At 60.4% G+C, this 66,709-nt stretch overlaps 5 protein-coding genes across 6 annotated transcripts in view; 2 read left to right on the top strand and 3 right to left on the bottom strand.

Moving 5' to 3' along the window:
* Positions 1-10,786: 10,786 nt before the first annotated feature.
* On the top strand, positions 10,787-25,571 carry NELFCD (negative elongation factor complex member C/D). The gene is made up of 15 exons (XM_051835062.3): positions 10,787-10,888; positions 18,223-18,341; positions 18,547-18,656; positions 19,340-19,449; positions 20,173-20,280; positions 20,640-20,792; positions 21,150-21,280; positions 22,562-22,727; positions 22,883-23,017; positions 23,311-23,450; positions 24,015-24,129; positions 24,415-24,510; positions 24,580-24,720; positions 24,984-25,113; positions 25,192-25,571. Exons 1-15 carry the CDS (start codon positions 10,802-10,804, stop codon positions 25,224-25,226), a joined length of 1,776 nt encoding a protein of 591 aa, XP_051691022.1. The 5' UTR covers positions 10,787-10,801; the 3' UTR covers positions 25,227-25,571.
* A 50-nt stretch (positions 25,572-25,621) lies between these two features.
* Positions 25,622-33,373, bottom strand: CTSZ (cathepsin Z). The gene is made up of 6 exons (XM_070051373.2): positions 33,132-33,373; positions 32,685-32,848; positions 28,741-28,920; positions 26,987-27,137; positions 26,563-26,725; positions 25,622-26,074 (listed from the first exon to the last, which is right to left on the bottom strand). The coding sequence occupies exons 1-6, from the start codon at positions 33,278-33,280 to the stop codon at positions 25,964-25,966; spliced, it is 918 nt and encodes a 305-aa protein (XP_069907474.1). The 5' UTR covers positions 33,281-33,373; the 3' UTR covers positions 25,622-25,963.
* A 12,324-nt stretch (positions 33,374-45,697) lies between these two features.
* Positions 45,698-50,978, top strand: TUBB1 (tubulin beta 1 class VI). Of its 2 annotated transcripts, XM_070051372.2 has the most exons (5): positions 45,817-45,958; positions 46,831-47,039; positions 48,957-49,065; positions 49,413-49,523; positions 49,617-50,978. In XM_070051372.2, the coding sequence occupies exons 4-5, from the start codon at positions 49,463-49,465 to the stop codon at positions 50,693-50,695; spliced, it is 1,140 nt and encodes a 379-aa protein (XP_069907473.1). In that variant the 5' UTR covers positions 45,817-45,958; positions 46,831-47,039; positions 48,957-49,065; positions 49,413-49,462; the 3' UTR covers positions 50,696-50,978. The 2 variants fall into 2 exon arrangements, with proteins under 2 accessions (XP_002721854.1, XP_069907473.1); XM_002721808.6 differs by lacking the exon at positions 46,831-47,039 and having other exon boundaries at positions 45,698-45,958.
* A 3,270-nt stretch (positions 50,979-54,248) lies between these two features.
* On the bottom strand, positions 54,249-57,143 carry ATP5F1E (ATP synthase F1 subunit epsilon). The gene is made up of 3 exons (XM_017337822.4): positions 57,022-57,143; positions 55,458-55,583; positions 54,249-54,400 (listed from the first exon to the last, which is right to left on the bottom strand). The coding sequence occupies exons 1-2, from the start codon at positions 57,051-57,053 to the stop codon at positions 55,460-55,462; spliced, it is 156 nt and encodes a 51-aa protein (XP_017193311.1). The 5' UTR covers positions 57,054-57,143; the 3' UTR covers positions 54,249-54,400; positions 55,458-55,459.
* A 1,475-nt stretch (positions 57,144-58,618) lies between these two features.
* PRELID3B (PRELI domain containing 3B) overlaps positions 58,619-66,709 on the bottom strand; it is a 9,420-nt gene continuing 1,329 nt past the window's right edge. The window contains exons 2-6 of the mRNA XM_089307851.1: positions 63,988-64,156; positions 62,913-63,002; positions 61,645-61,715; positions 61,424-61,526; positions 58,619-59,180 (exon numbers count right to left, since the gene is read on the bottom strand). Coding sequence (XP_089163977.1) covers positions 59,061-59,180; positions 61,424-61,526; positions 61,645-61,715; positions 62,913-63,002; positions 63,988-64,156 — 553 coding nt within the window. The 3' untranslated portion in view covers positions 58,619-59,060. The remainder of the gene's footprint in view (positions 59,181-61,423; positions 61,527-61,644; positions 61,716-62,912; positions 63,003-63,987; positions 64,157-66,709) is intronic.

Raw genomic sequence — 66,709 nt, 5'->3', positions numbered from 1 at the left:
CCACAACAGCCACGACTGGGCCAGGTGAAGCCAGAATCCAGAAACCTAATCTTGTTTCCCACATTGGCTGGCAGGAACCCAACTCCTTGAGCCATCACCACTGCCTCCCAGAGTCTGCACTGGCTGGAAGCTGGAGCCAAGGAATGAACCCAGGCTCTCAATGTGGGCATCATGTTTTATTTTTTTTAAAGATGTTTATGCATTTGTTTGAGATTAGAGTTACAGACAGAGAGGGAAAAACAGAGAGAAAACTTCGATCTACTGGTACACTCCCTAAGTGGGCCCAATGGCCAGCACTGGCCTGGGCAAAGCCAGGAGCTTCTTCCAGGACTCCTCATGCATCCCGGGGTCCAGCACTTGGGTCGGCTTCCACTGCTTTTCCAGGCCATAGAGAGTGCTGGATCAGAAGAGGAGCCGCTGAGACAGGAACTGGTGCCCAGAGGAGATGCAGAGGCTTAGCCCACTACCCCACAGTCCAGTCCCCAATAAGGACATCTTCCTCTGCATTAAGTGCTAGGACAAATGCCCACCCTGTCCCCTGTTCTTAGGTTCCAAAAGTTGTTCACTCCCACAGAGGAACCAGGGCTCCTAGGAAAAATGACCCTCTGGCCCCTGACAAATATAAAACTGCATAAAATAAAGAAAGAATGAAAAAAAACTCCATCCGAGCCTCCTTCACGGGGACAGGGAGTCCTTGAGCCAGCAGCGGCCGCTCTCCCAGGTGCGTCAGCAGGAAGCCGGGTCAGGCATCCCCAGCAGCACAGGCCTGTCCAAGCAGTGGGGAATGTCATCGGAGATCCCATCAGGGCCCAGGAGCAGCAGACCTAGGTCAGATGCAGAGCCTGCCCCTCCCCTGATGACAAACAAGCTCCACTCGTGGGGGACGACGGGAGGGGAGCGGGGAGTTGGCCTGTGTTTTCCTGTCCTGCTGACTGCATCCCCAGCGGGCGCAGGCTGGGGCAGGACATGAAGCCTCAGGCCAGAAACACCAAGGACAGACCCTCATGCCCGCAGATGCCGGAACCTGGGTGGGGACAGAGACATGGGACAGGCCCAGCCTCACGGCAGCCCTCAGCAGATCTCAGAGGCCAAAGGGCAGAGAGAAACCTGAAGACAACAAAGGTCCTGGGTGCTGACGTGCGGCAGACAGAGGCTGTGCAGGGAAGGTGACCCCCATCAGACCAGGCAGGGGCTGGCGTGTGCCGTAGCAGGTAAAGCCGGCACTGGGACGTGGGCACCTTTATGGGTGCCAGTCTGTCCCTGCTGCTCCACTTCTGATCCAGCTCCCTGCTGATGGCCTGGGAAAGCAGTGGAAGATGGCGCATGAGCTTGGGCCCCTGCCACCCATATGGAAAACCCGGAAGAAGCTCCTGGGTTTGGCCTGGTCCAGACCTGACCATTAAAGTTATATGGTGAGTGGACCAGTGGATGAAAGACCCCTCTGTCTCTGTAACTCTTTCATATAAATCTGGAAAAAGAAAAATAAATAGATCCTCAGAAAAGCACAGGAGTGTCCGGAGTACACACTGTAGGTAGGTCATCAGTACGGTCATGGGGAACACATATCATGAAAACCTTATGCATGGATTTCAAAGGGCTTTTTCGCACCCAAATAAACTTATCTTTTAATCCCGTTTTCCTCAAACATTTTTAAGTACCCTTGTATTATCTACAATGTTCAATTTTTAACCAAAAATTTTTAGAATGTGCCTAATGCCTCCCACAAAAAACCAACCAACCAAACAAACAAAAAAATGGAAATCAAGACTGTCAGTAAAAATGGAATGTGATTGAATGCAGATGTTCTAGTTAGTCAAAGATGACGTCCAAGATATTAAGAAGACATTCAAAGAATTAAAGCAAACCGGGGGGCCACCTGAAGGCTCAGTGGGTTAAGTTGCCGCTTGCTAGTGGGATATGCCATACTGGAGTGGGGTTCAGGTCCCACTTCCTGCCTGCCTTCCGTTCCTGCCAGTGCCTCCAGGAAGGCACCAGATGATGGCTCAAGTGCCTGGGTCCTTGTCACGCCTGTGGGAGAACTCCAGGATGGGGTTCCTGGCTCCTAGCTTTGGCCTGGCCCAGACCCGACTGTCGCAGCCTTTTGGGGAAGTGTACCAGCAGATGGAAGATTCTCTGTCTCTCCTCTTCTCTCTTTTGCTCTGCCTCTCAAATAAATCTTTTCAAAAACAATAAGATATGGTGTAAATGAATAAGTATGGAATTATGATAGGAATATGGAAACTAACTTCTGGATATCCTAAAGCTCTAAAGTAGAGTAACTGAAATGAAAATGCCCCTAGCTGGGCTCAGTCCCATATCTGAGATGACTAACATGAATTCTAGGTTCAAAAAAGAGAAGCACTGGTGAAAGCTGTGGGGCAGGCACGGCTGATTAGGTATTTGATGACGGGGGCTGGCCACTGCTTGCGACACCTCATTCCGCGTCGAGTGCGGGCTCCAGTCCTTTTGATCAAGCTTGCTGATGTGCCAGGGAAGATTATCTGAACTGATAGTTACCGAAGCTTTGTTATTGTTACAATCTTGTGTGTGTTTGAAACTTTCCCTAATAATCTGAACAATCCACTCAGATGTGGAAATGTCCAGGACGGACTCCAGGTAAGTTTGTTACAGCGGCTTAATCACGTCATCATGCACCTGTCCACCCGCCACAGTGTCCCAGGCACCCTCTGCTTCCCTGTGATGTGCCACAGTGCTACCAACATCCACTTTCAGGATGGCAAAATGCCTGTTACAGATTCCCGAGACCACCATATGCCCCTCTGCCCTGGGGACGAGGCTACTGCTGTTGGCTCCAGTAGAAGGACAATTCCTCTCCCGTTCGGCCCAGCTGGGCTATAGACCTCCCCCCAGAACCAATCACTCCTCTGAGGGGCTGCTTCAGACAGTTTGTAGAGGGGCTGGTACAGTAGCACAGCGTATTAAGTCTCCACCTGCAGTGCCGGCATCCCATATGGGCACCAATTTGTGTCTCGGCTGCTCCACTTCCAATCCAGCTCCCTGGTTTGGCCTGAAAAAGCAGTAGAAGATGTCTCAAGTCCTCAGGCCCCTGCACCTACATGGGAGACCAGGAAGAATCTCCTGGCTCCTGGCTTCAGATTGGCTCAACACTGGCTGTGGTGGCCATTTGAAGAGTGAACCAGCAGATGGAAAACCTCTCTCTCTCTCTGTCCCTCCCTCTCTAACTCTGCCTCTTAAAGAAATACATTTTTAAATCTTTTAAAAAATAGTTTGTAGAGAAAGACTGAAATACAAATTTATTGCAGTGCAAAAAGATTTGAAACTCATGCAAATTTTTTTAAAGATTTATTTTATTTATTTGAAAGAGTTACTGAGAGAGGTAGAGACAGAGAGAGGTCTTCCATCTGCTGGTTCACTCCCCAGATGGCCACAATGGCCACAGCTGAGCTGATCTGAAGCCAGGAGCCAGGAGCTTCTTCTGGGTCTCCCATGTGACTGCAGGGGCACAAGGACCTGGGCCATCTTCCCCTGCTTTCCCAGGCCACAGCAGAGCTGGATGGGAAGTGGAGCAGCCGGGACTCGAACCAGCACCACATGGGATGCCAGCACTGTAGGCCAGGGCTTTAACCTGTTGCACCACAGCACCGGCCCCCACAAATTTTTTATATTATGCATTTTCCATAAGCTTTTAAGGCCAAGATTTTTTAAAAATTTTACACCAAAATCCACATCCTTTTGATTCCATTTTCCTTAAACTTTCTGAAGCACTCTTGTGTCTATGAAAAACACTGATAATGTCAGTTCCACTTAAAAACCCAGGGCTAGAAACATGGGAGACGGTTCCCTAAAGAAACCAGGGGGCTCTACGGCCATCCCACCGCGAACACGCCCAATCTCTCTGACCTCGGGAGCTAAGCAGGGTCAGGCCTGGTTAGTGCTTGGATGGGAGAAGCCACAGGGCTCAAGAGAAGGGGTGCGGACTGTGACGGAAACCACCGGTGACCTCACGGCTCCCATCCCCGTCCAGACGAGTCTGGAGCGGACACCTGACCGGCGATGCCACAGCGACAGCCACAGCCCTTGCCTGGGGACTCCTTAGTTTGGAGTTGCGCAGGAATCAGTCTTACCTTCATATCACAGCCGTGCGAGCCAGCGGCTGCAGGTGGAAACCGTGAGGCCAACCCCTTGGGGCCGGGGTGACACCGCCAGAACGGGGCAGAGTGCTAGCTTCCTGTCTGACCCTCCGGATCGAGTCCTGGCCGTGGTCAGGTCAAGCTCCGGCCTGCACAGACACCAGCGAAACTTTGGTTCCAACCACTGCACCCTCTCAGGCCAGGTTCTTCCCAGACAGACCACGGATGACTTTCCACGTGCAGATGATCAAGTAATTGTGCCAGAAGAAACGGCTAAGCAAAGGCAGGTGTGGGTCCTCGCACAGAGAACAACAGAGACTTCGGAGGGGGTCTCGCCCTGAGCCAGGCCCCCCCACCCTCCTGCCCTCATGGGCCATCGGCTAAGAGCTGCCCAGAGGGGCCCGAGGGAGTCGGACTGAAGGCTCTCACAGGTACAAGCCAGTTGAGGCCAAGGGCTCAGAGTCTGGGAGAGGGATGCCTGGGCCGGTCAGCAGTTGCAAGGGAGCCTGGTTGGAAGACCATGGCACCCGCTGCGGGGAGACAGGCCAAGAGAGGGGCCGTGTAGACAGTTGGGAGTCGCTGGAGCTCTGTGGACAAGTCTGGGACCAAAGACCCGGAGAGGGGGGGGTCCCAGTTAACGGCCCCTCCCCCACTTTGTGCTTTCCTCCCGGAGCCCCCCACCTGCTTCTGCAGGGGGAGGGGCAGGAAACCCCCTTGAAACACCCCAGAGCCCTCTGCTCCTCCCCACGGGTCGGCGACAGGACAAAGTGCTTAACCAGAGCCCAGCCTGCCGGTGTTCACTGGGAAGCCAGCTGGCCCGGGGGAAGAGAAAGTCAAATCCAGCAGCTCCAGCCACGGCAGCTGACCTGTCCCACCTACGGGGAGAGGGGGACAGAGGCAAGCCCGTGAAGGTCACAGGCTCTCGGGAAACCTGAGGCCCATCGCAGGACACCCCCCCGCCTCGCTAAGGCCTCATCACGGCCGTTCTGTTGTCCAGGACATCATGTCCAGCAATCAGGAAAAAATTACAAGGCATTCCAAAAAGCAAACCGAACAACCAAAAAAAAAAAACACAGCTTTTATTTAAAAAAATATTCCAAAGGCAGAGTGACAGAGAAAGGGAGAGAAATCTTCCATCCACTGGTTCACTCCCCAAATTCCTGCAGCACTGGAGGCCTGGCTATGCCAGAGCCAAAGACCAGGAACCCCACCTGGGTCTCCCACGTGGGTAGCAGGAACCCGACTACTTGAGCCAAGATCCCCCGCCTCCTAGGCGCGTGAGCAGGAAGTGCGTCAGAAGCGGGGACGCTGGGGCTTGAACTCGCGCTCCGACGTAGGTTATAGGTACTCAAGCAGCAGTTTAATCACTGCACCACAATGCCCACCTCGTCTTTTGTTTTTAAAGATGCGTTTGTTTACCTTAAAGGTAGAGTGACACACACGGGAAGAGAAAGCTTCCATCGCTTGGTTTGCTCCCCAAAGGCCCACAACAGCCACAGGTGGGCCAGGCTGAAGCCAGGAGCCAGGAACTCAACCGCTTCCACGTGGGTAGCGAGAATGCAAGTACTCGGGACGTAACCTGCTGCCTCCCAGGCACGTCATCAGGGAGCTGGGTCTGAAACACGGGGTGGCCTGACCTTGAACCAGGCATTCTCGTATAGGATGTGGGCCCCCAAGATGCAGTGCAACCCGCTGGGCTACAACGCCTGCCCCCGAAGCAGGCCTGGAGCAAGGCTCAGACTCAGACAGGGCAGAGAGGGTGGACTATCGGACTGGGGATGGAAAGCAACCATGATTAGCGCGCGCGCGACCCACGCTGCTGGGTCGATTAGGCAGCACGCAGGGACGGACGGCAAATGCAGGCAGAGGAAAATCCTCAGAAAGAACTACAAAGAAGTTGGCTTGAGCTCCAGGCCACCCTGATGGGCTCCGCAGGCTGGACACACGTCTCAGCTGCGCTCAGTCCTGTTGGCGGGAACTGATCAGAAACTCCGCGGCTTTACATTTCCCGGATCCTAATGGTAGACACTCTAAGTGACTTAGGGTCTCCTCTTTCAATGAAAATGTCAGCTCGTCCCTCCTGTTTGGATTCGTAAGGATGCCTGATGGCAGAACTAGCGTAAGAAAGAAGGGGAGGTACCAGGAGGCTGTGGGGACAAGGACAGTGGGCGGGGACGGGGGAGCCGGGCTCAGAAGAGCTGTCCAGACTCGGTTTCCCCTGAGTGCTCCTTGGCTGTGAGCCCCCTGCCCGGCACGTGGATCCCCTGTGTTTCTCCAGCACTGGAAGAGAGTGCGGCCATCAGCAGCCCCCGCGTTTATCTGTCCCCGCTCAGATCACCCCGTCCACCTGCGTGAGCTGGAATCACGGCTCACCCAGGCTGGATGAGATGCCCACCCCCGGATGAAGACCACGTGGCCCAGGGAAGTGGGGCTGCCCATGGCACGAGGTGACCGCTGGGAACCCACCGCGGGCACAAGGGTTCTCATGGATGGAAGAGGCCTGCTCAGACGCAGCTTCTCCTGTGTCCTTGGCAGCTCGGTGGAGAATGAAAAGCTGAAAGTTTCATTTTAAACAGGACCCGAGTCACTCAGCAGTGTTCACCAACAGGGCTCGGGAAGTGGAGAAAGCAGTGGGGATTATGAATTTCCATCAATCAAGTTGTATGTGGAGGTGAGAAATGTTGGATTTACAAAATTGCAGAGTAAAATAACTGAAAATGCTACAAGTGGGCTTTTTCTAGCAATTTCTTAGAATCGTGGGGAGCATGTGACCACTTGTTCAGAGCAGGTTTAGCAAAAAGAAGAATTAATTGGAAGAACCCAGAGCTGGGATCTTGTTGCTACAACGGTCGAGGGTCCAGCCAGTCTTCGCTGGGGCCGGCATTGTGGCGCAGCGGGTTAAGCCTCTGCCTGTGACGTCGGCATCCCAAATGTGGGCCTGGCTGGAGTCCTGGCTGCTCCACTTCCAATCCAGTTCGCTGTTAATGAGCCTGGGAAGCAGTGGGAGATGGCCCCTGCCACCCGCGTGGGAGGCCCAGATGGAGGTCCTCCGGCCCCCATGCCCACGTGGAAGACATGGCAGCCGTGACCCCACAGCTGTGACTCGGGGAGCCACCTGACCCCTCACCTTGGCCACTTCCTTTATCTGACCCCCAGCTCCAGCCCCACCTGGCTGCGGTACCCGACATGTCTCAATCCCCCACTTGGGGCAGGCGTCCACCCCAGAGGGCCCTGGTGAGGAAGGGGCGGTTCCAGGAAGAGAGCAGGGGCGGGCAATTATCGGAGAGGGCAGGGGCCCTCTCTCAGCCCACGTGCGGAACCAGCAGTGAGTGTCCTGTCGCAGAGCCCTCCCACAGCACAGCATCTGGGGGTGGCTCGTCCAGCTGCCTCACGTCCTTCCGTGGACCCTGACTCAGAAGACGGTCCATTGAACGGTCAACCTTGAACTCCAAACAACTGAAGTGAGAGAGAACAGAAATGAACCAGCTCATCCAACAAGGAAGGGCAGACGTCACCGGGGCTCCGGGATGACCTGTGAGCCCCCCCCCCCCACCTTCCCACCTCTCCCTCCGCTCCACCCCTAGCCTCCTCCCCCTCTCCTCCTGCAGTCGCCATCTGTATTCACGCCACCAAACACAGGCCCCCGGGATCCATGTCCTACCCTCCCCACCACTTAGAAGCAAGAGGGCTTTCTCCAATTTGAGTTTGAACGGGGAGGGGGGGAGGATTATCACAGAAAATCTAGAACAAACACTAACAGAAAAAACCCAGGTACCCGTCACCCGTATCCAACACGTGAGCAGTCATGTGTGCTCTGTGCCTGCACCCCCTCCACGGAGAATTAAGAGCCCCAGATACCTCATCCCTTCATCTGCCCCCCCCCACATTTTACAGGGATTCTAAAGACATAATCAGGCATCGTTATCATGCCAAATATCTCAATATCATCAACATGTTCAGCCAATGTTCACGCTTCTGCAGTTGTCTAAAAGATGGAAAAGTTGGGTTTGCATCCGGGTACAAACAAGCTTCCTCGTGGCATTTGATAGGTGTCTCAGATCTACAAATTCCTCCTCAAAATGTTTGCCCCTTGTAGTTCATTGTTAAAATTATTTTGAGAAACAGGGCCGTGGGGTTGGCACTGTGGCGAAGCAGGCTGAGCTGCTGCCTGCGATGTCAGCGTCCATGCGGGCACCAGTTTGGGTCCCGGCTGCTCCACTTCTGATCCAGCTCCCTGCTAATGCGCCTGGGAGAGCGGCAGAGGATGGCCCAGGCCCTTGGGCCTCTGCACCCACATGGGAGACCCAGATGAATCTCCTGACTCGTGGTTTCAGCATGGCCCATCTGGGGAGTGAAGCCGCAGATGTGAGATCTCTCTCTCTGCCTTTCAAATAAATGAAATTAATCTTTTTTTTTTTTTTTTTTTTGGACAGGCAGAGTGGACAGTGAGAGAGAGAGACAGAGAGAAAGGTCTTCCTTTGCCGTTGGTTCACTGCCTCCAATGGCCGCTCCGGCAGGTGCGCTGCAGCCAGAGCACCGTGCTGATCCGAAGCCAGGAGCCAGGTGCTTCCTCCTGGTCTCCCATGGGGTGCAGGGCCCAATCTTTAAAACACACAAGCAGACGGGGCCACCTGCTCTGGGCTCCCCACATCTCTGCTGTCTCTGTGTCACCTCTGCCCCGGCTGCCCCCAAGTCGGGAGGTGTAGTTCACAGCCATAGGTGCCTCCTGTGGCCTCAGACCAGGGGAGCAGGGCTCAGCCTCAGAACTGAGGAAGAGGAGCAACTGGGACAGAATCCGGCGCCCGACCGGGACTAGAACTCAGGGTGCCGGCGCCGCAGGCGGAGGATTAGCCTGGTGAGCCTCGGCGCTGGCCAGAATACACATTCTTAATTATGCCTAACTTGTGTACCCAACCTTTGCCATTCCGAGGTCTCCAAGTCTTCGGCTCTGTTTGGTCTAAGACGACTGTGGAAGCTCCGGCTCTCAGGGTTGCTACGTGCATGGCCATCTGTTCTCTTCTGCTTTCAATGTACTTGTGCCTCTGCGTCGCTGATGTGTCTGTTACAGACAGCATATTGCTGCTTTTTCACCCAGCCTGGCGCTCTCTGCCCTTTGAGAGTCTGTTCACATTCAATGGAATTCCTGGCTGGGTTCATGCTGTCATCTTGCTACTTGTTTTTTATTTTGTTCTCCCTTATTTCTGTACTTAATGTTAAATGTGTCTTTGTGGGGCCGGGGCTATGGGGGGGAACCACGGCCTGCAGTGCCCGCATCCCATATGGGCACCAGTTCATGTCCTGGCTGCTCCACTTCTGATCCAGCTCTCTGCTGTGGCCTGGGAAAGCAGTAGAAGATGGCCCAAGTCCTTGGGCCCTGCACCCACATGGGAGTCCCAGGAGAAGCTCCTGGCTCCTGCCTTTGCACCCAACTGGGGGTGGTGGTGTCAGCAGATGGAACCTCCCCCTGCCATGTAACTCTTTCAAATAAATAAATAAATCTTAAAAAAAAAAAACAACAAAAACAAAAACAGGACATCAGGATATCAAGATCTAAGAGGCAAGAACTACAGAGCCAGGGCTGGCGCCCCAGTGCAGCAGGTAAAGCCGCCGCCTGCAGTGCTGGCATCCCATATGGGCACCAGATGCACCGAATATGGACCTGCCGCTTCCCACCTCCAACAGCCTGCAAGACCTCGCCATGGAGCACTCTGCTGGCACCCCTGGTCCAGCACATCCCAGTGGGAACTTGTTCTCATCCCTTCCAGAAGCTGCCCCACCCCCCGTCTCCACGGCAGCCGCCCCGAGGCACGAGGGTGAGTAGCAACAGCATCTTCCCTGCCCTGCGCCTTGCTCCCCACCCCGGCTGCTGTACCCCAAATCCACAGCAGCCCCCAGCCCCTTCTCAGCCCACCTGCAGTCCCACCTCCTCAGCCTTCTGCGACGTCTCCTAACTATGGAAAATGGGTTGGCTGGCGCCGCGGCTCACTAGGCTAATCCTCCGCCTGTGGCACTGGCACACCCGGTTCTAGTCCCGGTCGGGGCGCCGGATTCTGTCCTGGTTGCCCCTCTTCCAGGCCAGCTCTCTGCTGTGGCCCGGGAGTGCAGTGGAGGATGGCCCAAGTGCTTGGGCCCTGCACCCCAGGGGAGACCAGGAGAAGCACCTGGCTCCTGCCTTCGGATCAGCACGGTGAGCCGGCTCCCGGTGCTGACCCCGGCTTCCCGCCAGGGAAGACCCCCGGAGGCAGCGGTCACCGCTCCAGCACTGGGAGGCCTGGATGGAGCTCCAGCTCCCGCCGCCTGGGCCCAGCCCCGGCTGTCATCAGCACCTGGGGAGTGGACAAGCGGTCGTCACATCAATTGCATTTGAGGACTCTTAGCCAACGATTAGAGTAATTCACTTTGGGGCCCAGCTGCCCGACGAGGAAACGGGTGCTCCCGGGACCGCGAGCTGAGGCGGAGCCCAGGGGCCAGCTGGAAACTTCCAGCCGCAGTCAAGGCCTCCAGGCCCGGTCCAGGCAGGGTTCCTGGACCGACCCCCGGCGGCCGCTCGGCCCCGGGCGCGCACGCCGGCCAGGCCCCGCCCCCGCCGAGGCCCCGCCCCCGCCCGGGCCCAGGCGCGCGGCCGCGGGGGCGGGGCCGGGGCCGCGCGTGCGCGCAGGCGCCGGCGCCGCGCTGGCTCGCGGGAGAGCATGGCGGGGGCCGGGCCGGGCGCCATCATGGACGAGGACTACTTCGGGAGTGCTGCCGAGTGGGGCGACGAGGCGGACGGCGGCCAGGTGAGGCGGGGCCCCGGGCGCCCCCGACGAGGGTCGTGCGTCTGCGCCGCCGCCGCGCCCGCGCGTGCGGGGAGTGCGCGCGCCCGGCCGCGCGGCCGCGGTGTCCGAGCCGCGCGCGTCGCCACCGGCCCCGCCCGCCCCGCCGCCGGCCGCGGGCCTCCGCCCCTCGCTCGCTGGACGCCGGGTGGGGGACCCGGGGCCGGCCCGGCGCCGCGGCTTCCTGCCGTGGGGGGCGCGCGGGGCCGGGCGGGCTCCGGGGCTGGCGGCCCCGAAACGCCGACGTGCGGGGGTCGGGCCCGGAGGCTCGCGTTTTTATCAGAAATAAAGCTGCGGACCGCCGGCCAGCGTCACGAGTCCAAGGCGGGACTGGGGCTTTCCGTCCTGTGTGTCGGTGATCCGCGACCCAGCCCCGCGTCGGCTCTTCGGGCTGACCGAGAGGACTCTGGCCTTGCCCGCCCGGGGCCGGGGTGCGAGGGCGGCCGCCCCCTCCCCGGCGGGGGCCTCAGACCCCTCCCAGGCCTGCTGGACGCGCGTTCGTGGAAGATGGAGTTCCAAGATCAGTTTATTGTGCTGCAGAAATAAATGTGGGGTCACCCAACAGCTTTCCATAATGCTTGTCAAGAGCCTTTTTTTTTTTTTTTAGGAATCTGCTTATTTGAGAGTCGGAGTTGAGAGAGAGAGAGATCCATCCGCTGGTTCACTCCCCACATGGCTGTAATGGCTGCAATGGCCAGAGCTGGGCCAGGCGGAAGCCAGGAGCCAGGAGCTCCACCAGGTCTCCCAGGCGGGTGCAGGGCCCAAGCACCTGGCCCGTCTTCCGCTGCTTTCCCAGGTGCATTAGCAGGGAGCTGGATCGGAAGTGGAGCAGCCGGGACTCCAACCCGGCACTGCAGACCCTGGCTTAACCTGCTGTGCCACAGCCTTTGTTTCTGAAAAAGATTATTGGGCTGGCGCCGTCCCGGCTGCTCCACTTCTGATCAGCTCTCTGCTGTGGCCTGGGAAAGCAGTGGAGGATGCCCGCGTCCTGGGCCCCTGCCCTAAATGGGAGACCCCGAAGAAGCTCCTGGACTTTGGCTTCGAATCGTCACAGCTTCGGCCATTGTGGCCATCTGGGGAGTGAACCAGCGGATGGAAGACCTCTCTCTCTCTCTCTCTCTCTCTCTCTGTAACTCAGACTTTCAAATAAATAAATAAATCTTAAAAAAAAGATTATTTATTTGAAAGACCAGTGACACACACAGAGGGAGAGGGGTCTTCCATCCGCTGGTTCACTCCCCAGACAACTACAACGAAGCCAGGAGGCAGGCTGTCTGTGCAGGTCCCCCACATGGTAGCAAGGGCCCAGTGTTTGGGCCGTCACCTGCTGCCTCCCAGGCGCTAGCTTGGGGCTGACGTTCTGTAGAAGCAGAGCAGCTGGCCTTCGCCTGCCCTCAGCGTGGGAGGCCGGCCTAGCCTGCCGTGCCACACCCTGGCCCCTCTAACTTTCTGAAGACCTCGAGTACATGAATTTCCAGAACGGCTCGCACCAAAAGAAACCTAACCCTGGCGTTCCGTTTGCTGCAGACTTTGTGGAGCCGCTGTGTGCGTGGGATCTGCAGAACTGGTGCTTGGAGGGGATGAAGTGGGTTTACTTCTGGGACAGCAGGGTGGTGGCAAGCAGCGGCCCAGCGCTGAGTGGGAAGAGGCAGGGAGAACTCGGCCCGAAGTCCCTTGGTGCTTGGCTGGCCGTGGCGGAGCGGTGGTGGTGAGGGCTGCGGGGCGGGTCCTGGAGGGCTTTACAGAGCCCTGTCCAGTGGGGCTCATCCCGGCGTTCCGGACCGGGAGTGACGAGAGCGGGTCGGACGTTGTGTTCCTCCACAGCGTCTGGGGCTTGGAGTGGAGCAGGTTGGGTCAGAGGGAGCTCATGGAGAGCAGGGGCTGGGGGCTTTGATGCATCGTCCTCCCGCACGCCCCAGATCTCACCTTACAAATGCAGAGGTGAGAGGTCATGGCCTCGGGACCTGTGCAGGGTCACACAGCTGGGGAAGGAAGGAGTGGGATCCAAACCCTGTCCCTTGTCTCCATCGTCACTCCGTCACACTGCTGACGGCTCAGAGGGCCAGGTAGCGGGGCGTGGGTGTGAGTTAGCCCAGGTCCAGGTAGGGGGGCGTGGGTGTGAGTTGGCTCAGCTCCAGGTAGGGGGGTGTGGGTGTGAGTTGACTCAGCTCCAGGTAGGGGGGCATGGGTGTGAGTTAGCTCAGCTCCAGGTAGGGGGACGTGGGTGTGAGTTGGCCCAGGTCCAGGTAGGGGGGCGTGGGTGTGAGTTGGCCCAGGTCCAGGTAGGGGGGCGTGGGTGTGAGTTAGCCCAGGTCCAGGTAGGGGGGCGTGGGTGTGAGTTAGCCCAGGTCCAGGTAGGGGGGCGTGGGTGTGAGTTAGCTCAGCTCCAGGTAGGGGGGCGTGGGTGTGAGTTAGCTCAGCTCCAGGTAGGGGGACGTGGGTGTGAGTTGGCCCAGGTCCAGGTAGGGGGGCGTGGGTGTGAGTTGGCCCAGGTCCAGGTAGGGGGGCGTGGGTGTGAGTTAGCCCAGGTCCAGGTAGGGGGGCGTGGGTGTGAGTTAGCTCAGGTCCAGGTAGGGGGGCGTGGGTGTGAGTTAGCCCAGGTCCAGGTAGGGGGGCGTGGGTATGAGTTCGCTCAGGTCCAGGTAGGGGGGCGTGGGTGTGAGTTAGCCCAGGTCCAGGTAGGGGGGCGTGGGTGTGAGTTGGCCCAGGTCCAGGTAGGGGGGCGTGGGTGTGAGTTGGCCCAGGTCCAGGTAGGGGGGCGTGGGTGTGAGGTGGCCCAGGTCCAGGTAGGGGGGGCGTGGGTGTGAGGTGGCCCAGGTCCAGGTAGGGGGGGCGTGGGTGTGAGTTGGCCCAGGTCCAGGTAGGGGGGCGTGGGTGTGAGTTAGCCCAGGTCCAGGTAGGGGGGCGTGGGTGTGAGTTAGCTCAGGCCCAGGTAGGGGGGCGTGGGTGTGAGTTAGCTCAGCTCCAGGTAGGGGGACGTGGGTGTGAGTTGACTCAGCTCCAGGTAGGGGGGCGTGGGTGTGAGTTGGCCCAGGTCCAGGTAGGGGGGCGTGGGTGTGAGTTGGCTCAGCTCCAGGTAGGGGGGCGTGGGTGTGAGTTAGCCCAGGTCCAGGTAGGGGGGCGTGGGTGTAAGTTCGCTCAGGTCCAGGTAGGGGGGCGTGGGTGTGAGTTAGCTAAGGTCCAGGTAGGGGGGTGTGGGTGTGAGTTAGCCCAGGTCCAGGTAGGGGGGCATGGGTGTGAGTTAGCTCAGGCCCAGGTAGGGGGGCGTGGGTGTGAGTTAGCTCAGCTCCAGGTAGGGGGACGTGGGTGTGAGTTGGCTCAGCTCCAGGTAGGGGGGCGTGGGTGTGAGTTAGCCCAGGTCCAGGTAGGGGGGCGTGGGTGTGAGTTAGCCCAGGTCCAGGTAGGGGGGCGTGGGTATGAGTTCGCTCAGGTCCAGGTAGGGGGGTGTGGGTGTGAGTTAGCCCAGGTCCAGGTAGGGGGGCGTGGGTGTGAGTTGGCCCAGGTCCAGGTAGGGGGGCGTGGGTGTGAGTTGGCCCAGGTCCAGGTAGGGGGGCGTGGGTGTGAGGTGGCCCAGGTCCAGGTAGGGGGGGCGTGGGTGTGAGTTGGCCCAGGTCCAGGTAGGGGGGGCGTGGGTATGAGTTAGCCCAGGTCCAGGTAGGGGGGCGTGGGTGTGAGTTGGCCCAGGTCCAGGTAGGGGGGCGTGGGTGTGAGTTAGCCCAGGTCCAAGTAGGGGGGGCGTGGATCTGAGTTAGCCCAGGTCCAGGTAGGGGGGCGTGGGTGTGAGTTATTTGGCGGAACGCGCTGTCGCACCTCTGCAGACGTGGTAGCGGCCTCCCAGCGGCCTGGTGTGTGCTGGTGTCAGGCACAGCTCGGGGCCGCTGGGCCCAGTGCCTTCGCTCTGTGGAACGAGCACCGGAGTGTCTTGCCCGGCTTACGAAGTTGGGAGAGGCAGAGCCAGGCTGAGACCCCACTGGCGGGAGGACTTTAGGATCCTCACTTAGCCCCTTGACCCTGGTGGGCTCTCCAGATGTTTACCCGTGGCACTGCTAGGAGGAGGGAGGGAGAGAGGTGGCAGAAGTGTGGCACGAGCTGCACGTGGCGATGGTGAGCCCAGGTCTGTCCACTTGGTGCCCGATGGATGACATGTTGGGAGGCCCCTGTAACGCGAGGCCTGGGCGGCAGACGCTTCGAGCTGCTGAGTGCACGGTTGGGGTGAGCGGGATGGGCAAGCTTATGCCGGAGCTCGGATGGTGTTTTCCGAGGGAGATGGGAAACGGTAGGCAGGAGCGAGCCGTTGGATTTGTTGTCATGAAGTGGCTGTGGATCAGGGTGGGAATGACTGGGAGGAAGCAGTGAGACAGGTGGGGGGGCGTTGCTACTGCGGGCATGCAGGTCGGTGTGGAAGGCAGAGGCGGACTGCACGGGTCCACGAGAGCTGGGCTTGACGGGGCTTCGGGATGGGACGTGGGGGTGGGGTGAGAGGAGCCCTGGAGGGTGCCTCCCTGGGTGCCGGTGACAGACGGATGATGGGATCCTTCGGTAACGTGGGCGGTGGGAGAAGGCAAGGCCAGTGTTGGACGTAAGGAGTTGGGGGTTCGTGTGGACATCGCAGTGGGAATGAGGCCAGACTGAGCGCTCCAGTCGAGAGCTGAGAGAGGCGGGCTGAGTGGTGGAGGGAGCCAGCAAGTGGGCGGCCCCAGGGCGGACGGGGTGGGGGAAGCGAGAGCCTTGGCTTGGAGCCCAAGTGCACGCACACGCACACGCATGTTGGGGTCTTGGCTCCCCAGTTTTCATGGTGAGCACTACCGTGGAGTGTTAGTGCAGAGCAGGGAGCAAGTATTTCCCGGCTTCTCACCTCTGCTCTCACAGGGGAAGGCCGTCGTGGACAGTTCGTAATCGAACTTTGAGGCCGTGGGCCAGTAAAACTTCATTTACAAAACTACGAGGCCGGCAGCTCTGGCCCTGGGCCGGTTCTTAGCCGCAGTGTGGCAGGAAGGTGCTCGCTCCCGCTGGTCTCTGAGTCCTTGGGTGGAAACAGCCAGGTCTTGTTGAGCGTTTCCTTAGGTTCTCTAGGAAGTGGGGGCAGCGTTGGGCACAAAGTCAGTGTACCCAGGCCTTTGCTTGCGGTTAGGGTGCCAGCGTGGGGACTTACAGACCTGGGCTCCTTCAGCCCCCGTCATCGCGTGGCGGTCAGCAGGTGAGGACGCCTGCCTGGCCCGTGGGCTCAGTGACCTGCCTGAGCTTGCTTCCACCCAGAGGGGACACTGGAACCCCGTCGGGCCTGCTGACCTGAGACCCTTCCCAACAAGGACAAGGACAAGCTAGGATCTTCCCTTCCCAGCAGCACACTGGTGCCTTCAACAATGGCTTCCACTGATGTTGGGAAGCACTTGTATGAAGCAATAGTGCTGTGGATCGGCGAGTTAAGCTGCCACCTGCAGCACCAGCATCCCATATGGGCATGGGTTGGAGTCCTGGCTGCTCCTCTTCTGATCCAGCTCTCTGCTGTGGCCTGGGAAAGCAGTAGAAGATGGCCCAAGTGCTTGGACCCCTGCACCCACGTGGGAGACCTCCTGGCTCCTGGCTTCAGATTGGCCCAGCTCTGGCTGTTGCAGCCATTTAGAGAGTGAACCAGCAGATAGAAGATCTCTCTCTTTCTCTCTCTCTCTAACCTTGCCTTTCAAATAAATAAATAAACCTTTAAAAAGAGTAGTAGTGGGGGCCGGCGCTGTGGCGCAGCAGGTAAAGCCACCGCCTGCAGCACCAGCGTCCCATATGGGTGCCAGTTCAAGTCCTTGCTGCTCTACTTCTGATCCAGCTCTTTGCTATGGCCTGGGAAAACAGTAGAAAATGGCCTGAGTACTTGGGCCCCTGCACCTGCATGGAAGACCCTGAGGAAGCTCCTGGCTTCTGGCTTCAGATCTGCTCAGCTTCAGCCGTTGTGGCCACTTGGAAAGTGAGCCAGTGGAAGGAAGACGTCTCTGTCTGTCTCTGTCTCTCTCTGACTCTCGCTTCTGTCTCTCTGTAACTCTGCCTTTCAAATAAATAAATAAATCTTTTTTTTCTTTTCTTACCCATGTCCTAAAGCATAAGTCGCCTTGTTCCTTATTTCAGCTTCTTGGCTAAGCAGGAGAGCCTGGTCACACTACATGTAATCTCAGGGCCTCGAGGACACCAGGACAGGTGCGTTGTCATCAGCGTGGTGACAAGCAGTGGCACCTGACACCAGAGATCTGCAGCTCTCTCATGGTTTTGTTGTGGGAGAGGTGGGGCCTAAATTCCCATTCCAGGTCCTTGCCTGTTACCCAGGGAAGCCACATATCTAGGTACCACCACATATTTGGTACACAAAGCGATAACGTTTATTTAAACGGTGAGAAAGCACGCACATGGGCAGGCCTAATTCAGGATTAGAGTGGGCCAGGAGGGGAGAAGTAGAGGGACAGTGCCTCAGCATCCTGTCTGCTTGTCTGGAGAGAGAGAGAGAGAGAGAGAGAGAGAGAACACTCAATAAATAAATATTTTTTTAAAAAATAGTGAAAAGATCGTAACGGCTAGCATCTGTTTAGCTTTTACTGAATTTCGGGGGTTACGCTTGGCTCTTCAAAACTCAGCTTGTGGAGTTCCCAGGATCCTCACAGCTGAAAGGGGCTTGCCATTGTCATCTTTATTAAGCAGGAGGAAGTAGACACTCGGGAGTTGGTGACGGGTGACTGTGGCCGGTGGTTTGCCAGGGTGGGGCGGCCTCACAGACCCACTCGGTGTGACTGCAGATGCCCCCCCCACACACACTTTTTTTTTTTTTAAAGATTTATTATTTATTTGAAAAGCAGGAGTGTGAGGGAGAGAGAAATAGAGACCTTCTGTCTGCTGTTTGAGTTCCCCCATACCCACAACAGCTAGGGCTGGGCCAGGAGCCAGGAACTCCATCCTTCGGTTGGCAACAGCTCACATACTTGAGCCATCATCCTCTGTTTTCCCAGGCGAATTAGCAGGAAGCTGGATCAGAAGCAGAGCAGCTGGGGCTCGAGCCGGTGCTCCGAGAGGGAAGCTGGTGTTGCGGGCGGTGGCTTGACCCGCGCCGCACACAGCGCCGGCTCCCCGGTGCCGCCTTCTCAGCTGCGCGCTGCCTGTCCAGCCCAGTCCTTGAGGTTGTCTGAGACTCACAGGAAGTAAAGCGTGGCATACGTTTGGGAAAGGCAGCGTCCGCAGAGTGAGCCGTGGGCCGCCAGGGGTGACCGGCAGCGCCCACAGCGCCCACAGACTGCAGGGCTGACGGCTGTGTCCTGGCGTCCCAGCCGCAGGAGGACGACTCCGGGGAGGGCGAGGACGACGCCGAGGTGCAGCAGGAGTGCCTGCACAAGTTCTCCACCCGGGACTACATCATGGAGCCCTCCATCTTCAACACCCTGAAGAGGCAGGTGCCCCGCGGGGCGGTGGGCGCGGGGTCCTCCCGTGCCAGTTGTGTAAGCTGCCCAGAAGGTGCCATGGCGAGTAAGGGGCTGTGAAGCCTGGGGGGCGCCCTGCCTGCACCACTCGTGCCCTGCCCCCCTTTGGCGCGGCGCTGTGTGCCCGGCCGCCTGCTCCACGCTCAGCGCCATGACCGCCGCGTTGCCTCCCAGGTATTTCCAGGCTGGGGGGTCTCCGGAGAACGTCATCCAGCTCCTGTCTGAGAACTACACGGCCGTGGCCCAGACGGTGAACCTGCTGGCCGAGTGGCTCATCCAGACAGGTGCTTCGCTGGGCCCGTGGGCACCCGTGGGCCGGTGTGGGGAGGGCCTGCTCTGGTCCTGGTCGGTAAGGCTTGCTTGAGTAAGAGCTGAACTTTTGGCCCATTTTTGTCTGCTGGACTCACCTTTGAGTCCATAACTGAGCTTTATAGAGCCTGCAAACGTGTTCTCACGGGGCGCTTGTCCCAAGCGTGTTGTAGAACTGGGGTCGCGCAGCGCGTCAGGGTGCTGCTCCCAGGCGGTCCGCTGCGGCGAGCAGTGACTAGTCCCTGGCCGTGGTCGTGGCTTTAGCTGCTGCGATCAGAGTGGACCCGCACTGTCACTCCACTGAGCGGGGCGCCGGTGCCATCGCTGAAGCACGCCCCGTCCAGGGGCTCGGCGACTCACCGCTGTGCCAGGGGTCAGATCCGAGTGTGCGCCTCGTGCCTGGCGTCTGGTCTCTCCTGCCGGGCGGGGCTGTTTATCCAACCTCCTCCCTGTCCGGTTTGGCCATTTGTCCTTGTCCTTGGGCACTCCTGGGGATGTTCCAGCCCCTTCGGTGCAGACGCGCCCTCGACTGTCCGTCCCGTGCCGCCGTCGGCTCTCACCGTCGAGTGTAGTTCATCACCGCCGGAGCAGTCCGAAGCCTGCCGAGACCGAGTGGTCAGAGCAGCTGCAACACGCGAGCTGCTGCCGCCTCTTGCAGGTGTCGAGCCGCTGCAGGTTCAGGAAACTGTGGAAAATCACTTGAAGAGTTTGCTCATCAAACATTTCGACCCCCGCAAAGCAGACTCCATTTTCACTGAAGAAGGGGAGGTGAGTGAGTGGTGCTTTTATTTTGTCTAACGCCAGTTCCTCGGGCCTTTGGCTAATCCACGCGCACAGTGCCGTGTGGCCCGTTGTGTGAGCTCCGTGAGCTGAGCACCAGAGCCGGCGTGGGAGGCAGACTGGCACATGGTCAGAACGGGCGCCGGCAGGGCAGGGAGTGGGGAGCGGCCGGGCACAGCAGTGGGAGACGCGCTGGAGTGCACCCCCAAGGGGCAGGCACTGAGGATGGAGAGACCGCGGTGAGGGGAGGCAGACGTGGTGTGAGCCGCGAAGGCCGGAGAGCAGGAGGAAGTTGTGGGCGGGGCCTGGGGCTGCGGTCAGCCCACGCCTCATCAGACAGCCTCCTCCAGAGCTGCTGTGCGCTGCCCGCGGCCAGAAGCAGCCACGGGGCCTGGCGCTGGCCCAGCAGAGTGGCAGGATCTGAGTGCAGCCCCCAGCGCGTGAGCCACACAGCAGGTAGCTGGGACATTTTTCACAACATGTGATGGGCAGAGTCACCTGTGCTGTGTCCGTGCCAAGGGCATGCAGCCGGTGTGGCACCTGCGTGGCGCACGTGTCCAGGGGCCTCCTGCACGCAGCACCCGAGTGGCCGTGACTGGCCCTGGGCCATGTCTCGCTGGGGGCTGCTCCACTGGAGTGTCCGTGACTGCTCGGATTAGGTGGTCGCCGCTCCGGCTAGCGCTGGGCCTCTCGTCCTCTGTCCACCGGCAGACCCCGGCCTGGCTGGAGCAGATGATCGCGCACACCACGTGGAGAGATCTCTTTTACAAACTGGCTGAAGCCCATCCGGACTGCCTGATGCTTAACTTCACCGTCAAGGTAGGGAGAGTTCTGGAGTTAGGGAAGGGTCAGCCGCCCCTGCAGAGGCCGGGCCTAGGCTGCGCCTCCGACCCCGTGGAGGGAGGAGTGGGCAGGGGTGTGTGATGTGTGCTCTGAGCAGCCCTGAACGAGCCTCGCGGGTCCCTGTGCTTGATAACTCGAGGCAGGGGGCCGAGCCTGGGCCATGAGCCGGGTCACGGTGAAAGGGGAAGGGGTGTGGGGCCTGAGGCCAGGGCCTGCCCGTTCTGCTCACCACAGACAGAGACGAGCCTCCCCTGGGTGCCACGTGTGGGCGCCACGTGTGGGCACCACGTGTGGGCACCACGGCCGCACCTTGACCTCTTGTGTGTGCGTGGTAGCTCATTTCCGACGCAGGCTACCAAGGGGAGATCACCAGCGTGTCCACAGCGTGCCAGCAGCTGGAAGTGTTCTCCAGGGTGCTCCGCACCTCTCTAGCTACGATCTTAGACGGAGGAGAAGAAAACCTTGAGAAGAACCTCCCTGAGTTTGCTGTGAGTCCTTTACTGCAGGAGCCCCAGATCAGGGCCCTCGTGTTTCAGGCATGAACGCTGCCTCCCTTCGGGCAGGGTGGGGGACGTCCGCCCGCAGGCTGTACAGGCCCCGGGAAATCGTTTGTTCTGGCCCTGCCAAGGCAGTGGCAGGTGGCACCCGAAATTCAGTACATCTAGAGCAGGCAGATTTTTAAATTAAAAACTTCGTATGGCCACGGATGAGGTTGTAAATACAGATGGTACAGGCCCCACAGCACCCCCCCCGCCCCGGCCCCCGAGAGCCTGCAGGCAGCAGGTGCCCCGGCGTGCGCTTGCCAGGGCTGCGCGGTGATGCCCACGCGCTCTCCAACCTTGCAGAAGATGGTGTGCCACGGGGAGCACACCTACCTGTTCGCCCAGGCCATGATGTCCGTGCTGGCGCAGGAGGAGCAGGGCGGCGCTGCCGTGCGCCGGATCGCGCAGGAGGTGCAACGCTTCGCCCAGGAGAAGTGAGGCTGCGTCTCTGCCTGTTCTGCCCCTCCCCACTGTGCCCCTCAGCCCCCTCCCCCCCCAAAACTCCCCCCCCAGCGCGAGACGCGCAGCCCGAGCGTCCGCTGCTCCTGTCCTGACGCCTGGCCGAGCTGCTCTGTAGCCAGTGGAGCTGGAGGCGTCGGGAGCTCGGGCTGCCGGCCGTGGTGTGGGTGAACATGTGTGACGTCTCGACTATTTTTCGGTTCCCTGGGTTTCGGGACCTGCGTGTTCAGATGTTGGGATTCATAATTGCAAATCATGTTGCAGTCTTAAAATAATTATTCAGAAATGTAATTGTTAGGTTGTAGCCCTGAACCAATTAGCTCTTACTAGCTTTATGTTCTACTGCTAATGGACTTTTTTTTTTTTTTTAAAGATTTTAAAAATTTATTTGAAAGGCAGAGAGAGAGAGAGAAGTCTTCCATCCACTGGTTCACTCCCCAAATGGCCACAGTGGCCAGAGCTGGGCTGATCTGAAACCAGGAGCCAGGAGCTTCTTCCAGGTCTCCCACGCGGGTGCAGGGGCCCAAGGACCTGGGCCATCTTCTGCTGCTTTCCCAGGCCACAGCAGAGAGCTGGACTGGAAGTGGAGTGGTCAGGACTCGAACCAGTGCCCATATGGGATGCTGGCACTGCAGGTGCTGGCTTTACCCACTATGCCACAGCACCAGCCCCTACGAGTAGACTCTTACTAGGGTATTTAAAGTGTGTGTGACCCCTTTTACCACTGCGAGGGCTTACTTGAGTCATCCTTTCCCTGTTTTCTCTCCGTGTGGGTCGTCCCAACGCCGGTGAATGACAGAATTGTGAAAGAACAGCGGTCCCAGCAGGGCAGAGCACTCAACACAAGAGAGGGGCCGGCGCCGCGGCTCACTAGGCTAATCCTCTGCCTGCAGCGCTGGCACCCCGGGTTCTAGTTCTGGTCGGGGCGCCGAATTCTGTCCCGGTTGCCCCTCTTCCAGGCCAGCTCTCTGCTGTGGCCTGGGAGTGCAGTGGAGGATGGCCCAAGTGCTTGGGCCCTGCACCCCATGGGAGACCAGGAGAAGCACCTGGCTCCTGGCTTCGGATCAGCGCGGTGCGCCGGCCGCCGGCCGCAACACACCAGCCGCGGCAGCCATTGGAGGGTGAACCAACGGCAAAGGAAGACCTTTCTCTCTGTCTTTCTCTCTCACTGTCCACTCTGCCTGTCAAAAAAATAAGAAAAAAAAGAGGGACAGAGCCGCCCCTGAGTGCCCGGGGCCGTGTGTGTTTCCCTGCAGGGGCCACGATGCCAGTCAGATCACGCTGGCCTTGGGCACAGCTGCGTCCTACCCGCGGGCCTGCCAGGCCCTCGGCGCCATGCTGTCCAAGGGGGCGCTGAACCCCGCGGACATCACTGTGCTCTTCAAGATGTTCACCAGCATGGACCCCCCTCCCGTCGAGCTGGTAAGCCGCGGCGCCCCAGCCCCGAGTTCTGCCTCCCCTAAGGGGGTGAATGGGACGCTTCTTCCCGGCCCTCTCGCACTCTGCCGCACAGGGCCCGCGGGATGGCTGGGGCAGGGCCCCTCACTGCCGCCGTCCCGCCCCCGCCTGCTCCTCAGATCCGGGTGCCCGCCTTCCTGGACCTGTTCATGCAGTCTCTCTTCAAGCCCGGGGCCAGGATCAACCAGGACCACAAGCACAAGTACATCCAGATCTTGGCTTACGCCGCGAGTGTGGTGGAGACGTGGAAGAAGGTACTGCCGGGCCGGGCTGTGTGCTCCGCCCCCGGGGAAACTGGGCTGCGGGATCCCTGAGCCCGCTCGTGTCACAACGTCGGCGGTGTGCTAGGACAGTGCCGGCGGGGTGTCTCCGCACGGATTTCCCCAGCCACAGGCGAGCGCCAGGCTCCCTGCGTTCGGGTTTTGAGCCCTGCTGAGGCCCGGCTTCAGGCGGGGCAGGTGATTCGCAGAGGAGCGGCCGGAGGCACCCGCGGGGGGCAGGGCCTGGGCGCCGCCGCATCCCGCGTCCCCCGCCTTTGCGTTCGCAGAACAAGCGGGTGAGCATCAACAAGGACGAGCTGAAGTCCACGTCGAAGGCCGTGGAGACCGTGCACAACCTGTGCTGCAACGAGAACAAGGGGGCCTCCGAGCTCGTGGCGGAGCTGAGCACGCTGTACCAGTGCATCCGGTGCGCCGGGCTGGCGGCCGCGGGTCCCCGCGCTTCCCGCGGAAGCCTCCGAGACGCTCCTTTCGTGCTTTCCTCCTCTTTCTTGCGTGCACGGGACCTGCTGACGGCGTTAGCAGCCTCGTGCCGTTCAGGTGTTCGGTGAATCTCACCGAACATGGGAGGGCCAGCGGGGTGGTGCACCAGCGGGAAGGAAAGGGAGTCTACAGTGCACGGCAGACCGACGGCGGGCTGCGGGCGTGGGGACAGCCTGCGCCCACGCCCGTGACGGTGTCCTGCCGGCAGCCATCCTCTCGGGCCTCGGGGCCTCCCCGCCGCTGTGTGCCGGGGGCGGGAGGGGGCTCGCCGAGGGCTCTGCGTGGCCGTCTCCTCTGCAGTCAGAGGCGGGGGGCGCGCTGCAGCCGGCGGGCTGGGTCGCTGCGAGCTGACTGCTGGCAGAGCACCCTGGAGGGGGACCGGGGGCAGCTGCAGGCTGTGCGTCCTGAACTCCCCAACCCAGGCACGCCCTCCGCGTGGGTGTCGGGTTGTTCTCTGCCCACAGGAAGCTTCTGCCTTGTTTGCTTATAGGTTTCCCGTGGTAGCCATGGGTGTGCTGAAGTGGGTGGACTGGACCGTGTCAGAACCAAGGTACTTCCAGCTGCAGACCGACCACACGCCGGTGCACCTGGCGCTGCTGGACGAGGTGAGGGGCTGAGGGCGGCCGCCAGGGCTCCAGGGGGTTCAGAGCTGCTCCCACCTGCCCTGCGCGGTCCAGCGTCATGGCCGCACAGCCCTCTCAGTTCCCTTCAGGTGTCACTGCGGGCTCAGGAGTGGCACGGAGCTGGCCCGCCCTGGCTCCGGCACCCGGCGCCTCCGTCGCGGCGATGAGCCCTTTGGCCACTGTGGCGGAGACGGTGGCTCCCTGTGCTCAGGGCGAGCCCGGAGCGCGGCCACGGCGCTGAGCGCAGCTCCCCCGGTCTGTTCGCAGATCAGCACCTGCCACCAGCTCCTGCACCCCCAGGTGCTGCAGCTGCTCGTGAAGCTGTTTGAGACCGAGCACTCCCAGCTGGACGTCATGGAGCAGGTGAGCGAGCCCGGGCGCCGGGCTGGGCGAGGGCCCCGTGCTCACCGCCCCTCTGCCCCTCCCCCGTAGCTCGAGTTGAAGAAGACGCTGCTGGACAGGATGGTGCACCTGCTGAGCCGGGGTTACGTGCTCCCCGTCGTCAGCTACATCCGCAAGTGTCTGGAGAAGCTGGACACGGACATCTCTCTCATCCGCTATTTCGTCACTGAGGTCAGCAGCGCACCGCCGTTCCCGCTTCCTGCTCTACGCGGGCTGCGGCCTCGGGCTCAGCCTAGCGCGTTCTGTGCCCGACCGGGGACTGCTCTCTGACAGTCACGGGGATGGCAATGGCGGACGGCCGTGACCAGAGCCGTGCCTGCCTGTCTTCGTGGTGGAGAGGGGAGTTGGCACCAGGGAAGGGGGGGGCCCTCTCCACGCTGCCTGCCGTGGGTGCCGGCGCCCGCGGGCGTACGTCCTCATGCGTGTCCTCACAGGTGCTGGAGGTCATCGCCCCTCCCTACACCTCGGACTTTGTGCAGCTCTTCCTCCCCATCCTGGAGAACGACAGCATCGCGGGCACCATCAAGACGGAGGGCGAGCACGACCCTGTGACGGAGTTCATAGGTGAGCGCGGCCACGGCCCCTGCCGCCAGCGGCTCCGCTCTCGCCTGCCCTTCCTAACGCGGCCTCTCCCTGTCACAGCGCACTGCAAATCCAACTTCATCATGGTGAACTGACTGCCGGGAGCACCGCCAGAGCCAGAGAACATTCCGGGGGGCTGGCCGGGGAGGACCCTCGCGTCCTGGGAGGGGCGTCCTGGGGAGGAGGTGGACAGCTTGGTAACGACAGAAAAGTGGAAAACGGCTCCTGAGCGCTCCTTCCTTTGTCCTGAGCCCAGCGTAGGACGAGGCCCCGGTCCCTGTGGGGTGGAGCCAGCTCTCAGCCCCAGGGTCTGGGAACTCAGAAACCAGGGTGATTCCTTGAACTACTTTTGAGGTTGACTTTTCTCCCAGGAACCCCGTTTGTCGATGCTGTAACTGTTTTAATTTGCTAGAATAATAAATCAGTTTTTAAAAAGCCGACATGGGGGGGTGGTGTTCTTGGGTAAATGAGGCACACACAGGCTCGGTCCTCGTGTGAAACTGGGTATTTTATTTGTCACATGGCAGTTGGGAAGTCCCCGATGAGTGGACTGTTCCACCTCTGAAATGCCCAGTGCGAGACACCAGGCCCTCTCTCCGAGACCTGGCGCCCCGCAGTGTCCTGTCGCGGGACGGGGCTACCAGGTGGCTGGCTGTCCCATGCAGGTACCTCCTGCCACGCCCAGCTCCGCTCAGTGCGCGGCCAGTGCCTCTTTCGAGGTGTTCAGGCCTCCCAGCCACCCCAGTCCTCACCGGGCGCTCGTCACGACGGGGTCCCCTCTGTAGGGCTCACGCCTCACTGCCCTGGAAACCGCCGCTCCCGACGCACGGCCCTAAACGATGGGGTCCCCAAAGGTGCAGGTCTCCTCGATGGCCAGGTTGTAGCTGGCGCCACGGCCGCCCTTGTAGCTGCTGGTCACTATCCTCATCCAGCCCCTCTCGCCCTGCAGGGGGGGGTCGGCCGTCAGCCCCTGCTCCTCGGCCACCCCTCCCCCTTCCCTGGGCCCAGTCAGAGCTCTGTGAAGTACCTGACCTGGTTAATGTTCAACAGGGCCCTCTCTGCCAAGAGCTAATCAATGCCACAAAACACGTTGCCTCTCCTGCTGGTGACGGTCTGCACAAACGCCCCGGTGACCACTTCCCAGTTGCACGGGTCCCAGACTATTACTGGTTAATAGCTGGCAGTTCACTTACCGTCCCTGAATTTCTGACCAAATCAAAAGCATTTTAGAAAAACCTGCACCGTACGAAGGAGATGGGTGTAACAGGAGAAGCAGCTCCCACCCCGCCCTCGGGGCACTTGGCAATGTCCGGGTGGCTTCAGTGGGCGTCTGGGGCCGACTGCACCACAGGGCGCTGGTCCCCGGGGTCTCGTGCCAGGGCTGGAGCATGAAAGCTGAAAGGGGCGGGAGCCGGGGCCCGACAGCCTTACCCACGGTTCACCCCAGGAGTTGCGGACAATCCAGTACTCGGTCCCGTCGCTGACGCCCCAGCCGGCCACGGAGATGATGTGGTTGATGAAGGGCTTGTCGGAGTACTCGCTGTAGATGCCGCCGCTGTAGTTGGCCATCTTTTCCGTGGCCATTATGCCGCAGCTGCGAGCGAGCAGTCGCGTGAGCCCTGGGCTGGAGGACTCACACGCTCTGAGCCCATCATGAGCCCGCCAGCCTCCATGACCCCTCGGCGAGTTCCATGCACGCCAGCCTGGGGGCTCCCGAGGGGCACAGCAGTGACCGGTGGCACTTGTGGGAGGGGAGGTGGTGTGGCAGCTGTTGTGAGCACAGCTGGCCCCCAGGAGCGAGCAGAGGACACAGGCAGCGTGCACCTCCGGGGACCCTGGCTCCGGCTCTGCTCACCTGATGGGGCCGTTCGCGTAGATTTCAGCCATCATCTTCTCTCTCCCCGAGAGGGAGCCGTAGTCGCCCACTCTCCAGAGGGTGTAGTTCTGCACGGGGTGACACTCCTTGAACTCCGTGCACGTTCCACACAGGTTGAACTTGTCACACTCTAGGGCAGAGCAGGGAGAGCTGGCAGGAAGCTGCAGCCCACAAAGCCGCGAGCCCGGGCCCCTCCAGCTCCCAGGCAGCACTCGGCTCTTAGCTGCTGGCTATGAGAAGCTCCTCCCCAGGGCCTTGGCAGAAAATCTGACACATGCTAATTAGCGCATAGTAGGCGCGAAGAAGTTCAGCCTTCCTTCTCCTTTAAAGGCTAGGGGAAGGACGTTTCCACGTTACAGCTAAAACTTGAGTGTAATCAACCCCTTCACATTAACAAGAATTCTACTGGGGCCGCTGCCTGGGCCGTCGGCATCCCACATGCCAGCCAGTGCCGGCCTCGCTGCTCCACTTCTGATCCAGCTCCCTGCGAGTGGCCTAGGAAGGCAGCGGAAGATGGCCTAAGTGCTTGAGCCCCTGCACCCACGTGGGAGACCCGGAAGAAGCTCCTGGCTGCGGCCTGGCCCAGCCCCAGCCATTGCCACCATATGTGGAGTGAACCAGCGGACAGATCTGTCTCTGGAACTCGAAAAAGTAAATAAAATCTTAAAAAAAAATTCCACTGCCAGCTAGTGAATAAATGGGCCAATATGTTGAGTTTTTTTAAAAATAGCATTTTCGGGGGGGCAGTGCTGTGGCACAGCAGGTTAAAGCCCCAGCATGCAGTGTCAGCCTCCCGTATGGGCACTGGTTTGAGTCCTGACTGCTCCACTTCCGATCCAGCTCTCTGTTAATGTGCCTGGAAAACAGCGGGAGGAGGGCCCAAGTTCTTGGCCCTGCACCCATGTGGGAGACTCAGAGGAAGCTCCTGGCTCCTGATCGGCTCAGCTCTGGCTGTTGCAGCCATTTGGGGAGTGAACCAGTGGATAGAAGATCTCTCTGTAATTCTGTCTTTCAAATAAATATTAAAAAAAAAAAAAAGGCATTTCCAGAGCTGGTGCTGTGGTGTAGTAGATTAAGTATCCGCCTGTAGTGCCTGCATCCCATATGGGCACCAGTTCAAGTCCCGTCTGCTCCACTTCTGATCCAGCTCCCTGCTATGGCCTGGGAAAGCAGTAGAAGATGGCCCAAGTGCTTGGGCCCCTGCACCCATGTGGGAGACCTGGAAGAAGCTCCTGGCTCCTGGCTTCGGATCGGCACAGCTCTGGCCTCTGCGGCCACTTGGGCAGTGAACCAGCAGATGGAAGACCTCTCCCACTCTCTGTATCTCTGTCTCTCAAATAATTAAGTAAATCTTATTAAAAAAGAAGAACTTTTGTCCTTGGATACCAAATGCCCAGTGCCCGGCACAACCAGAAAATGGTGTGCCTGTGGCCAAGCTTGCTGATTCAAAGATAACATGTTTATTGCACATCGGCAGGTTTCAGATGCGCTCCGTCTTTCAGGTTGGGTCAGATCAGAAGGGCTTGGCCTCAGCCCAACAGGGTCAGTTTGGGGTTCAGGTGGTGGGGGGAGTTCCACAGCACCTGAGTCGGTGGTCAGCCCGGGCACCCCGGAGTGCAGCCAGGTGTCCTGGCACGGGCAGCCCGGGCGCCCCGGAGTGCAGCCGGTGTCCCGGCACGGGCAGCCCGGGCGCCCCGGAGTGCAGCCGGTGTCCCGGCACGGGCAGCACGCACCTTGGTCCTTGGCCTGGTAGTTGTTGCAGGTCTCGTCGGGGATGCCGTGGCGGTGGGCGTACTCCCACACCGGCAGGTCGTTGCCCCCCTCGCAGGAGCCAGCGTTCCCACAGTCTAGGACGTGCTGCACCGACAGCAGGGTGGAGGGCCACGCACCCTTCCTCTTGATGTTGATGCGATCTGCCAGGGCCAGCGGCACCCGGTCAGCGGCCACCCGGGCCAGCGGCACCCGGTCAGCGGCCACCCCCGCCCACAAACTGCTCCGATCCCACAAGGGTCCACCCAGGACCACTTCCTAGGAGTAGATGTGACCCCACCTGCTCAAGGTACACAAACCCAAGTCCCAAGGTCCCGCCTTGCTTCCTTCCCCAAGAGCTGCACCCCCGCCCCGCCTCCCCCCACTCCCGCTCTCACTAACAAGTTCCGGCTAAGCAAACTGGCCGTCTGCATACTAAGCCCCGCATCTACTGGAACCCCAACACGGGGCCCTGCAGCCCCCACCCACCAATCTCTCCACCGTTCTCGGCTCCCCCAGGATCTCCTGTCCCCTAAGCTTCTGTCCCTTCCCACCTGCTCTGTCCAGGTCCCTGTCTCCGCCCAGCCATCACCTGCCCCCCCCCCACCCCCCTCGGAGCACCTCTGCCTGGGCACCCCCAGCCCTGCCAGTGCAGGGACTTCCTGCCGCTTCCCCTCTCCCCTCCCGCAGGGGCACCCGGTGACAGCGGCCATGGCGCAGTGGCAATGTCCAACTGGTCCAGGGCTGGCCTCTCTCTCCACACATCAGTCACCGCGTTGTGACGCGAGGGATGTCAGAGTCGGCCATGACTCCAGGATGCTCTCACAAGAAACCGGCTGGCCCGGGGAGCCGTGCAGGCAAGGCCACGCCGTTCGGCCCCAGCGTCCGAGCCTGGAGGCGCCTGGCACCCACGCGAGAGGGGAACGGGCAGCCGGAGGTCGGGGTGAGTTTAGGCGACAGAGCAGCCCCTGGGACCAGAGGCTCGGAGTCAGGAGGTGGCAGAGATGGAGGAGAAAGGGCCAGGGAGGTGGAGGCAGGTGAGCGTGGGCCAGGCGCCGGCCGTGTCACAAGGCAAAGCCATGAAGCACAGCCAAGGAGACCCGGAGCTGACCACTGCCCCCACGCCCCAGCAGCTCCTGGCGGGACCAGGGCCCGTGCGGTGGGAGGGGTGGGGAGAGGGAAGTGGAAGCAGCTGCCTCCCCTGGGTTTGGCGGGGGCGGGTGGGAGGAGCAGGGCCAAAGACTCCTGGCTCGATTGTTCAAGGCAGAGAGTTCTCTGAGCGGGTGAAGGGTGGGCTCCCGCACACCGGGGGGCCTTGGGCACAGCTGCGTCAGGGGGCATGTGCCCCGGCCCCTGGTAGTCCACTCGTACGGGCTCGGTCTGCCCCGAGGAAGAGGAAGCAGGGCCTTGGCTGCTGCTGTAGAAGATGCCAGCGGGGCCGGCGCTGTGGCATAGCAGGTAAAGCCGCCACCTGCAGTGCTGGCATCCCATACCGGCTCCAGTTGAGACCTGGCCACCCCACTTCTGGTCCAGCTCTCTGCTGTGGCCTGGGAAAGCAGTAGAAGATGGCCCAAGTCCTTGGGCCCTTGCACCCACATGGGAGACCAGGAAGAAGCTCCTGGCTCCTGGCTTTGGATCGGCACAACTCCAGCCATTGCAGCCATCTGAGGAGTGAACCAGCAGATGGAAGACCTCTTTCTCTCTCTCTCTCTCTGTAACTGACTTTCAAATAAATAAATAAATCTTAAAAAAAAAAAAAAAAAAAGCCGCTGGAAGTCTAAGGAGCAAGAATGCTGGTGGGTGTCTGCTGGGTTGGCCAAGCCCAGAGCTGATCGAGTTCCTGGCCATCCCCTCCCTACCCAGCCGCCTCTTAGAAATGCAAAACCCAGACTGGCTCAGAGGCCTCCCAAGCCTTCTAGTTCCTCTAGTTCCTCTCCCCACCCTGGCTCTGCCCCCTTTCACTTCTCCTCCCAGGAGGGTTCCCAGAGCCTCCTGCAGTCGGCCGCAGCCCGCTGGTTCCCAGGCCCTGGTGAGAGACAGCGGAGACTCCGGACCCCAACCCCTCACAGTGTCCTCCTAAAGAGAGGCCGTGGCCCACTCCCGGATGTCACTCACACCTTGGTCCAGGCTCCTCCCCCCGGAAGGCCAGGGCCAGGCAGCCAGGGTGTGGGTGGGCCTGGAGACAGAGGATCAAACGGGATGACACACAACAAGTGCCTACCGCGAAGCTTTGGCAAGTGGCAGCAGCCCCATGTTGCCAGCCCTTTTAACCCAGGCCGCACCTACAACAGGGCTGACCACCAAGATACCAAAGCCAGGAGAGAAAGCCTCAGCTCCCAGGCTCTCCCGGGGCCAAAGTCCCAGCCCCTCCCCCAGTGCCACTCCAGGCTCCCCCACACACACCCCTCCATCGCCGCAGGTGGGCCTGGGGCTGGTTGCGGCCCTCTCTGGTAGCTCCCTCTCCAAGCAGGTGCAGAGCCTGCTCGCAGCGTGGGCCTCCCTCTCCCTGGCAGGCAGCCAGAGGTTAAGGTTCGGTGAGAGAACCAGCTGCGCAGGGACCAGACAGTGGGTCAGGAGGGGCCCCGCAGGCACCCTGACTCCGCCCTCTCGGCCCAGGGCAGGGCTCATCCCCAGGGGAACTGCTGCGGTTTCACTTCCGCGTCCCGGAAGCAGACTGAGGCTCAGTGATTTCTGCACCCCTCGATCGGCCCCAGTGGCTGAGGTCACATGCTCTGCGGGAGGGGCGCTGCCAGCCACTTGTCACTGCGCTTCAGCCCTGGTCCTGTCTGTCACCCAGGGGACACCTCGGAGATGACCCGGCCTGTGTCCATCAGCGGTCCAGCATGGGGCTGCAGGACCTGGAGCCTGGCTGGGCAGGCCTGCAGTGATGGACGGACTCTCCCTGCTCACAGTCAAGTGCAGCTGTCCGCCTGCCATGGCGCTGGCCTGTGGGTGCCAACTACGGAGCCCCAGGCCCAGGGCTACCACCTGCCATGGCGCTGGTCTGAGGGTGCCAACCACGCAGCCCCACGCCCAGGGCCACCACTTGCCATGGCGCTGGCCTGTGGGTGCCAACTACGGAGCCCCAGGCCCAGGACCAGCACCTGCCATGGTGCTGGTCTGAGGGTGCCAACCACGCAGCCCCATGCCCAGGGCCCCCATGGCGCTGGTCTGAGGGTGCCAACCACGCAGCCCCACGCCCAGGGCCCCCATGGCGCTGGTCTGAGGGTGCCAACCACGCAGCCCCATGCCCAGGGCCCCCATGGCGCTGGTCTGAGGGTGCCAACCACGCAGCCCCACGCCCAGGGCTACCATCTGCCATGGCGCTGGTCTGAGGGTGCCAACCACGCAGCCCCACGCCCAGGGCCACCACCTGCCATGGCGCTGGTCTGAGGGTGCCAACCACGCAGCCCCACGCCCAGGGCTACCACCTACCGTGGCGCTGGTCTGAGGGTGCCAACCACGGAGCTCCAGGCCCAGGGCTACCACCTGCCATGGCGCTGGTCTGAGGGTGCCAACCACGCAGCCCCACGCCCAGGGCCCCCATGGCACTGGTCTGAGGGTGCCAACCACGCAGCCCCAGGCCCAGGGCCGCCCACCTGCCATGGCACTGGTCTGAGGGTGTCAACCGCGCAGCCCCAGGCCCAGGGCCCCCATGGCACTAGTCTGAGGGTGCCAACCACGGAGCCCCACGCCCAGGGCTACCACCTGCCATGGTGCTGGTCTGAGGGTGCCAACCACGCAGCCCCAGGCCCAGGGCCGCCCACCTGCCATGGCGCTGGTCTGAGGGTGCCAACCGCTCAGCCCCAGGCCCAGGGCCCCCATGGCACTGGTCTGAGGGTGCCAACCACGGAGCCCCACGCCCAGGGCCCCCATGGCACTGGTCTGAGGGTACCAACCACGGAGCCCCAGGCCCAGGGCCGCCCACCTGCCATGGCGCTGGTGCTGCCGTGGGCCCAACAGGAGCCGCAGTACTGCGGGATGTGCTGGTTCCTGGTGACGCTGGCGTAGTTGACACCGTCCACGTTGCGCCAGTCCCAGTTCTTGGGCAGATCCGACGGGGACAGGTACTCATATGGCCGGGGGTATGTCCTGGGGAGAGACCACCACCACCACCAAAATCAGCGCCGGGGCTCCTGGGGCACAGCACCGGCTCTCAGCTAGAGGCCGTCGGGACACCTAGGGCGCAGGGCACCCCCAGAAGGAGGGGACCAGAGCGCTGGCAAAGGCCGGGGAGGCAGAACCTGCCCGGTCTATCACGGCTCCCCTGACCTCAAAGGGGGACCCCCAGACGGAAGGGGCTGGGCCCGACCTTCCCAGGTCTAGAGGGGTAGCGCCCCGGTTCCTGGACCCTGCGGCCCCAGGGGAGGCCCACCTGCGTCCCAGCCGCGACAGCTGGTCCCCCCGCAGCGGCCTGTGGCAGGTCTGGCCCGGCCGGAAGTAGAGGGCGGCCCGCGCCGCGCCGGCCAGCAGCAGCAGCAGCCGCAGCAGCAGCAGGGTCCGCACCGGCCCAGACGACGCCATGCTCACGCCCCGGTCCCGGCTCCGTCGCGCTCCGGCTCCTGGCTCCTGGGTGCCGCCGTGGACTCCAGACGCCGCTCGGGCTCCCGCGCCGCCGGCCTCCGCCCCGCACCCCAGCCCTTAAGGTGGCGGCAGCGCCCGGCCCTCCCCCGGGGCGGGGCCGTCCCGCCGCGGCGGCTCCCGCCCGGCCCCGCCCGGTGACCCCGGCGCCCGGCTCCGCCCACCCAGCCCCCCTCCCTGGCCCGGGGTGCCCGAGCTCAGGGTCACGCTGGAAGTCACGGGCCGAGCCTCGCGCCGCCGCCCGCTCACCTGAGCGCGGGGTCAGGGGACCCTCCGGGTGGCCCGGAGCCCAGGTCTTCCCCAGAGGCGGGGAGCAGGGTCCCCACAGAACCGTGCCCCGCCGGGCCTGCTGACAGCCACTTCCACAAAGCGCAGGCGGCGACGGTGGGCGGAGCGCCTTCTAGGAGAGACCCCGGGAGGGTCACTGGCTTGGGCGCATCAGTCACCAGCGCTGTGTCTCTGGAGAATCTCACGAGGCTTCCAGCTCACAAGACCTCACGGCCCACGAACTAGGAACCGAAAACAGAAGCAGGGGGCTCCCCGGGCCCGCCTGGCCTCCCGCTCGCCCCTTGAGCGGCGCCTCCCCTGTGGTGTGTGGAAAGGGCCGGTCATCTTGGCCTGGGGTCTCCTGAGGCCTTGGCTTTGGGGTCCTGGGTTCTGCTGGTGCCCAGCGGGCCACCGCGACCAGCTGTCCCCACCCCCTTGCTCCCCGAGCCGGGAAGCCATAAGCAAAGTGAGCTCTGCCTGGCAGCCCAGAAATTCCCATCTCTGAAAAGCAGTCCCGGGCAGTGTGAGGTTTTTCTTCTTGGGAAGTCCCTCCCTGGAGCCCTCAGCCTCCCGTGCTCATCAGAAGCTGTGTGGGGTGGGACGAGGCTCCCCCGGGGTCCTGCCAGGCCTCCGGCTGCCCATTCAGCCCAGCTCGTACCCTGGCCGTGGCCTTGCAGCCTTTGTCTGCAGGGGCTTCCCAGCTCGCGCGTTGGCTCCCTGCCCGTGTCCAGGAGCGGAGGGGACAGGGTCCCCTGTAGGAGGAGGAAGGGCCAGTCACAGCGGTCACTTGGCTCGGAGCATCCACTGAAGGGACTGGCTGAGGACCCCGCTTACTAGGGGGCAGACCCTGCGAGGGCTGATACCAAAGCCAGGCGCTCGCGAGCGGGGAGCGTTCGCCCCGGGCTGGGCGGGCCGCCGCCCTCTGTGCAATGGGTGAGAATTTGCCTCAGTGCTAAGTTCTTCCAGGTCGTGGTGTTGGCAGGCCCGGCTTCTCTGAGGACACGCTTTAGTTTTCCTTCCTTCTTCTTTCTTAAATGATTTATTTATTTAAAGAGTGACAGAGAGGGACACACACACCCACACTTCAATCCATTGGTTCACTCCCCAGCTGGCCACAGTGGCTCAGGCTGGGCCAGGCTAAAGCCAGGAGCCTGGAACTCCATCAGGGTCTCCCACGCGGATGGGAGGGGCCCAAGGACTCGGGCCATCCTCTGCTGATTTCCCAGGCGCATTAGCAGGGAGCTGGAGCGGAAGTGGAGCAGCCGGGACTTGAACCGGTGCTGGCGGCACAGGCAGTGGTTTAACCCGCTGCACTGGAGCCCTGATGCTGCCTCGAGAGTCTTAGAACAGAGCTATGTGTGTAGAAGTTTTCATGACAGGCGACACGACCTGTGACCCCTGCAGTCACACACAGGGCTCCCAGCTCCAGACAAGGGGCCCACATGCTCACTTGGCCCTGGGCCCTATAAGCTGTGTGGCCGATGGGTAATAAGAGCCTGACCTGCCTGATGGGGAGCGGGCGGCCGGCAGGGCTCCCGAGGTCGGGTCACAAGGCACAGATTAGCCGCCTCCCTGGGGAGCGGTCTCAGGCAGGTAAGGGCTGGACACCGGGAAGCATGCCCCCCTAACCCGGGGGGCTGGGAAAGCAGGACCTGGAGAGGGGCCGGGCCGCCCGCCCTCCGTGTGAAACCGTGACGTTCAACCAAGAATGAGCAAGTGAAATCCGCCCGCCTCCAGCAGACCCCAGGCCCTTCAGTTCCAGGCTTGTCCCCCCGGCAGACCACTGGCTGTGTGGCCTCCAGGGCTTCCCAGCCCTGTTCAGGGCCCCTTTAGCTCCCATCCTGCTGCTGCGCCAGGTGCGGGGCTTGGCCTCAGCTCCTCCGGAGGGCGCGTGGAGGAAGTGCGAAGGTTGCTGGCGGCGGGGAAGCACGGGGCACCCTTCAAAAGCCTGCTGGCCTGGGCGCTCACGAAGGTGGAGCTTGTCCCCAGGGCTGTCTTCTCATTAGACTCACCTGCTCGGCAGCCTGGGGACCTGCCCGGTGTGTTCCTCCTGACAGGTGTCAGTGAGGTCATGTGCTGGGTGGTGACTCACCCGCTCGTCTGAGCCCCAGACGGGCAGGCTCAGCCCAGGCCCTGGAGCCCTTCTGCCCGAGAGGCCCCCCTGGCCTGAACTCCAGCCTGGCCAAGCCCCAGCCAGCGTGGCAGCTGTCTGGGGAGTGACCCAGCGGATGGGAGGTCATCCACCTCTCTCTCTCCCCTTCTCTGTGACTCTACCTCTCATAAAGGAGTAAATGCATCTTCTTTAATGAAAAGCAAGCAAGCAGGCACAGTGAGGCCGTGTGTTTCCTCTCGAAGATGACAGGTCGTCCCTGCTCCTGGAGGGCAGGGGACTGAGCCAACGACATTCCGGGGGAGCCTGCAGACTCCTTGGATCCTTGGCACAACTTCGTCAGGTGGGGCGGGGGAGTAGGCACTGTCACCCCATTTTACAGGGATGCAGGGACTCCACAGGAGCCAAGAGGCCTGAGTTAGCCTCGGCTCCCAGGAGGCCGGCTTGAATCTAGTAGTCTCTCTCTTTTAAATCCCAGCGTGCCCTGGCAAACATACAACCCAAGGCCACAGACACAAAAACCTATTCATTTCTAAAAATAAGGTTGGTCTTGCCCCTCGGCCTGATAAAGAGCAGGGGCCACCGTGTTCGGCGGCGAGGCTGGAGCGGGCCCACCTTCCCCACCTGGGGCGGCGAGGGCCCTCGCTCGCTGGGAATGGCTTCCAAACCCCTTCTCCCTTCCTGCTTTGTGCCGCATTGTCTGGCTCCCGCCTCAGCGAGAGGCACACATTTCCTATTATTGCACATTCCCGAGTCAGCCACATCCTGGATACCAGCGTTTGTTTGGAGGGAGTGGACAGCGCGCGGGGGGCCAGTCTGGCTTTGCGGGCACTTGGTTTCCTCGCCGGCTGCAGGGCCTCCCCCTCGTCCACTCGGTCAATGGGTCAGGAGCTCGTGGGAGCTCCCGGATGCCTGCGCTGCAAGGGCCTCCCCGTTGAGTGGCTCGGGCGTGCCGCTCGCCCCACCCTGGCCTGGCTGCACCGTGGCCGGCTGCACGCTCTTGCTTGGCTGTGGCCGTGGCCGTGGCTCCCTGGGGTCCCATTCGTGAGGTTGGCCTTGTCAGCATTAGCTGTGGAATACACGGCTGCAGCCTGGGGTGCGGCACGCACGGCACACACCCTGCCCCCTGCTGCCGTCACCCTGTGAATTCACCAGCAGGGTCTCACCGAAGGGGGGGCTTCATCGTCCCCTCTGAAGTCAGGCCGTCAGCACGTGTTGAGGCCTCTGCTCCCAGCCTGGGTGCACAGCAAGGAGCCAGGTCCCTGCCTGCAGGGAGCTGAGGCTCTGTCCCGGGTGCCGCGGCTCTGCAGAGCCTGGTCTAGAACCGCCCTCGAGGGCAGCCGGCGAGGCCCTGCAAGGAAGCCTCACGGGGAAGGACGGGGCTGTGCTGAGGCCCCAGCGTGAGCACACGGTCAGACGTGGGGACCCAGAGGAAGCCCACGGAGGCCACAGCTGAGCTGGGCAGACCACCCCCACCCCAGCCCACAGCTGCAGGGAGCCCGGTGCTCCCAGCACCGCCACAGTGGGGCCCCACGTCCCCGCCCGTCATTGCCTCTTCCCCCACCAACTGGCCGGAAGCTGTCCTGGCCTCTTCCACCTGCCTCCCCGCTGCCCTGCCCGGTGGCCTCTCGGCCATGTCTTACTGGTGTGTGCGTTTTTGGAGGCACCCGGAACACACCTGCCATCTAAGAGGTCCTGGTTTTGTTAGGTAGGAAGTCAGTTATGAGCTTACGTGTGTGTGACATAAAGGCCTAAAGAGAAGACGTCTGTGTCCAGCATCTGCATCTGCATCTCAAAGTCACCCTGACAATGCTTCAGGGGCAGCCCGGCCTTCGCATCCTGCCCCGCCCCCTCCTACCTGATAACCTGCCAGGTGGGGGCCCCGCCCCTTCTGCCTGACAGTCTCCCACAGTCTCCCGGTGCAGCCCAGTGTCTGCATCTCAAACACCCTGCTCTGATCCCCATTCTCCAGGGGGGCCTGCTCACCCTTCCTCTGAACCCAGGATGGCGCCAGCTAGGCTTCCTCCTGTCTGATACCTTCAGGGGAAAACTCAGATAGGGGCTTCTTAATATTTACAGCCATAAAGTCCTTTGTTTCAGGAGGAGGTGTGTGAAGACAAACACCCATCTCCTTAAACCCCCGGCCTCAACGGGACTGCGCGCTCAGCCCTCTGCCTCTCTGCTGAGCCCACCTGGCCTGGCCAGGTGTACTCTCTCCACTCAACCATGGAACCTCTACCCCCCAGTCTCTCAGGCTCTGTCTGGAGAGGTGTCCATCCATCCTTACGGATGTCCCTTCCCTAATAAACCTTGCTATTTTACCTCCCACTACTCTCTGTCTCACGCCTGAATTCTTTCTTGCGCGAAGACAAGAACCCTGCAGTTTCTCCGGTAACAGTTTTACCAGGAGAGTGGTGGGGGAGATCGCTAGGAGAGGGGTGTGTGCTCTCACAGGGCCCTCGAAGGCCAGGGAGGGAGTTGCCGAAGACAGAGGTGGGGAGGGGGCGGGGCCAGGAGGAGGGGAGGGTGATGTGAGTGCTGGGGCTCCCGCGATGCTGCTCGGCCCCCACCTGCTCTTGGCAACTCGCCGGGCCCCGGGATCTGCCATGCTGTTTCGGTTCTGACCTGAATAGGCTTCCATCTCTGCTCCTAACAAACAGGGTGAACCCCCCCAGCTCCAGAGGGGTGGCGCTCTGTAGGCTACATGAGGGGGCCAGGGAGAGAGCAGGAGGGTGGGAGGCTGCTGTCACCCCCAGGTCCCTGGAGGGCAGGGCCCACGTCTTATTTCCTTCTTTCCTCCCTCCCTTCTTTCCTTCCTTTCAGGTTTATTTATTTACTTGAAAGTCAGAGTTACACAGAGAGAGGAGAGGCAGAGAGAGAGAGAGAGAGGTCTTCCATCTGCTGGTTCACTCTCCAGATGGCCGCAATGGCCAGAGCTGTGCCAATCAGAAGCCAGGAGCCAGGAGCCAGGAGCCTCTTCCGGGTCCTCCACGTGGGTGCAGGGGCCCAAGGACTTGGGCCGTCCTCCACTACTTTCCCAGGCCATAGCAGAGAACCCACATTTCTTTTAAAGATTTATTTATTTATTTCAAAGTCAGAGAGAGAGAGAGAAACAGATCTTCCATCTGCTGGTTCATTCCCCAGATGGCTGGAATGACCTGGGCTGGGCCAGGCCAAAGCCAAGAGCTAGGTTTGTTCGGAAAATGGCGCCATTTTATCTGTGGCGCGATCTACACCTGATTTACATCCTGGGCCGCCATTGCTGGAAGCCTGGTGGCCACATGGCCCAACTACCTGTGTCAGCTCCACCCCCATCCTAATGGGATTCGCTGCCCGCCCCCTGGCAAAGTTTTAAAAGGGCCCCTTCCTGATCACGTGCTCTCTGGGCTCCTCTCCTCTGCTCTCCTCTCCTCCTCTCGTCTCTCTTGGCTTCTCTCTTCTCTCTCTCCAGCCTCCTCTCCTCTCTCACTCCCCTCTCTCCTCTTTCTTACTCTCCTTCTCCCTCCTCACCTCTTCCCTCTGGTCTGCTGGGTTTTCCCCAATAAACCCTTTCCCTTACTCCGGTGTTTGGTGTGTTTTGTGATGGCCTAACAGAAATACATAACAAGGTTCCTCTGGGTCTCCCACGTGGGTGCAGGAGTCCAAGGACCTGGGCCATCTTCCACTGCTTTCCCTGGCCAGAGCAGGGAGCTGGATCGGAAGTGGAGCAGCCGGGACTTGAACTGGTGCCCATGTGGGATGCCGGCGCTGCAGGTGGCCCCTTAACCCAGTACTCAGTACCCCTTAACTCAGTACTCCTATCTTTCTGAGATCCATTAAGCCCCCTGGACAGTACTCAGCCAGGATTTGTTGGACAAGCGGACGGATTTCAGAGACTCGCACGGGAGTGGTGTTGTGCACAGAAGTTTACATTTCTGTTTGATTTCTGCTCCAGGTGCTGTCTGTGCCACAGAGCAGCGCTCGTCAGAAGCTGCCCACTCAGGGGGGTGGGAAAGACGCAGCCCATGTGTCCGTCCCCTGCAGGGCCGCAGCCGTGGGAAGCAAGGGCTGGCGTGCGTGTGTGCGTGTGTGCGTGTGTGTGCGTGTCTCCTCCCGCACAGCGGAGATGCCACAGCCCGGGGTGCCGAAGCAGTGGGAGGCGTTCCCACGGCTGGGCTGCAGGCTGGGCCCTGGGAGCCCGCGTGCTGTGGCGCCACGAGCGTTTCACCTGTAGGGGAAGCAGCTCGGAAGTGCTCCGTGGAGCCGCGGAACCTGGCTCCTCTCCTCTGGCCATTCTGCCTCCCAGAACTGGCTTTCCCGGTGAGAGGCAAGAAAGGGGAGCTCGGCTCCCCCGCGCACACGCCGACTCACTCGTGAGGGCCCCCCGGGGGTCACTTTCTTGCTGAGACATTTGGGAGAATTTCGGCTCCTGAATCACAAGCACACACTGGAGCCAGCAGTCTTCTCGGACTTGCTCAAGGAACTCCAAGAGGCAAGTGGAAAACCGGGGACGGACCAAGTCAATGCCTCTCAGTACTCTGCTTTCCCCCTAATTATGCTTCGTTTGCCACACGGAGCTCCTGCTGACTGTGGGAACGGCTGGGGCAGCACCGGGGAGGTCTGGAAGCTGCTGGCTGCTGACCCTGGGTTTTCTTATCTTCCTCGCCCTGGCCCCGCACTAGCCGCCGGTGTCATCCGGGAAAAGGCGTGCTGCCCAGAAGCTGCGTGCGCACCGAGGTCGTGGAGCCGCCGGGGGAGCTGGCGTCTCGGGCAGTGGGCCTCCTGCTGCCCTCTGCCCGCCTGGGCAAGTCTTGCCGCAGCTGTGCGCCGGCACCCAGTCGTTGCTAACCCGCCTCTGGGAGTCACGGATCTGTCGAACGGGCGGCTGCGGGTAACCCACCCCCACTGCAGGTCAGGGCCCGGCGTCCCCGTTGTCCTGGCAGGGGAACAGAGTTCAAGTGATAGCAGCTTCTCCAAGGGGGCACCAGGCACCTGTGCCCCGGAGAGGGTCACTTCCCTTGGCACGGCCCGTGCGCCACGGCCCTGGCACGCACTACACCGGCAGTCGGAGGGGGGGCTCTTTCCTTGGAAGAGGACGGGAGAGCTGGGTCCACACGGGCTGCGTCTCCCACCCCTTGGTCTGCCCGGCTGTTTTGGTGCCGATGGCCCGCTGGGCCGGTAGCCACTCCAGCCAGGGGTGGGGAACAGCTGGACCTGTCCACACAGAGAGCCCCGTTGTCACTTCCCTCCCTAGACTTGTCGCTTGTCGCCCTCTTGTACAGATGAAAAAAATCCAGGTTCCGGGAGGAGCTGGGCCCGCCGGGCGCCCAGGCTCGGCTCGGCCCCTCCCCTGCCCCAGAACCTGCCAGCTCTCCCGTGTCTGCCCCCACCCCCCCCCCCAGCCCCACGGCCAAAGCTCAGCACCCGAGACTGAGTAAACAGTGCTGGCGATACAGGAATCAAAGCAAACAGGACTTCTCTTTTCTCCCCCCTTTGCCAACTGCCCCATTAACAGAAAAACCTTTTAAGCTCCCATCTGGAGCCCTGGCTGTTTCCTCTCCCTAAGCAAACTGAGATGACCAAGAGGAATTTGCCCTGGGGAGGGAGCTCGGCACACAGGGAGCCTAGCCTGCCCCTGCGGCAAAGGCGAATTCAGAAAGAGCAGAAAGGCCCCCGGCCCAGCCCAGGGGACCCCTGGCGGGAGGCTGTGGCCCGCCTGGCTGCGCCACCTTCCCGGAATAGCTCCCTGCGGTTGGAATCCACAGCCGCCCCCAGTGACCAGGTTTCACAGTTCGCACTTTCAGCCTAGACCACCTCCTAGGGAACGGAGGAGGAGTCCTTGGGCGCCACGTCCCTGCCCTAGCACGAGACGGCCACGCGCGCGAACCCACGCCTCACTGGCTGGAAGGAGACTTGCTGTTCTGAGCATCGCTGCCCAAGTGCGCCCAGCTGTTGGCGTGCACTTAACAAACATTTACCGAGGCCCTGCGTGGTTTCAGGCACGCTGGGGACTCAAAGGTGACGTGACACCGGCAGCTCCTGGCTGGCGGGGAGATAAGGCATGCGTCTAAGTAGTGGGCAAACAGGGCCCAGCGTGCCCGCAGTGGCAGTGGCCGTGGCCGTGGCCGCGGTGTCTCCGGCAAGGGAGCTAGCTCCCTTTGCACTTCGCAAGTGTCTGAGAATGGAGGGCTCAGGAGCACAGGCCTTGGCCCCGGAGGGAGGCTGGACAGGGCCACCACGTGTCTGGCTGCCGACGGTGCTTTCTGTACGTGCCAGGGCGCTGCAGCGAGCCGCCGGCATCTCCCAGTACCAGTACCAGGAGCTTTTGGTGCAGAACAAGTCTTCTTAAGTGCACACACGGCTTTTCCCTCCCTTCCTTTCTTTGAAAGACGGTGTGACCGAGGGAAAGGAGACAGGCAGAGAGGTCCTCCATCCGCTGGTCCACCCCTCAAATGGCTGCAACGGCTGGGCTGGGCCAGGCCGAAGCCAGGCGCCAGGAGCTTCCTCCTCCAGGTCTCCCACGCAGATCAGGGGCCAAAGCTCTTGGGCCGCCCCCACCCCCACCCCGCTTTCCCAGGCCCATCTGCAGGGAGGTGGATCGGGCGGGCAGCCGGGGTTCTGTTATGCGAGGCCGGGGTCCCTGGGGCAGCAGCTCACATGGTGAAACAGCGGAGAAAATGAGAAAATCTTACTACCTCAGGTCTTTGCTTCCACGTGGACAGGACAGAGATGTAGAAGCAAGATTTGTTAGAGCCAGGGACCTCCGGCCAGAGCGGCACGGAGGGGGCTGCAAGAGGAAAAACCCGAAGGAGCCGGTGGTGCTGGGGTTTTTAAGCACAATTTTGGGGAAGAAAAAAACACTTGACATTCAGTTCCAAGGTGGGGACAAAACCCATCAAAATCTTCTGTCTGGCCACCAAGAGCCACCAGAAGGGTGCGGGCCTGATTTGGTTTACAGTAAACAGGGGGCTCAGGAGGAATTACCCTCCCTTGCGGTTCTCCTAAGATTGGAAGCTTTTCTTTTCTTTTTTTAAGATGGTTCACTCCCCAATTGGCTGCAACGGCCGGAGCTGTGCTGATCTGAAGCCAGGAGCCTCCTCCGGGTCTCCCACGCGAGTGCAGGGGCTTGGGCCATCTTCCACTGCTTTCCCAGGCCGTAGCAGAGAGCTGGATGGGAAGTGGAGCAGCTGGGTCTTGAACTGGCGCCCATATGGGATGCTGGCACTTCAGGCCAGGGCGTTAACCCGCTGCACCACAGAGCCAGCCCCAATTGGAAGCTTTCAAGGCGTGGGTAGGCAGGCACTTCGACCTTGCTAAAGATTTTTTTTTTTTAAGATTTATTTATTTGAAACTCAGAGTTACAGAGAGGCAGAGGCAGAGGCAGAGGCAGAGGGAGAGGCAGGGGGGGGGGGGGAGAGAGAGAGAGAGAGAGAGAGAGAGAGAGGTCGGTTTTCCCTCCACTGGTTCACTCCCCAATCGGCTGCAATGGCCGGAGCTGAGCCAGTCTGAAGCCGGGAGCCAGGAGCTTCTTCCGGGTCTCCCACACAGGTTCAGGGTCCCAGGGACTTGGGCCATCTTCCATTGCTTTCCCAGGCCACAGCAGAGAGCTGGAATGAAGTGGAGCAGATGGGACTCGAACCAGTGCCCATATGGGATGTCAGCAGTGCAGGCCGGGGCTTTAACCGGCTGCGTCACAGCACCGGCCCCAGATTTTAACCTTTTATGCACCAAAATAAACGTATCTTTAAATTCCATTTTCCTCGAACGTTTTGAAGCCCCCCTGTCCTATACATATCCCCTGAAAACAAGGTCTTTGGCTTACGTAACCACATACCACACTCCAGGTCAGGACACAGGACCAGGTCCCGATATTCAGTCTGAATTTAGATTTTGATGACTGTCCTAGCAAGTCCTTTGGGGCAGCCCTTTTCCTGGTCCCAGATCTGGCCTGGGGGCACGGGGCACGCTGCGGGCGCTCGACAATGGCGGCAAGGAGCCCCCAGCCCCCAGCCCTGTCCTCCGTCCCCATCTCTGGATTCCCTTCTGCTTAACCCCCTCCGGACGCAGCCCCAGGCCCCCCCCCGCCATGCCGTCAGTAGCCCTCCTGCCCTGTTCCTCACCTCACACCTTGGGCCCCACCAGGCCCGATGGGGAGTACACCGAGGTGGGGCGTCAGGATCGGGGCACGGCGGAGGCAGAGACCCCTCATGGACCACGGGGAGCCAGGGTGTCAGGGTTTGACTCCTCCACGGCAGCCAGGGTCGCTGGTGTGGTCAGAGGCGGGAGAGCGGGGGCTCTGAGCCAGGTCGGCCCTGCCTCTGGGTCCACACCCTGTGGGGTGGTAGTCAGAGCCAGAGGGGCTTTTCCCAAATAAGCCAGTTCAAGGGAGGGTGCTATGCCTGCATCCACCTGTCATTCCTGCCGCCCAGCCCAAGGCACACCTGGCCGGTGGTCCCTGTCTGCGACTGCTCCATGGAGGGACCTGCCGTGGAGACTCTGAGGAGCGGCTACAGAAGCGGGTGCTCCCGGGCTGCCCTTGTCCCCAGGGCCGTCAGGAGTGAGACCTCTTCCTGTCCCCGCCCCCGCCCCCCGAGCTCCAGGGGCACAAAGCAGCCCTTCACCGGCTCTGCTGTCTCACAAGCCCACACTCCTGCTGCTTCTCCATCCTCTCCCGCCTTCTGTGGAAGCCGGTCTTCCAATTCCTGGGGGAGGGGTACTGGCCCTAGAGCCACCACCTGCTGGTCGCTGCCCGCCCCCCTCCCCCCGGCAGGGACGCTGAGCGGGCGTCGGGCAGGCAGCCCCCCACTCAGAGGTGATGCAGTCTGGGGCTGGTTTTGGACCTTTGCTGGGAGCTCAGGGGGCTGAGGACCAGCAGGCAAGAGAGCCGGCTTCCGAGTGCTGGGCTGTGCCGTCGGGGTTCCCCTTGGCGCTTGGAGACTTGGACGGGGAAATTCTGACAAACAGCAAATCACAGGCACCGTGAGAAGAGCAATGGGGCAACAGGGCAGAGGGCCGGAGGGCGCTGGGGGCACCGGAGCCCTGCAGGTGCGGGGCGGGGAGGCGGACGGTGGCAGGGCAGCCTGCAGAAGAGCAGGGGTGGCGCGTGAGGGTGGGGACCCAGCGTCCCGGTGCGTCATTCCCCAGCTCCCTCGTGGCACACGGCTCAGAGCAACAGCGTGGAAGAGGCACTGGGAGTGTAGTTGGGGTCAGGTTGGGAGAATCCTGGCTGGAAGTCGAGCTGGGGAGTGTGGATTTTCTCTCTCTCTCCCTCTCTCTCTATTAATTTATGTGAAAGGCAGAGTTACAGAGAGACAGAGAGAGAGAGAGATCTCCCAACCGCTGGCTCACTCCCCAAATGGCCACAATGGCTGGGGCTGGGTTAGATCAAAGCCAGGAGCCTGGAGCTCCACCTGCCTCTCCCACGTGGGCGCAGGGCCCCAGCACCTGGGCCATCGTCCGCTGCCTTCTCAGGTTGCATTAGTAGGGAGCCGGAGCGGGAGCAGGAGCGGGAGCGGGAGCGGAGCAGCCAGGACTTGAACTGGTGCTCGCGAATGGGACGCTGGAGCCGCAGGCGGCGGCCTAACCTGCTGCACCCCCACAGCCACAAGCGTTTGTCTCTTGTGGTTTCTCCGGCTCCTAAGGATCTGTCACCTTCACACGTGGGCCAAGTTCATAAAGCGACCTTTTCTTAATATTTTATTATCATAAATATCAGTTGTTTTCCTGTTAATGCTTGCAGGTTAAAAATAAACACTGGCCAGCCGTGTTCCCCCAGTCACCCCAGGCCGCGGGTGACTTTAGGTCCACACCTAAGGGCTGAGGACAGGCCCAGTGATGGGATGGCAGAGCCCGTGGGGTGGGGGTGGTCTCCCTGGGAGCCGAGAGCCCTGGGGCAGCGCCCAGGGGCCGGCAGGGCAAGGCCTGCGAATGGCGCCAGCCCTGCGCTCACACCCCAGGAAATGAGTGGGCAACATTGTGGGCTGGGAGAGGAAAGCACACCCCCTTCCACATCGGTGATAAGGGGAGAACAGAGCAGCGCTGGGGCCGGGCTCTGGGCTGGACACACCCTCAAGGCCTCTCTGGGAAGGTGGCCTGGTCAGCTGGTCCACGCCTGTGACGACCAGGGTCGTGCGGGGCTCACAGCGGTGACCGGCGGCTCTCCCAGCCTCAGGAGTCCTTGCAGATCCTCCGCTTGGCGCAAGGCAAGGATGCGTGAAATCGTCCACATCCAGATTGGCCAGTGTGGCAACCAGATCGGAGCCAAGGTGAGTGAAGCCGGCCGGGGCTAAGTGCCTCGTTCTTAAACAATGTCTTTGGAGAGACTGTAGTTACCTGTGGGTGATGCACACGCCCCCCGTTTACTGTCGCCAAATCTGTGATGAGCCTCCCGGACCTAACAACAGAGCAGCTTCCCGAAGCTTCGCTGGCAGAGGTCTCCCAGGGGAGGGAGGCGCCGTCTCGCCCTCTCCTCCCTTCTTTATGGTGTAAAGTACAACAATGAGAATAATGACAACTCCTGTTTTATTTCACCTGTGATGGAGACTGAAGAGGGAAACCTAACAAAGTTTTTGTGTGCAATGACAGAAACAATTCGAAAATGTCCTCTGGAATATAAGTGGTATTTCTCTCCTCCGGTTTACATTTTCCGTAGAGAACCTTGGACTCGCTTGCTAACACCTTAAGAAAACAGGTGCCTGCGCACAAGTCTCCCACCTTAGTTCTGGGGTCAGCAGCGGTGCTGGAAGGCACCTGTCTAACTGTGTTCTTGTTGTCGACAAGTTTTACTGGCATGGGTTGCATTAAAAGCCAGGGTGTGAAATGCCTGCCTTGAGACCTTAGTTTGGGGTAAGCTGGCGGCGCCGTGGGTTAAGTCGCTGCTCGGGACACCGGCAGTGCTGGTTGGAGTACCTGTTGCTGTTTCCAATCCAGCTCCCTGCTCACAGGCCTGGGACGCAGCAGACGATGGCTGAAGTGCTTTGTGCCTGCCACCCACGTGGGAGACCTGGCCGGGGTTCCTGGCCCCTGGGTTTTGGTCTGGGCCGGCCTTGGCTGTTGCGGGCACTGGGGGAATGAACCAGGGGATGGAAGGTCTCTCTCTGTGCCTCTTCCACCCTCTCTGTCATGCTGCCTTTCACAGAGATAAATATGTTTTAAGAGAGGAACCTTGGGATATCCAAGAGAGGAAACAGTCCAGGTGTCCGGCAACAGACAAAGGGAACAAAACACGCGCTGCCCACACACCTGGACACTGTGCAGCCTGAAAGAGGGATTTGAAACGTTTCTCCGTGAAGTGTACACAGAATGTACCTTCTGAACCATTCTTAGGTGCACACGCAGCAGCACTAGGCAAGTACTGCGCATCCCACCCCAAAGCGTTTCCATCTTTCTAAAGCGAAGCTCTGCACCTGAGTGCCAAGGCCTCATCCCCACCCCACCCGGCCCCCAGCCCCGGGCCCTTCCCCCTCTCTAGGAAGCTGGTCGCTGTCAGCGCAGCCGCGCAGGCTTCCCTCTGCGGCTCACCCCAGCGGAGGACACCCCACTGCGCTGGGGGCCGCCTTTGGCTTATCCACCCGTGCCCCGGGGACACTCGGGTTGCTTCCTCCGCCCGGCTATCGCGGGGACACTGCCGTGACAGGAACGGAGACGTGCTCAGGCCGGGACGGAGAACCCTGGGTCACCCTTCCGGCCCGCAGTGACAATAAGGCCCACAATTAGCCCCCGGAGCAGGGGAGGCCCCAGCCCCCCGGCCCCACCCCCACTCTGCAGTCAGAAGATAGCGTGGAGAGCGAGTGCACGGGCCAGATAGGGTGTCGCCAGCTGTGGCAGGGTCGGGGCCACACTTCAGACAGACGTGACGTGCAGCGTCTGACAGCCTGGGTTTCTCTTCCCCTCCCTGGACAGCGCTGGTGGGGGGCTACGAAACAGAGGCCAAGGCCGGAGCGGGGCTGTCGCACAGGAGGCTGGGAAAGCACACGCGCAAGCGTGTTAACCGCGCTTCCATCTGCGCTCCCCCGGGGTGAGCAGAGGGGCTGCCGGCACTGCCTCCACACGGTGTCTCTTCACAACCACACGTGATCGCCACGCAGGAACACAGCGTGCAGTTCTGAATCCTGCGTCCACCTGATCATCAAAAATACACACTGCCGGGGCTGGCGTGGTGGGGGAGCAGGTTGAGCCGCGGCCTGCGATATCGGAGTGCCATTTCCAGTCCTGGCTGCTCCGCTTTGATCCAGCTTCCTGCCTTTGGGAAGATGATGGGAGGTGGCTCAAGTACTTGGGCCCTGCCACCCACCAGGGAGGCCCAGCTGGGAGTGCCCGGCTCCTGGCTTCAGCCTGGCTGAGCCTGGGGCACTGCAACTATCAGGGGGAGTGAACCAGCAGATGGAAAAAATCTGTCATTCTGCTGTTGAAATACCCACATAAATAAATCTTAAAAAAAAAAAAAAACAAACAAGAAAAACACAAACAAAAAAACCCAGAAAACCCCCATATCACTTAAAATTGTGCACAGAAGTACTAATTATACATTTTTGGGAAGAAGTTCATGAAAAGAAATCCCCAAAGTGAAATGGGATATTACTGTGGAATTGGGTAAGAATTCAGTTTGTGTTCTTTTAATAGGATCCACACCCTGCTAGCCTGGAGCACTACAAGGAGAGATGAGCTACACCACAGCGTTAATACAGGCAATGGGTTGGTTTTCACAGGAACAAAATCTAATTTGAAATCTTACAAGTTCGACATTTTATTTATTTTTGTTTATAAAGATTTATTTATTTATTTGAAAGTCAGAGTTACACAGAGAGAGGAGGAGAGGCAGAGAGAGACAGAGAAGAAAGAGAGAGAGGTCTTCCATCCGCTGGTTCACTCCCCAACTGGCTGCAGCAATTGGAGTGGAGCTGAGCTGATCTGAAGCCAGGAGCCAGGAGCTTCATCCTGGTCTCCCACGTGGGTGCAGGGGCCCGAGGACTTGGGCCATCTTCCACGGCTTTCCCAGGCCACAGCAGAGAGCTGGATCGGAAGCGGAGCAGCCGGGTCTCGAACAGGCGCCCATATGGGATGCCAGCTCTGCAGGCGGCGGCTTTACCTGCTATGCCACAGCGCCGGCCCCCTTGACATTTTATTTAAGGTGTTTGGGGGGTTTGGAATGCTGCCACCTGGTCAACACTGAATCACGCTGTGGAGTAGTCGTTTACGCAGGGCCGGGCCCCGGCGCCCCCACTCTCGGCCTCCCCAGCACCGACCTCCTGCCTCTGCTTTCAGTTCTGGGAGGTGATCGGCGAGGAGCACGGCATCGACGCAGCGGGGAGCGACTGCGGGGCCTCTGCCTTGCAGCTGGAGAGACTCAGCGTGTACTACAATGAAGCCTACGGTAGGGCAGCGCCAGCAGCCTGGGGCTTGGGCAGGCAGAGGGCACAGGCTCACAGGACAGCAAGACGCCAAAGCCACGGTGGCGTGCACAGCGGAGCAGCAGAGCCCGAGAGGCAGGGCCGGGGCAGAGGCGCTGAGCGGGCCAGCAGGGCAAGCACAGCAGAGCCATTTCCCACAGGCAGGCGCAGGGTCTGTCGGGGGCGACTCAGCAAGCAAAGCAGCCGGGGACGGGGGATGGGGGCTCTGTTCTCCTTTTTATCTGACCAGCGTCACAAGGATCTATTCTGATGAAACATTAACTTCTGGAAAAACAAGAGTTTGCTGACTTCTTCCTATTTTTCTACACAGGTAGGAAATACGTGCCCCGAGCAGTCCTGGTGGACCTGGAGCCGGGGACGATGGACAGCATCCGGTCAAGCAGGCTGGGGGCCCTCTTTCAGCCGGACAGTTTTGTGCACGGTAGGTTTTTCCGGAAGGTTCCGGCAGGCAGAGCTGAGGATGCCTCCTGCTGGTGCCCTTCTCGCCTCACCTCTCACCTCCTCCTTGCCACAGGGAACTCTGGGGCTGGCAACAACTGGGCCAAGGGCCACTACACCGAGGGAGCTGAGCTGATGGAGACCGTCATGGACGTGGTGAGGAGCGAGAGCGAGAACTGCGACTGTCTGCAGGGCTTCCAGATCGTCCACTCCCTGGGCGGGGGCACGGGCTCGGGCATGGGCACCCTGCTCATGAACAAGATCCGCGAGGAGTACCCCGACCGCATCCTCAACTCCTTCAGCGTCATGCCCTCGCCCAAGGTCTCGGACACGGTGGTGGAGCCCTACAACGCCGTGCTGTCCATCCACCAGCTCATCGAGAACACGGACGCCTGCTTCTGCATCGACAACGAGGCCCTCTACGACATCTGCTTCCGCACGCTCAAGCTGACCACGCCCACCTACAGCGACCTCAACCACCTGGTGTCCCTGACCATGAGTGGCATCACCACCTCCCTGCGCTTCCCCGGCCAGCTCAACGCCGACCTGCGCAAGCTGGCCGTGAACATGGTGCCCTTCCCGCGCCTGCACTTCTTCATGCCGGGCTTTGCTCCGCTCACAGCCCAGGGCAGCCAGCAGTACCGGGCCCTGTCCGTGGCCGAGCTCACCCAGCAGATGTTTGACGCCCGCAACACCATGGCTGCCTGCGACCCCCGCCGGGGCCGCTACCTGACGGTGGCCTGCATCTTCCGTGGCAAGATGTCCACCAAGGAGGTGGACCAGCAGCTGCTGTCCGTGCAGACCAGGCACAGCAGCTGCTTCGTGGAGTGGATCCCCAACAACGTCAAGGTGGCCGTCTGCGACATCCCGCCCCGCGGGCTGAACATGGCCGCCACCTTCATAGGCAACAACACGGCCATCCAGGAGCTCTTCGGCAGGGTGTCCGAGCACTTCTCGGCCATGTTCAAGAGGAAAGCCTTCGTGCACTGGTACACGAGTGAAGGGATGGATGTGAGCGAGTTTGGGGAAGCCGAAAGCAACATCCACGACCTGGTGTCTGAGTACCAGCAATTCCAGGACGCCACGGCGGCCCTGGAGGACGAGGCCGAGCAGGAGGCCGAGGTGGAACGAGATGCGGAGGACCCTCAGCCGTGAGGGAGCACCTCGGGGGTCCTGTCGGGCCCGCCCTGCACTGCAGCACGCCGACGCACCTGCTCTGGCACGGGCACTGCCGCGGGAGGGGGCGGGGGAAGGGCTGATGGGCACTCGGTCTCCTGCTGACATCTGCTAACCAGAGTTTGATATTCAGTGCACACTTGATTAACTTCTCATTGTCAAGTGAATTTCTGAGGGTACTGCAAAAAGTTCACGGAGAAATGGAATTCAAAGATAAGTTTGATGCAAAAAAAAAAAAAAAAAAAAAAACAAACCCACACTGAAATCCAGGCGTAGCTTCTTTAATGACACTCATCTCCCAGGAGCTCTCTCAGGCCCTTGCCTGGCTCCTGTGCCAGGCGCCCAGGCCGCGGTGTGGGTCTGCAGGGAGCCGGGGCGGTCCGTGGATGTCCTCCCTCGGTGCCCCGGGGCTGCCGACACCCTACCCCCTCCCTCTCCTTGGCAAACACTCCCGGGCCCCTCGCCTTGTCTTTGTTGGTCCCCACCAAGGCCAGCGACGACCAGGACCAGCACGTGGGGAGCCACAGGGTCAAATCCTGTCCCTGTGAACAGCTATGGCCCCCTCCCCACCCCAACCGAAGTCCCTGACCAAAAAAAATACAGAACAAGACAGGCCAGCCAGGAGCACTCCAGCCCGGTCTGTGCTTCTGCATGGCCCCCTTCAAGCCTGCGCTCTACGGGTTTCTGGCGAGCATGCGACTCCCAGGACCATTCACGGCCACCGTCGGTTTGGCTTTTCACTTCCATTCAGCGATCACCTCCCCCCCCGGCCCCGGCGGCCACTGCCACGCGGGAACAGGGCAGTGGCTGCGCTGTCCTCCTCAGTCCAGGGCACGTGTCGGGAGTTTGTGGAGTCCAGGTCAATTTGTAGAAGTTGCCATGAATGTTAGCGTGACGACGCAGCTTTAACCATCCGTGACCTTAATCGGCTCACGCAAGACAGAACCAAACACCCAAGGGCAGTCAAATCCCCCGCCACCCCTCAGTTTGCCTGTTCCGCCCTGCGGCACTGCCACCCTGGCCGGTGCCGTGGGGGTCTTGGTGGCCTCCTGGCATTGCGGCCGAGTCCTCTGGGATTCACCGGCCACCAGCGCTGGGAGGACGCTCCCTCGCCGCGGGAAGCTGGCTCTCTTCTGCACGTGCGCCATGGCCATCAGCTGTCACGCATCCAGAGACTGCTCTGCACAGGCGCACAAGTGACTAAAACACACAGCAAGGATGAGCCTCGCCGTCGGCATCACCAACGAGCCTGCGACGTACAAATTAGACACAACGCGCTGCTTCTGGCCCTTCCTAGAGAGAGATTGTGGAAACTCGGCTGTCACACTCGGGCTCGGAGCTGGGGCTCCCGAGATGCTAAGAGGCCTTACAGGCCTGAGGCTGCAGAGCTCACAGCCCCGCTCAGACCAACGAGGGGACTGGACGCCAGGAAAGGCGACGCGAGCCTTTACCAAAGAGCTGCTGCCGGTTCCCAGGGCTGCAAAGATGTGTGCTCGCAATGGTCATCGTTAAAGTGCAGAAAACCCACTTTAAATGGCTAAATCGCTTTATTTCAGGCTAAATAAAGTCCTCTTCTTGGCGCCTCGCCACCCAGACTGATGAATTTTAGTTACTGCATCTCACCATCCTACTCTTTCGTACGGTAGATTTACAACACCAGCGGACGGGACGGGAAGCCAACGGAAGCCTGTCCCTGCTGATACTGGCGAGGTTACTGCTAGTGGCAGGGCTGCCACGGCGACATCGGTCTCAGACCGAGAGAGCTGGCCTGACCCCTTCACTCCGCACACAGGACCCCACGTGAACGGAGCCATTACCCAACACCAGAAACACGTCACCCCGCTAGTCAGGGACGGGGCGATCACCCAACACTGAGCACTCCCCAGCCGGTGAGACCCCCACAGCGGGCAGCTGCCCAGCAGTGCCGGTGCAGGGCGTCCCCCATGCGGGCTGTTTTCCGGTCACGAGATGAGACTTTGCTGGATGACAAATCTGCTGTCACAGCCTCCGCGTCACAGGCCCTGCCCCTCTATCTCCGCCTCATTGCCAGCCGCTCCCGAGCCCACAGCCTGGCGAGCTGCTGGGTTCTAAGTGAGGCAGCCTTCGCCTGTCAGTCACTTTGTACGTGTGGCACTGACGAGGCCCCGCAGCCCTGGGTCGCGCGTGTCCCGGGACCATCACCCGGGGGCCCGGCACTGAGCTGAGCTGCCCTGGCTTCCAAACAGCAGGACAAAGGCCCAGGCGGACCCCAGGGGCCCTCACCCCGCCCCGTCCGAGGCACTCCATCTGCTGCTTCCCTGTGTCCTGTATTGAGAACTGAGCAAAACCCACAGGTCAAGTGTGGAGGGCAGGAAGTCGTCCCTAGAAGCCAAGAACAAAGACACATTCTTGGGCTCGCGCTCGGCATTGCCCAGCGGCCCTGAGGAGCTGTAGGGCGCTCGTGCGCCACGGTGAGAGACAGTCTAGCATCCGTGTTTAAGCCTGCTGTCCTAAACGTCTTCATTTTTCCAAGCACTTAACTGCACAACGGTGTTTCACTCGGCCAACCACTTCCAAGTTTTAAAGACAGCGAAAGCAAAACACTTGCAGGAATTCTTCACCCCTAAGAATTTAATGAAGGAGGCCGGCGCCGCGGCTCACTAGGCTAATCCTCCGCCTTGCAGCGCCGGCACACCGGGTTCTAGTCCCGATTGGGGCGCCGGATCCTGTCCCGGTTGCCCCTCTTCCAGGCCAGGGAGTGCAGTGGAGGATGGCCCAAGTGCTTGGGCCCTGCACCCCATGGGAGACCAGGAGAAGCACCTGGCTCCTGGCTTCGGATCAGCGCGGTGCGCCGGCCGCGGCGGCCATTGGAGGGTGAACCAACAGCAAAAAAAGGAAGACCTTTCTCTCTCTCTCTCTCACTGTCCACTCTGCCTGTCAAAAAAAAAAAAAAAAAAAAAAAGAATAATAAAAAAAACCACAAAACGCTTGCAACGAGCGTGGCCCAGACCCGCAGTCAGGAATCCGCGATTTCATTCCAGCTCGGCCATCGGCTGCACGGCCAGCCACGGAACGGCTCTGCCTCACCGCCTAGGAGGGACGCTCCGGAATCTGCACTCATCCGCGGACAGCGACGCGGGACACAGCGGTGCTCAGATCGGGCCCAGGGTCCACAGCCCGCCGCAGGTTCCAAGGGGACGACAGACAGAGGTGCTGTACCTGTGCCTGGAGGACTTCCCCACGGGTCACCAGCTAGGCAGTGCCACGCGGGATGCCACTGCCTGGACACGGACGGTGGGGCTGCCGGGGCGACCATGCACCGTGCCACCAACGGAGGGTTCAGCACCGAGGGCAGCGGCGCCTGGAGGACCAGGCAGCGTCCCGGACACGACGCCCCCGCCCGGGCTCCGACCAAGGTCTCCTGCGTCCCTTTGGTCCCTCCACGTAATCCCCCCTCCCCTCCCATAAGAAACCCCGGTTCCCGCGGTCAGCAGGAGCCGCGCAGCTGTTCCCAGAGACAGGAAAAAGCCCGACAGAAACCAGAACCCAGCAGTGAGTGACCGCGTTTCAGTTTATTGGTGTTGTCAATTTATGAACAAGACAGGACTTCTCCCCCATGGAGTGAGCTCTTCTCCCTCTGCCGTGACACGCGCCACGCGTCTTCCCTGGACTTGGGATCGCAGCAGCTCCAGCTCCCGTCAGGGTCTGGGGGAAGAGAAAAGCGCATGGTTCTCGGTGTTTTCGTAAAAATGCACCACGGACACGAGACTCCTCCCTCCAGAGAACGGCACAAGGTTCACGCAGAACGCGCGTGGCTCAAACGCCCAACCTTAGCCCAGTGTTTAGCGTTTCCCTGCTCAATATAATGAAATGCGCCCTTAGCCAGACAACCCTTGTCTTAAAGACGCAACGTCGCCCTGTGCTGATGGGCCGATGTGCCAGGGCTGTGTTCTCGGAGCGACCCCAAGGCCGCCGCAGGGTCTGGGGTGCTGTCGGCGCTGCGGCAGGGAGGGGCCGGGTGGTTTTCCTCAGCTCACTGTGAAACAGAACAACGCAACGTAAAACGAGGCCTCGTTACTCAGGAGGCGAGCCCTAGACGGGCTACACACCCCGCCTCCAGACCCGTGAGGGAAGATTTACTCGGGGAGACAGCTCTGCCGAGGACGGCACCGCTGGGCGTCGAAGCTGCTCGGCAGCAGATCAGGAAAATCAACCTGAAAATCACCCCGATCACCTGCCTTGTCGTCTTTCAAACAGCACCGCCGAGACAACAGCTGGGACCGCTCGAGCGGCCTGCGGCAGCAAGCCCGGCTCGCCCCCTTCCCCGGGCCACGCAGCCCCTCGGTCGGCGTCTTCCGAGGGGAGGGACCAGGCCTCTGGAGCAAGGCGGCGTCCAGGGCGGCCCTGCCCGTGCGCACAGCCCAGCACAGCTGTCACTGCTGCCCTGAACCTCCCGGGCTCCAAAGGCACTCACAGGAGCGCGGACTTCATCCTCCAGATGGTCTGATTTTGTGCAGACAAATGAAACAGCTCTAATCACAGCGCGACGGCGCTGTCCCTAAGCCTCGCTCAGGGACCTGAGAGTCAACGTGCAGTTGCTTCCGCCTGCCAGGGCCTGAGGGCCCTTCTCCCGTCACCACGGACGTGCCGGTGTGCCGAGACCACCCCCAGGAACGAGCTTGCAAGCGCACAGAACCCAGAGCGCGCGCGGTCTCTGCGGCCTCTGCAAGCCACGGCCCCGCCCAGTGCGCCAGGGACTCACGGTCACTCCTTCTTCACTTTCACAATCTTGACGCTGCTGCCCGCGGTCTTCTCCGCGTTCGCTCTGAACTCGGTCTTGAGCGCATCCCTCACGGCCTTGGCGCAGATCTGGGAGTACCGGATGTAGCTGGGGAACCAGAGACGCCGAGTTAGTGGTCGGCGCCGGCCGGACCGCCGCGGGCCTGTCCCTCCTCCTCTGCTTTTCAGCCTGCTTGGACTAGACTAGACTTCAAAGCGGCCAACGCCAAAGGAGTCTGGACACAGAAGAGAACCGGGAAGAAATGAACCAAGGTCACCAACTGGCGTCTGGCTGGGCGATTTCGTGCTCCATCCTGTGTCTTTTTTAAGATTTATTTATTTATTTGAAAGTCAGAGTTACACAGAGAGAAGGGGTGGGGGGAGAGAGAGGGAGAGAGAGAGAGAGAGAGAGAGAGAGAGAGAGAGAGAGAAAGAGAGAGAAAGAGAGAGAAAGAGAGAGAGAGAGGTCTTCCATCTGCTGGTTCACTCCCCAATTGGTCGCAACGGCCAGAGCTGTGCTGATCTGAAGCCAGGAGCCAGGAGCTTCCTCCAGGTCTCCCAGTGGGTGCAGGGGCCCAAGGACTTGGGCCATCTTCCACTGCTTTCCCAGGCCACAGCAGAGAGCTGGATGGGAAGTGGAGCAGCTGGGACTCGAACCAGCGCCCGTATGGGATGCCAGCTCTGCAGGCAGTGGCTTTACCTGCTACGCCACAGCGCCGGCCCCCGTTCTATGTCTTTAGTGTGTACGAATTTAAAGTGAAAGATTTGAAAACACTTTTGAAAACCCACAGGGAAGACAGATGGGAACCTCGGCAGGTCTGCAGCACCCACGGCCTCGCTAACCTCAGGATTCTGTGAGCTACGGAGGCCAGAGAAAAACCCGGCTCGAATGGAGCCGAGACCTCATCCCAAGGCTTCCTGGACACACTGGACGCTGCCTCGCTGCGGACAGCCCCTCACCTGCGCCCCCACGCAGCCCGTGTCCCTGGACGCACTGGACGCCGCCTCGTTGCGGACAGCCCCTCACCTACGCCCCCACGCAGCCCGTGTCCCTGGACGCCCCCTCGCTGCAGACAGCCCCTCACCTGCGCCCCCACGCAGCCAGTGGTCCTGGACACACTGGACGCCGCCTCGCTGCGGACAGCCCCTCCCCTGCGCCCCCACGCAGCCCGTGTCCCTGGACACACTGGACGCCGCCTCGCTGCGGACAGCCCCTCACCTGCGCCCCCACGCAGCCCGTGTCCCTGGACACACTGGACGCCCCCTCGCTGCTGACAGCCCCTCACCTGCGCCCCCACGCAGCCCGTGGACAGCGGTGCCGCGTGGAGCCCCGCCCTGTGCACGCGTAGCCCCGCCCCCGTCTCCCAAACGCCCGCAACGCCGGTCAGGCCTCACCCCTACAGGACTTCCCAGCAGGGCCGCTCTCGGGGGCCCGGCCGAGGCGCCCTTGCCCAGGGTGACGCCATGTTGAGGCCGGCTGGCCAGGCGCGTGCCCAGCGCCGCGTGCCCCCACACCGCAACGAGGGGCCTCCCGAGCCCGCGCCCACCTGAGCCCAGCCTGGCGCCAGTATGCCACCATGATGTCGCGAGAGCGGGGCGCGTCGGGCCGAGTCGCGAGAGCCGGCAATGTCCGATGCACCTGGCGCCCGGCGGCAGGAAGGTCAGGCCCAGGAAGCGGAAGGGGCGGGACGCGCGGACCTGCCAATCACCACCTCTTGCCCGCCCCGCCGCCGGGAGCCAATGGGGGCGCGCGGCCCGGGCGGCGGGGCCAATCCTCGGCGGCTCGGCCGGCGGAGCCTGCCTATTGGCTCGGCGGCGCCCCGGCCTGGGCCTGCCGGGCTTCCGTAGAGGCCGGGGGCGGGGGGGCGGGCGTCGCGCCGCGTCCCCGGAGTCCCAGTAACAGCTCCTGGAGCCCGAGGCGGCGCCTCGCCCGGGCCTCTGCCCTCCACCCGTGTCAGTGAAACAGCGCCACCCACACCCACACCCGCTTTTATCGGGTCCTTGGCGCGGGGCTCCGGCTGCGGGCGCGGAAAAGCGGCTGAGCGCGCCGGCCGGGGCGCGTCCCCTCCCAGAACGCGCGGGAAGCCGCAGCACCGCTGCAGGCCCTGGCTCCGTCCAGCCGCGACGCGTGGGCTGCGGGCCGCGGGGTGAGCGCCCGGCCGGCCTGGGAGCCCGGCGTCCGCGGTCCACGCAGACACTGACCGCTCTGCAAGAAGCCTGGCGGGGGCGGCGGTCTCCTCACAGCCGCCTCGGACGCAGCCCCCCGAAGTCTGTCCCGGTCTCCGAGCCCCCCGAAGCCTGTCCCCGGTCTCCAGGCCCCCCGAAGTCTGTCCCCGGTCTCCAGGCCCCCCCAAAGTCTGTCCCGGTCTCCAGGCCCCCCCGAAGTCTCCCCGGTCTCCGAGCCCCCCGAAGTCTGTCCCGGTCTCCACAGCCCCCGAAGTCTGTCCCCGGTCTCCAAGCCCCCCCGAAGTCTGTCCCGGTCTCCAAGCCCCCCATAAGTCTGTCCCCGGTCTCCGAGCCCCCGAAGTCTCCCCGGTCTCCAAGCCCCCGAAGTCTGTCCCGGTCTCCAAGCCCCCCATAAGTCTGTCCCCGGTCTCCAAGCCCCCGAAGTCTGTCCCCGGTCTCCACAGCCCCCCGAAATCTGTCCCCGGTCTCCAAGCCCCCCCCGAAGTCTGTCCCCGGTCTCCAAGCCCCCGAAGTCTGTCCTGGTCTCCACAGCCCCCCGAAATCTGTCCCCAGTCTCCAGGCCCCCCCGAAGTCTCCCCTGTCTCCGAGCCTCCCGAAGTCTGTCCCGGTCTCCACAGCCCCCGAAGTCTGTCCCCGGTCTCCAAGCCCCCCCGAAGTCTGTCCCGGTCTCCAAGCCCCCCCATAAGTCTGTCTCCGGTCTCCAAGCCCCCGAAGTCTCCCCGGTCTCCACAGCCCCCCGAAGTCTCCCCGGTCTCTGAGCCCCCGAAGTCTCCCCGGTCTCCACAGCCCCCCGAAGTCTGTCCCCGGTCTCCGAGCCCCCGAAGTCTGTCCCCGGTCTCCGAGCCCCCGAAGTCTCCCGGGTCTCCGTCCGCAGCTGCCCTCCGGCATCCGCCCCCCACCCGCCCCGTGGCCCGCCCAGCCCAGCCCAGCCCGCGGCAGGACGCGCAGTCAGCCCGCTCCAGAAGGACCTTTACTAAGAAAACTTTGGCAAATCGCATTTTCCGTTGGAGTCATATTCGCAGTGCTAAATGTTCACTCCAAAAATATCATTTAAGTACCAAATCAGAACACTGGCTTCTGGCAGAGCAAGTTATTTTACACAAATGAGCGTCTTTACACTGCAGAGTCTCTCGGTGAATTCCCTCCCGCAGGCTGCTGGGTCCGCGGCGCGGCGCGGCGCTGTGCTCGGGCTTGGTCCACAGCGGGCAGAGCTCCAGTGTAGACGCCTCCGGAGAACCGAGACTCACTGGACAGTACCGACCTCGGATGGTCCTGACAGCCCTGCACCTAAGTCATAGTCTTACTCCAGCTTGTTAAAAAATTCTACCTAAAATGCAGTTGCACTTTTAAATAACAAATAAATACATCGGCCGGAGAGCTGGGCCCGCCGGGGACGCCGTCACTTCTCCGCGAACGCCGCCGCCGCCATCGGGGCCCTGATGCTCCCTCTCGCCGACGCCGCCAGCTCTTCGATCTCGGCGTTGAGTCTATGGATCACCCACTCCATCGCTTCTCGGCCCTAAAACCCAACGCGCTGAGGTCAGCCAGAGGGCAGAGGCTCGTGCGGGCCCACGCAGCAGGAAGCGACGGGCTGCCACAGGCAGCTCACCAGCCCACTCCGTCCTAACATTTACCAAAAGCAGAGGCCTGGGCTGGCCTGACCGTGAGCGGGTTTCTACTCCGTATGCGAAGTTCCCAAAGCAACCCACCGCGAGTGATGCGATGCCTGTCTCAGGACTGGGGCAGCCCCTCTGGCAGGCAGGTCCAGCCCACTCCGTCTGCATTTTAAGCAAAGCCCTCCCGGCCCGCGGCCCTGTCCCCCCTCCGCCCTCCTCGCGGTGCCGTGCGGCTCCCTGAGGACAGGACAGGACAGGGCTCTCGGATTCAGGTCCCAGGGCCCTGGCACGTGCTCCCCTGCGCCCCTTCATCACCAGGCCGCCCCCACCGGGCCTCGGCACTCCCCGGGCAGTCTCCCACCTTCGGGCACGCTGCCCGGTGACGGGGCGGGTGGTCACTGTGGCCTCCCGCTCAGTTCCACGAGGGCAGAGACATCTGTTTGTGCCTGCCTCTGACTGCTGAGTGACAGTGAAAGGTGTCCTAAAATAACACCTTAGGCATCTTTCTCTAAGCTTACCTTGGATTTTTATCTATTTTTTTAAAGGTTTATTTTTTACTTATTTGAAAGGTAGAGCTACAGAGAGCAGAGGAGGGAGAGAGAATATTTTCCATCCACTGGTTCACTCCCCACATGGCTGCAATGGCTGGGGCTGGGACAGGCCGAAGCCAGGAGCCAGGACCACCTTCTGGGTCTCCCACATGGGTGCAGGGGTCGAAGCACTTGGGCCATTCTCCACTGCTTTCCCAGGCACATTAGCAGGGAGCTGGACTGGAAGTGGAGCAGCCGTCCTGAACCGGCACCCGTATGGGGTGCCACATTGCAGGGAGGACTAACCTGCTGTGCCTCAGCGCTGGCCCCGTTATTTTTACTGTTAATTTTTAGTTTTTAACAGATTCATCACGTTCCACAGATACACTTCCAAGAGAACGACGACACTGCCTTCCTCGCTCCTCACCTGTTTTAAATCATGTTTTCTCAGTAGCAGAGACACTCCACGGGGCAAAACTGGTTCGTGGGGAGAATGGAGACAAGCTCTCTCACACATAAAGCTCACATGCATGTGCGTGGTGCTAATCTCAGGGCAGAAAATGTTTACAAAGGCCCGAAGGGAAGCAGCCGTGAAAAATGGCTGAGGGAGCACGTCCAGCCATGGCGCCCAGCTGTACGGGGGCGCTTCCTGTGTGCTGGCTCTGGGCCAGACGCCTTCTATGTTATCTTGTTTACTGCAAGCCAGCCTGGGAGATGGGCAATCTCCACTTCAAAGACGGGAAACTTGGGCACAGAAAGGCTAACTCAACTGCTCAAGGTTGAAAGGCCGGTCAGAGTTGGGGCATGGTGTGCTGGACACCAGAGCCTGCCAAGTCCTCGAAACTGCCCGACGCTCCGTGGCTTCTCACTGCAGAGGGCAGTCAGGCCTGAGCCCCCGGGAGTGAACCCCCACTTCTTTGTTGGCACTGGAGGGCACCGTGCCCCACTGACTTTGTTGGCACTGGAGGGCACCGTGCCCCACTGACTTTGTTGGCACTGGAGGGCACCGTACCCCACTGACTTTGTTGGCACTGGAGGGCACCGTGCCCCACTGACTTTGTTGGCACTGGAGGGCACCGTGCCCCACTGACTTTGTTGGCACTGGAGGGCACCGTACCCCACTGACTTTATTGGCACTGGAGGACACTGTACCCCACTGACTTTGTTGGCCCTGGAGGGCACTGTACCCCACTGACTTTGTTGGCCCTGGAGGGCACTGTACCCCACTGACTTTGTTGGCCCTGGAGGGCACCGTGCCCCACTGACTTTGTTGGCACTGGAGGACACCGTACCCCACTGACTTTGTTGGCCCTGGAGGGCACTGTACCCCACTGACTTTGTTGGCCCTGGAGGGCACTGTACCCCACTGACTTTGTTGGCCCTGGAGGGCACCGTGCCCCACTGACTTTGTTGGCACTGGAGGACACCGTACCCCACTGACTTTGTTGGCCCTGGAGGGCACTGTACCCCACTGACTTTGTTGGCCCTGGAGGACACTGTACCCCACTGACTTTGTTGGCCCTGGAGGGCACCGTGCCCCACTGACTTTGTTGGCACTGGAGGACACTGTACCCCACTTACTTTATTGGCACTGGAGGGCACCGTGCCCCACTTACTTTATTGGCATTGGAGGATATCGTACTTGCCATCAGCCCTTCCAGGTAGCTGCTCAGGCTGACTCCTTTCACAGTGATTATGGCCTCTTGAGTTAAGACAGTTCTGGAACAAAAACACAGCCACACTGACTTAGCTGACCTTCCACTTTTTCCAAAAAATTAGATTAAAAACAAATTGAAAGTCTACATAAAATAAGCTTGTTAAAACACTGTTCACTCACTTTTCTGGGTCCTGAGGATGTGGCTTGTATATGAGTCTCTCATCTACTGAAACCATATTTGTAAATGAAATCTAAAGAATGAGGGGGAAAATTCAGATCATTTTAGAAATAAAAATTAAAATGATTTATCAAACTAATACAACCAAAATCTTACAAGCTACACATATAAAACAACAAAACCAACTATTTACCATTTTGATATTACTATATGAATAATTCCAATTTCAACTATTACTTTTTATTAAAAAGATACACTTTAATTAAAAATATTTTTTACAACTTAAAATATTTTTTGATGACACTTTTTTTAAATTATTTATTTGAAAGACTTACACAGAGAAGGAGAGGCAGAGAGGCAAAGAGAGGGGTCTTCCATCCGATGGTTCACTCCCCAGATGGCTGCAATGGCCGGAGCTGCACCGATCTGAAGCCAGGAGCCAGGAGCTTCTTCCAGGTCTCCCACGCGGGTGCAGGGGCCCAAGGACTCGGTCCGTGTCCTACTGCTTTCCCAGGCCACAGCAGAGAGCTGGATCGGAAGTGAGCAGCCAGGACTCAGCCCAGCACCATATGGGACATCGGCACTGCAGGCGCGGCTTTACTGGCTATGCCACAGCGCTGGCCCCCACTTACATTATAATTAAAGGCTCAACGACTCCACTAAATAAGGAGTTCCACAAACAGTCACAGTCCAATAGGAAAGTGGGCAAGGGCTATCAACAAATACATACAATCAAATGAAAAGATGTCCAATTTCACTCCCATTAAACACATACAGATGGGGGCCAGTGCTGTGACGTGGTAGGTTAAGCCTTTGTCTGCAGTGCTGGCATCCCATATGGGCACTGGTTGGGTTCTGCCTGCTCCACTTCCAATCCAGCTTCCTGCTAATGTGCCTGGGAAAGCAGTGGAAGATGGCCCAGGCGTGTGGGCCCCTGCATCCACATGGGAGACCCGGGAGAAGCTCCTGGCTTTGGATCAGCTCAGCCCCGGCCGTTGCAGCCAGCTGGGGAGTAACCAGCAGGTGGAAGACCTTTCTCTGTCTCCCTCTTTTGTATGCAAGTACAGTATGATCTCAAATTCGCTTTGCTGAGTGCCAGGCTTTGCACAGCAGAGGCTCATGAAACTGACGAGGAACGCGTGGCATGGTGTGGCGTGGCGTGTGCTTCTGGGCTCTCCAAAGAACAGGTTCATTGACACGTCAACCGTGGCAGGCAGAAAAAAATCAAGCCAAACACATCAAAGTGAAAACAAAGAAAGCCAAAACTTACATTGGTAGATTTGAGCTCCATGGTTCTCTCTACAGGGTCAACCACAGAATGTTCTTGCACATATGTTTTGGTTCTTGCTGCACCAATAATCTAGATAAAACATCCAGAATCAGTCATCAGGAGGGAAGATTTCCTACCCAGGGTGTCAATATCTTATTTGATTATGTGCTACAACATCCTGAACCAAAAATCTGTTTCTTAAAAAAGAGGAGGAAGCAGGCAGTCAGAGAGGAGCCTATCTGAGGGTAACAGAACTCACGTAACGCGGATACACTGAGAACTTTCCCAGGGCAATCAAGAAAGAGCAAGTACAAGGCACCAAGCTGAAACCGCTAAGGTGGGCAGCACGGCGTCCACACTGGGAGCCGTGGGCCGCTACGGTGGGCAGCACGGCGTCCACACTGGGAGCCGTGAGTCGCATGCTATCTAGAACGAGAAGAGCGCCAGAGTTATCCATGCTCACCTTCCTAGGGCAGCCCAGGTAGAGGGCAGCACGGCTCCGTTCTCCAGACAGAAGCACGGTGCACACTGGCACCGCAGGGCTGCCCCCGCCGCTGAACACGCTCTTCCCTTTTCCGAGTGCACCCCGCCTCTAGGGAGACCCGCACCCCGACTGCACCGCGCCTGCTCCTCCATACACTGGCGTTCCCCTCACAGGCCGCCAAAGCCTGAGCGCTGGTGCTGCACCAGGCTGTGGCAGCCGACCACGTCCTCGACCACCCTCCCTCCTGTGCACAGCCCACCGCTGACCGCAGCAGCAGTGACCAGGCAGGAGCAGCCTCCTCTAAGTCTCGTTACTGCCTGCACGTTGCAGGCCAAAGCAAGACAAGCAGAAGGCAGCTCCTCGCAGGCTTCGGGGTTAGCCGGCTTCCTTTAGAAGGGTTCGCCGGTGCCTGCATGAAGACTGTAATAATATTTCCAATTCATTATACACTCCTAACTCAAGTTTACTGTAACACAATTTGAACTGATGCAAAAATGACATTCCGAGGCAGCTCCCACATCTATTTGCAATTATAATGTGGTTTGGAAACTTCTCCGCGGCGGTGCCATTTCCGGGGGAACAGACACGTACAGACTTCACGACAGAGGGCAGGCCCCACTCGGTGCTCAGCAGCCTGTGGCTGTGCAGCCTTCCGGACGGGTCCACGTGTCTGTCCAGCACGTCCACTCCAACCACGCTCGGGTTCATCGGGTTCGGGTACTTCTGCATTGCAGCCGTTGTAACGGTTTCCCATGGGTGGCTACCAACACAAACCAAAACGCATCACTTAAAAACATGCATATGAATAAATAATTTTACAGTCCATCTAATTATCCGTTACAATGGAGGTTTAATTAGTTTACCCAGGGAAAACTGCTTTCTGAAACATTAACCAGGTATTCGGGGAGACTGACTGACGTCTGAGACGTGGAGCCAGGACACAGGCCTTGTAACACTGGCCATGTGAACTGTAGTCTAGAACAGTACGGGCCTTTGACCAATCCTGCCCACTTACCATTCTCCACTTTCACATGTTAACTTTGTTTCCAGGAAGAACCACTGATTTATGTTCTACTGAAACTAGTAGCAAAACTATCATTATGCCAGCTATTCTTGTCTGATCCCGATTCTATGAAGCTATAAAAAAACAAGGGTAAAAAGACCTGATAAACACTATAAACCCCTACAGGATCACAGAAACGGCCTAAAATGTCGTTGATTTAATTATTAAACTCTGCAGATCAGTGTCATAAATAACAGTGGCCTTTCTAGGCAATATCCATAGCTTTTTTTTTCTCCAAACAAGTGAATCCGATTTCTGTTTTGAAAAGGTCACTTGATACAATAAAACGCTCTTACAGCACTGCTAATGTGCTTCTCTCTAATAGTCCCTCTTGATACAACAAGCATTTACTCATCGCCTGGCACTGGTGCAGTGAGTGTCGCCCGGTGTGAGAACCTGCCGCAGCTTCGTTTTTTTAGTTTTCTTGAAAAAGGACACGCGCTCAAGGGATTCCAAATGTCATGCACTTGTTCACAGCTTCCGTGAGAAACAAGCTCGTACAGAAGATTGAACAGCCCTCACTGCTGTGGTCAGCGCTGACCGGGCCCCGTCCACAGCCGGGTTCTAACCTCTGCGGCGGCCTGTGTGCGCTCCGGACTTCGTTTACAGAGCAAGACAAGGCCCGGGCACGATGCTTCGTGCTTCAGTGACTGCTAAACCACACCACGTTACGCTTTATTTTTCTAAAAGCAAAACAGGTGGATCCCAGAGCTCAGGCTGACTACTACACATCTTGTTGACAGAGGAAAACTCACTCCCCTGATCTCATTGAACCTGGACTGGTGGCATAACTTCTTAACGTTTTAATTTCTCTGTCATGCTGTACAAATCAACTTCATTTCGTTTTTCATCTCAAGCCCGATTCAGCCATCCATGCAGGTGTGTGAGTGCAGCTGCTTCGTAAGTCTAAACAGCCCCCACGTGGACGTGACGGAGGCCAAGCCCCTGTTTCCAAGGCGGCTGTCTGAAGTGACATCGGATGAGCCCGTCCCCCTCTCCACCTGGCCACACACCATGGTCCCCACCCTCCAGGGAATCAGTCCCTGCGGCTGCAGGGTGGTCACGCATCACTCGTAACTCAGTCCACCTCTGCTCTCTGAGTCAACCTGGAACTAAGACTACGAAACGCAACCAGCTCCAGCACCAGAACGGGCACTGGAAGGGGCAGTCTTCTGGCTTCCACAGTCGCCGCGCCCAAGCTCTCGCTCTGGAGGAGGGCGCACAGTGTGGCCGCGTGACCTGGCCCACGCGCTCACCAGCGCTGTGAGAACACAGCAGCTCCACCAAGGCAGCAAGCGTGTCCTGGCTTACTAGGCTGTGGCCAACCCCAGGCACCGTGGCTGGCACACGTAGGGCGTGCCTACACTTCCAAGGAATCGGTAAATGACTTCAAGGGAGTGCCAACTACAGCCTACGCCTCAGGAGGAAGCAGCGGAAAATCAAGTGGGCAACAAGGACGACTCAGACGTTGCCACAGTAACACCTGAAGACGAGAAATGGGAGAAAAAGGGGAGATGACGGCTTTAATCTCCGGTATCTTCAAGTCTGCGGCGGGCGGGCAGCCATGCCAGGAACACCTGGAGCTCGAGGGACAGACAGGGCAGGGCCTTCAGCTTCAGCCCAACATCGGAGAGAGCACAGACCAGGGCTACCTGTCCCAGAGCCCGGGCGGCCTGGGCCTGGGTGTGTGTCTTCTAGGGAGGGGGCCCAGAGCCCGGGCGGTGTGGGCCCGAGTGTGTCTGTCCTCTAGGGAGGGGGCCCAGAGCCTGGGCGGTGTGGGCCTGGGTGTCTGTCCTCTAGGGGGAGGGCCCAGAGCCCGGGCGGTGTGGGCCTGAGTGTCTGTCCTCTAGGGGGAGGGCCCAGAGCCTGGGCGGTGTGGGCCTGGGTGTGTGTCTTCTAGGAGGGTCCAGAGCCCGGGCGGTGTGGACCTGAGTGTGTCTGTCCTCTAACGGGAGGCCCCAGAGCCCAGGTGGCGTTGGCCCGAGTGTGTCTGTCCTCTAGGGAGGGGGTCCAGAGCCCGGGCGGCGTGGGCCTGAGTGTGTCCTCTAAGGGGAGGCCCCAGAGCCCAGGTGGTGTTGACTGGAGTGTCTGTCCTCTAGGGAAGCCCAGAGCCCGGGCGGCGTGGGCCCGAGTGTGTCTGTCCTCTAGGAGGGCCCAGAGGCGGGCGGCGTGGGCCCGAGTGTGTCTGTCCTCTAGGGGGAGGCCCCAGAGCCCAGGTGGCGTTGGCCCGAGTGTGTCTGTCCTCTAGGA

Source organism: Oryctolagus cuniculus, chromosome 11 (assembly GCF_051225735.1).
Source record: "Oryctolagus cuniculus isolate XC-2025 breed Fujian yellow rabbit chromosome 11, ASM5122573v1, whole genome shotgun sequence".
Classification (NCBI taxonomy): Eukaryota; Metazoa; Chordata; class Mammalia; order Lagomorpha; family Leporidae; genus Oryctolagus; species Oryctolagus cuniculus.
This window is presented reverse-complemented; position numbering and strand designations above follow the sequence as displayed.

Bases quoted from the DNA above. Each gene is read 5' to 3' on its own strand.
- NELFCD (XM_051835062.3), top strand. From the start codon at position 10,802: ATGGCGGGGGCCGGGCCGGGCGCCATCATGGACGAGGACTACTTCGGG. The intron at 20,793-21,149 runs GTGAGTCCTTTA...CCAACCTTGCAG, and splicing joins AGAACCTCCCTGAGTTTGCT to AAGATGGTGTGCCACGGGGA. The intron at 24,130-24,414 runs GTGAGGGGCTGA...GTCTGTTCGCAG, and splicing joins ACCTGGCGCTGCTGGACGAG to ATCAGCACCTGCCACCAGCT.
- CTSZ (XM_070051373.2), bottom strand. From the start codon at position 33,280: ATGGCGTCGTCTGGGCCGGTGCGGACCCTGCTGCTGCTGCGGCTGCTG. The intron at 26,726-26,986 runs GTGAGCAGAGCC...GCTCGCTCGCAG, and splicing joins TACGCGAACGGCCCCATCAG to CTGCGGCATAATGGCCACGG. The intron at 26,075-26,562 runs GTAAGGCTGTCG...CCCCCCCTGCAG, and splicing joins ACTCCTGGGGTGAACCGTGG to GGCGAGAGGGGCTGGATGAG.
- ATP5F1E (XM_017337822.4), bottom strand. From the start codon at position 57,053: ATGGTGGCATACTGGCGCCAGGCTGGGCTCAG. The intron at 55,584-57,021 runs GTGGGCGCGGGC...CTGGTTCCCCAG, and splicing joins TGGCGCCAGGCTGGGCTCAG to CTACATCCGGTACTCCCAGA.
- TUBB1 (XM_002721808.6), top strand. From the start codon at position 45,902: ATGCGTGAAATCGTCCACATCCAGATTGGCCAGTGTGGCAACCAGATC. The intron at 45,959-48,956 runs GTGAGTGAAGCC...CTCTGCTTTCAG, and splicing joins GCAACCAGATCGGAGCCAAG to TTCTGGGAGGTGATCGGCGA. The intron at 49,066-49,412 runs GTAGGGCAGCGC...TTTTCTACACAG, and splicing joins GTACTACAATGAAGCCTACG to GTAGGAAATACGTGCCCCGA.